At 38.9% G+C, this 72,089-nt stretch overlaps 4 protein-coding genes and 1 pseudogene across 6 annotated transcripts in view; 2 read left to right on the top strand and 3 right to left on the bottom strand.

Annotated features, from left to right (window-relative positions):
• Positions 1-633: 633 nt before the first annotated feature.
• LOC122648984 (regulation of nuclear pre-mRNA domain-containing protein 1B-like) lies at positions 634-9,944 on the top strand. 3 transcript variants are annotated; one of them, XM_043842318.1, is made up of 9 exons: positions 635-935; positions 1,298-1,487; positions 2,631-2,878; positions 6,798-6,953; positions 7,110-7,266; positions 7,450-7,595; positions 7,707-7,742; positions 9,062-9,663; positions 9,747-9,944. In XM_043842318.1, the coding sequence occupies exons 2-9, from the start codon at positions 1,412-1,414 to the stop codon at positions 9,850-9,852; spliced, it is 1,527 nt and encodes a 508-aa protein (XP_043698253.1). In that variant the 5' UTR covers positions 635-935; positions 1,298-1,411; the 3' UTR covers positions 9,853-9,944. The 3 variants fall into 3 exon arrangements, with proteins under 3 accessions (XP_043698251.1, XP_043698253.1, XP_043698252.1); XM_043842317.1 differs by having other exon boundaries at positions 9,062-9,717; positions 9,754-9,924; XM_043842316.1 differs by having other exon boundaries at positions 634-935; positions 9,062-9,944.
• A 665-nt stretch (positions 9,945-10,609) lies between these two features.
• LOC122648619 lies at positions 10,610-27,622 on the bottom strand (annotated as a pseudogene).
• A 3,048-nt stretch (positions 27,623-30,670) lies between these two features.
• On the bottom strand, positions 30,671-37,467 carry LOC122648559 (short-chain dehydrogenase ptmH). The gene is made up of 3 exons (XM_043841772.1): positions 37,096-37,467; positions 31,584-31,743; positions 30,671-31,086 (listed from the first exon to the last, which is right to left on the bottom strand). Exons 1-3 carry the CDS (start codon positions 37,430-37,432, stop codon positions 30,750-30,752), a joined length of 834 nt encoding a protein of 277 aa, XP_043697707.1. The 5' UTR covers positions 37,433-37,467; the 3' UTR covers positions 30,671-30,749.
• Positions 37,468-42,396: 4,929 nt separating this feature from the next.
• On the bottom strand, positions 42,397-43,347 carry LOC122648620 (transcriptional regulator Myc-A-like). Its single transcript, XM_043841831.1, has one exon. It carries the CDS (start codon positions 43,345-43,347, stop codon positions 42,397-42,399), a length of 951 nt encoding a protein of 316 aa, XP_043697766.1.
• Positions 43,348-69,883: 26,536 nt separating this feature from the next.
• Positions 69,884-72,089, top strand: part of LOC122647294 (F-box/kelch-repeat protein At1g22040-like) — a 2,944-nt gene continuing 738 nt past the window's right edge. Inside the window, exons 1-3 of the mRNA XM_043840718.1 lie at positions 69,884-69,916; positions 70,638-70,678; positions 70,756-72,089. The exon at positions 70,756-72,089 is cut by the window's right edge and continues 738 nt beyond it. Coding sequence (XP_043696653.1) covers positions 70,792-72,089 — 1,298 coding nt within the window. The 5' untranslated portion in view covers positions 69,884-69,916; positions 70,638-70,678; positions 70,756-70,791. The remainder of the gene's footprint in view (positions 69,917-70,637; positions 70,679-70,755) is intronic.

Below are 72,089 nucleotides of genomic sequence, written 5' to 3' on the forward strand. Positions count from 1 at the left end.
GGAACTCCATTCTGGCGTCATGGTTCTTTTTTTTCCTTAAAAAAAAATGGCAGAAGTTTCCCATGACGCCAGAGAGAGAAACCACACCAACGAGAGGATGGGAGATAGATTTGTTTAGTAGAGACCCACATCTTGTCGAAAGAAAGAGTTAGTGTGGATTCGATGGCTCATTATGTCAGAGGGCGTCAAAAGACGTTAGAAGGAATCCCCACTATAACATCGCATATGAGAGACTATTAGAAGACATCAAAAGGAATCCCCACTCCGATATCATATGTAAGAGAATGTCAGAAGGCATCGGAAGGAATCTCCACTCTAGCGTTGTGGGGTTTTTTTCCCTTAAAACAAAAGGGTGAATGTTCTTTGTGTGGGATGTAGGGGCCACATTGCGTGTGGCAACCAATGAGAGCCCGCACTGGCACATTGGGGGCAGAATTTCCACCATTCATGGGGGGTGCGCGGGTCATTTCCGCTCCCCATGTGCCTGGGCGTGGCCCCATCGTCCCATGCAGAGAACATTTTTTCCAAAAAAAAAAACCTTGGATCTACCCAATGAGATTGAATTTAAAAGTTTCCTAATGGGCCATCCGATCGGTTTCCATTTAAATATATTCGGAAGCAGCGATTTCTGATCGCGGTCTACGGTTTTGTCTGTGAATCTTGGCTCTAATCCATCTCGGACACTTGCGGAGTTGCGGTGCGCGTCCTTGTTCCAAGATTTGAAACTTCGTAAGTGTCTACGAAGTGATCCCTAAAGGCATAAACCTCGTTAAACGCTTAAAACCCTCTGCAACTCTTACGGTTTCTCCTGCATTTCGACCTCCATTTCAACTTATTTTGTTCGTTCTGCTTTATTTAACTGACGTTAGAACTTCTAAGTATTACTTTAGGGCCTGGCGATGCACTGCCATTACAAATGCCAGAGAAGAATTGAGGTGAAATTTCAGTCTTCCAGTTTTATTTTCTCCTGCTTTCTCTAAGTTCCCTTTTTTTTTCTTTCGCTGTTGCTCACTCATTATGGTCCTGTTTTGTTTCGGCTATTTTATTCGGTTGTTTTCAGCGTTTCTTGTGCTTCTTCGAATCCTTTATAGTGCTTGATCTCGTCTCTCTTTCGATTGTTCAATTTTAAAGTTTGCATGTAAAACTGTTCGGCGATCTCTTTTTTCATTAGGGTTCTAATGATTATTTATGGTTTCTTCTTGAAGTAGTGTTCTTCATTTTTTTTTTTCCTTTTTCTTGTTATTTCCCCCCTCCCCTTCCTCTTTCTAACCGCATTTTTAATTTGATTTTGTTGTAGGTGCTGCGTTGTTAAGCGTTTGCATGGGTGAAAATTAGGCTGGTCTTGAGAAATTTCCGTTTTGTGGACCTTAATCCTTGGAGCGTGAGGTAAAGGGGGAATTTTTTAGGTGGGATGAATAGTGTATTTAGTGAGCAGATACTGGCGGACAAGCTGTCTAAGCTTAACAACACCCAGCAGTGTATCGAAAGTATCCTTTCAAAAATATTTCTTTAGTATTTTATATTGTAATTCCTTGTTGTCTGGGGAAAGAGATTTGGAAAACTTCCCACCAGGAGAAAAAAATTTGAACTTTATGTTCATTTCTTTGGATACAGCTTGATAGTAGAAGCTTGGACCATTTTTTCATCGGAAATGATGAGATATCGTAGTATTTCCAGATGTATATATTTTCCATGTTCACTGTTAGAATTTTATTCTGTGTTGCATGTGAGAGGAAGAAAAGGATTATGGCTACTGATACCTTAGTCTATCAGAACACTCTAAATTTCTCCTCTATATTCAAGTTTCAGTGACTTTTAAGGTGCTATTTTTTACGTTTTAATTTTCAGAAATATTTAGAATGTTACTTGGCAGCATCATTGATGGGTTGTTTATCCACTGCTGAGTAAACAAGAAGAGCGCTAGAATGACGTGGTATACATGAATCCACATAATGTGATAGTCCTTTAAGTAAATTAACTAAGAGCTAATGGCAATATGTACCGAATCCATATTTCAATAATTTTGTTCGTATATTTTAAGATCAACTTCAGATTTCCAGCTAGATTTGCACTCAATCTTGAGATATTTAATTTATGCTGTCTATTTGTTGATATTTTTGTGTGATTCAGCAACAATGGTACTACCTTATTTCACACCTGAACACAACACTAGTTAGAAATTGGAATTTTAGCATGACTTGTATTATGGGAATTAATTCAAAGAAGAATTAATTTTACTATATAAAAGTTTATTACGAGGGTTGAAGACTTGCATCTTTTCTTAGCATGCTCCAATTTGTTATATCTAATCTTCCATATGTGTCGCCTGATCATCATATTGAATTCATGAACCTATCTGTCTGTTAAACTTGGAATTGGGATCTGGATCGGGTGTACCTTTTTCCGATTCGAATTCCAATTTAGCCGGAATCGGCCTGAAACCTAGAAACCCAACATGGATCAGCCACTCCGGATTGGCTGTAATTGGGATTGGGCTCAGCCGATTCATCCGATCAGATACCGATTCCAATTCTTGAAACCCTGGTCACCATCTTCTTTTGTATTAGCAGTGTTAATGGTCCAGTCAGTCTTATATACTAAATGAATATGTTTTCTTAACCTTTCCATAGCATTGTCACATTGGTGTATCTTTCACCAGAAAAAGGCAGACCTAGTTGTTGCAACATGGGATAAACAATTTCAAAGCTCAGAGAATTCACAGAAAATTCCATTTCTGTATCTCGCCAATGACATCCTACAGAATAGCAAGCGTAAAGGCAACGAATTTGTCAGTGAATTTTGGAAGGTTCTTCCTGCAGCAATTAAGGATGTTTATGAGAACTGTGAGGACCGTGGGAAGACTGTGGTATCTCGATTGGTACGTGTTTTTCACCTTTCACGTAGAGCAACTTGTTTGACCAAGCACTGTTGACTGCCCAATAAACCACCCTTTCTCTTTAAAAGAGAAAAAAAAAAGGAATATCTGAATTATTACGCATTACGCAATTAGCAATTCATTATTACCCCCACCCCCCAAAATCATTTTAGAGATTCTTGTGGTGTATTTGTGATGATGGATGCATGTCACGATGTTTCTTTATTTACAGGTGGAGGCTTGTTTTTCCTATGTCTCCTCTGCTTTGGCGCAACTGTGAAGTTGCGCTATTGCAACCATCAGGTTGCAGGTTCGAAACATGGAAACAGCCTTTCCGTGAAGCGGGGGTAAGGCTGCATACATTTACCCCTCCCAGACCCTGTAGTAACGGGAGCGTCGTGCACTGGGACGCTCTCTCTATGTCTCCTCCGTCTAATTGGATCATCTGATCATCAGTATCCGACAGAACCACTCCGATTTATCATGTGTGATGAATCAGCTGATCCTGTACCAGTACCAGGATTTTCTCTCTAAACGGCTAATTCTTAGTTTGGATTGACCAATCTGGAACAATCTGGATTAGTATTGGGTGGGATTGATCCTACCTCCAAGACTAATGTTTAAATTCTTGTATCCTGTTCAAAGTCCAAACAGAATCAGTACCCTTGGTTATAAAAGGAGTTGCTGAACATTCTTTCTATTATTGCTATGTTATTGAAAACTTTGTATTGGTTGAATGATTGCGATTTTTTCTTCTCTAAAACTGATGAAGGATAACCATGGGGTAACCCAAATAGGAGAAGGGTTAGTAATAAGGATAAAGATTGGGATTGAGTATCAGAGTTGTGACTTGGAGGAGAATGGTGTCTTAAGAACTTCACAGTGATGAAAATAATAAGGTAAAAAAATTTAGTGAGGTTCAAGTATCTCTAAGGTCCAACAAGAAATTAAAAAGAAATAGAGAAAAGTGATAGAAAGGATAAGTTTCTGCATGAATCCTCCTGTCGAACTCTTGGAATCCACCACTAGTGATAAGAGAACGAATCCAATCCACCTTTAATCAGGAAATCCAGAAAGGGTAAAAAATTTCCCTCAACGAAAATAATTTTCTTTCTCGAAGAAAGATGGTGACATTTCTACATTGGTGAGGATGACCATTTAATCCTATTTCTTGGTCATTAAGACTATAAATTGACTCCTAGTTAAATTATAAGAATAGAAAATAAAAATACGGTCTCAGATTGACTTGCTGCTAGGATTTTGGCCATGACTCGCACAGATCACCTTGGATTCACGAGATCTTGATCTTTGTTGGATAGGTAATTCAATACCCTTCCAAGATTTTATCAGTATCGATGGGCATATCAATAAGCCAATTTGCAGTTACATGTTGTGGATATTCATTCATGTATTGCCAAATTTGAGATACACAGCAATGAGCTTAGGAATCGCAAGTCCTATTCTGATGCATATAAAAGCCACACTATTAAAAAAAGAAAATACACCAATGAAAATAAAAATTCGAGCTCTAATAAGTTGGAAATCTGTGGATGTGTAGGAAAGTTATTGTGACCAATATATGATTATGAGAAACCAAGTTTTATTTTATGGTAAAGAAATTCAATTATTTTTTCAATCTTTCTTTCATATTGCTTAGAGAATTCAAGATATATGGATATGTTAGACAATACAAGATCTTGAAAAGATAAATGTTCCACTTTTGGATTATATATTTTTAGTGGAAAGAAGATGTACTAATATATCCTTCAGTTTTTTCTTACAACATTAATGAATGGAAAGGAGAGGGAGATATCGCTGATTAAGTTATAGGGACAAGAAACATTATTAGTAGTTGGGACGAATGAAATGAATGAATTCCACCCATCTGCACATACTTAACTCTTCATATGCGATCGACTTAATTGTAACCACTAACCAGGAACCCATCATCCACATTTGCACAGAAGTGTAATTCCTGTTCTGAAGTCCCCTAATTTTTGAATGATGTGTTCCTTGGAGTTCTGAACACTGTGCGAGGTTATTAGGTGAATCTTTTTGCAAGCTCTGGGCTCCAAACAGAAAGTTTTATTGAATCTATTCGATCTTTTTGACAATGTGTTTTTTGGGATCCTTGAAGGTAGAGATAGAGGAACACTTTATCCTGCTCTTAAGTCCTGACAAGATGAAGTTCTTTTGAGCAGTTAACTTCTTTCCAGAAAGATTACCCACAATGGAGTCCAAAAGACCTTGGTTAGCCCTGAGAGGTAGACAGAGGTTCCATAGATGTCATTTTTTTAAACTTATGACCTATGGTGTTTGGTGAATAAATTATACCCTTTGTTATTATTGTACCAGCAAGCTCTCATTTAGGAAATTCACAAAAACCAGTGACCCCTTCAGAAGTCTAATTATTATCATGTATTTCTGTTAGTCTCTATTTGTTTTCAGTTGAAAATATTTTAAAGGAGTTGTCCTAAAAAACGTAAAGAAATATTTCACGATTGAAAGGAACAGAAACTGTTTGTCTAAACTGCAATACAAAAATTTGGCGATAGAGCAGCCTAGCTTACAGAGTTTCCTTCTTCCAGTCTTCCCCTGCTTTGCTTGCCTGCTGCTCTGCTCCCCCTTCGAATGGATTAGATCTGCTGCCCCTCCAATAGAATCTGAAGATGTGGGCTCTGCAAAAGCCCTAATTTTTTTTAAGCAAGCATGAGTTTGACCTCGACGGGTAGGTAATTGAGTAGTACATTCCCAAAAAACTTTCTACCCATTGGCAACTCAGGCAGGGCTGCAGGGGTGGAATGCAATTTTAGTGAGGTTATTCCTCTGTTCTGATCCGATAGGAGGCAGGGAAATGTCTCAACTATCGGCAAGGCCGTCATACTTCCTTCACCTAAAAACAAGAACTCAATTTAGTGGCTCTTTCCAAAAGGCGTGAATGCAAATAAAAATTTACAATTAAGTCTTTTGGATGTTATTTTTGAGAAGTGGTTCTATCTTCGTCAATCATACAACTGCCACCACCTCAGGACACTACCCCATAATATGGCTGGACTCATCCCCAATCTCTAATGTCAAAATATTCTCTCTCCATGTACAATTGAAAAATAGAAAAGCAAGAAAAACAGATGTCAAATAGTTACAAAGTAAATTTCTTAATTAGAAGTTTATTTCCTGGGAATTTTTTTTTTGTTGAAACAAATGGAGCCAGTGGTTCCTGTCAGATATATATCATATTTCTGTGTTGCATTCATTGGATGAATCATTATGTTTGTTTTCTGCATTTGTGAAATCTTAGACAGCCTTTACATTGTCATTGTCAAATGGTTGATACTTTTTGCAGACTCAAATATCTTAAACGCCCATCATACTGCAGTTCTGAACATAGCTTCTTGGAGTGCACACAAATGTGATGAAAGAGTGGCTATGTCCTTAACAGAATCCTTTGTTTTTAACTGGTTTTAAGCAGCATGTGCTCATGACATTGTTACCCTGTGCTGAAGGTTTTACATACAAGGATCTGGCATGTTTCCTGTTCAGCATTATGTTTGTATTGTAGGATAAACTTTTATTTTATTTAATTTTATTCTGGGGTTGGGGTTGAAGTGGTATCCTAAATTGCTAAGAACTATATTTGGACCTGGAACGGATAATCAGATGTGCAGAAGATAAGTTGATAAAACTAATTCAGGATGTGATGTAACATTTGCCTTTTCTTTGTACCAATCTTTATTCGTGTTATTATTTTAAACCTTATATTTGTTGGAGCTTTAATGTCATTGTAGGCTAGTGCAATACTGATTGGAAAAAATTGAAAAGCCAGTGTTTCAGTTGCAATTTAGTTTTATTTGATACATGATTTTCGTAGAACACACTAAATAGTATGCTAGATCAACTAACAAATTGTGTTAATAATTGATAGGTCAATATCTGGGAAGAAAGGAGAGTGTTTGGATCTCAAGCTCAGGGCCTTAAAGATTTAATGCTTGGAGAAGAGTCATTGCCTCCTCTGGAGTTTGGCAGAAAACGTTCACGCTCTGTGAGAATCATAAGAAGGGATTCCCGCTCCATAAGAACTGTAAGAACCTCTAGGCTTGTTTTGTCCTATCTTTTATGTCCATTTTATTTTATAACTTCTAGTACTTATAGTTTTAGCCTCTACCCACATTTTTCTTCCATTTTCTCAGAAAGTTTCTCATCAATCTGACCTTGAAACTAACCATTTAAAAACCAGAAATTGGCTATTGGAGGCACTACAGAGAAAATAGTGTCTGCATTTCACTCTGTGCTTAGTGAACATTCCAATGAAGATGCAGAAATGAGCAAATGCAAGTCAGTTGTCAAACTTTTGAGAAAGATGGAGAAAGATGTTGATATGGCCTGTTCTAAAGGTAAGTTTAACAAAAAATGAAGTCAACAATTGCAAACTAATAATTTGTCATGGTGGCCTGGCCTTTTAGAAACCACTCATTGATCTGCCTGGTATGTACTTCTTCTTTCGATTGGCTAGAAGTGCCAAATATTACTTGTCACTTACTCGAATGTGCTGTGATTTGCCTGGCATTTTTATTTAGTGGGGTCGGACCCCAAGCGGACAAGTTTGGCAAATGAAGTGGAAGAGGAAGAGAACCTTTTGAAACAAAGCATTGAAAAACTTAAATCATTTGAAGAAACAAGAGTGGCCCTAGTCTCTCAACTAAGAGAGGCACTACATGAGCAGGTATGGGTTCATAAAATCACCATCATTATTCTTAAAAAATAAAGGTACAAATATCTCTAGAAATAGGTGAGGATCTGATGACTATAGAACTTACTTGGCGAACTTGTTCAGGAATCCGAATTGGAGAATGTTCGCACTCAATTGCAGGTGTGTCTCATCTACTTTCCCCTGTTTCCTTGAGCTGTTTTTTTTAAAAAAATAAAATAAAATCCCCTCTTTGTTTCTTTATGGGTGAAGATGAAATCCATCCAATTTTCATACCATTTAAAAATATATACTACTGCTTTTACATTCACTGGTGTCCCAAAGAAAAGTTAACATTATCTTGGTGTACCTTTACCCTTAATTATGAACTGAAATATTGTAGGTGGTTCACTAGGTTGCTAAAAGCTGTAGAAAAATTTTATACTGCTCAAAAAGACTTAAGTGTCCTGACTATATTGAAAATTGAAAATATTGTAAATATCAAATGCCAAATGGCAAAACGTTTCCTATCAAGATCTCATCTGTCCTGGAACAATCTCAATGAAGTTCCAAATGGAATCTTCTCAAAGTTTAGTTAGTCTAGGAGGGTTTGTTGAAGTACTGGACACAGTATTAGGGTTCATTTCAATTTTATTGAACTCATATTGTTAGTTCTAGATTCTTTTGCTTTAATGTTGATAATATGTGGTTGATGTTAATTCAAACTTGTGCAGTATTGAAATCAAGGAATTTCAGCTGAAGCCTAGAACTATTTCAGATATTTTGACTTTTGAAATAACTGTAGCATGCGCTGAATGGTGCTATGATTAAATTTTACTTGATTTTTACTCATAGGTGTAAATAAATTCGCAAGGGGGGTGGATTAAGAGATGGAACCAGATCTGCATCCAGCACACATCGGACGGCTGGGCGGGTGGCACACACCCCAAGGACATCGCCCATCCATCTGATGCGTACTGGCATGCTGGAGAGGATCTGAATCCTTATGAGATGGTACTTTGAATCCCCCCTCCCCCTCTATGTTTTATTTTCAATGTTTATTCCATTTGGGAAAATATTCCAACACGCGCTCACCTAAAAGTAGATCAACATGTCCTTTTTATAATTTTTTGTTGTGTGAAAAAATGATTAGGAAATTCTGACGGTTGATGTTTAGGAAATGGTGTGGGTAAGCCGCAGTATGTCAAATAATCGTCTCATATATTCATGCATGTCCATGCATTCATTGTAATCTCTTGGTAGCTCTTGATTTTTTCATTCCTTGTTTGCCAATTGGCAAACTCGGATTGGGTTGAAACTTGACAAGGGAGCAGAGTACCTTGGGTTCCGGAACTTCTCTAATTCTATTCTATTAATTAGTAAATCAGAATTCATGTCGGTTTATTCAATATTTCTTTTATTCATGTTCTTCTGAGAAATATGCCAAAGGCAAAAGGTCTTTCCAACTAACATTGATGTCTTGCATATCATCAATTGGTTAGGTGGCCCAAGCCCAAGTGGAAGAAGCCATCAACATGAGGAAGCGGCTCAGAGGTGAAAAAATAGAAGCACCACCCAAAAAGTCAGCTGCAGAAATTGCGGCTGAGGTAGCTGATAAGTTGGCAGCTTCTTCCTCTTCACAGTATATTATGTCTTCTGTTCTCTCAACATTTGCAGCAGAGGCGGCAAAAAATGCTGGATTGACCACATCCTGCACTCCCTCTAATTCATTTAGCTCAGCCCCAGTGGCTTCATTTACTGATACAAGGCTTAAACTTGAGAAGCCCATGCCTGTTGCAGATTCCAATTACTTTGTTGCTGTTCCTTCACAGCAACTTTCTAGCTCTTATACGCAGCAACTTGCTAGTCAATATCAAACAGCCTTAGTTCACCAACCATTGATACAAAGCCAAGCTTCAAGTGCCCAAACTCAGTATCATATACTCCCAAACAACCCTTCCCAGCAATATGTGCAGCCATCAGGAGGGGTCACCAGTGGATTGGCTTATGGGTATGGTGGCTTTCCACCTCTACCACCAGGTCCACCCCCACCTCCGCCACCACCACTTCCAACAAGGCTTGCAACACCATTATTGGCTCAGCAGATGCAAATTAACCAAACTCAACAACAACCAATGCAATTGATTCAGCAACCAACCGTACAGCAATCGATGTCATTGATTCAACAACCACATGTACAGCAACAGATGCCATTGATTCAGCAACAACCACCTGTACCTCCAAGTTTCCGTCCGCTTCAACCTCCAGGGATGATGTACTACATACATCCTAATCAACAACCACAATGACTATCGTCATGTGGTGCACATACTATCCTAATTAATTTAAACATACTTTTGCAACATAATACACCTATTTACATTTGCCCCTCCCAGACCCTGCAGTACCTTCTGCACTGGGGCACTCTTTTTTCTATGATACACTTACATCTTTAAGTGAAAAATTGTACAACAGGTAAGAGTTTTAAAAGTTATAGGACCATTGAAACTAAAAAAGCAATTCTTTTGGTTATTGTTAGCTTCATCAGTCTTCACCATCGTCTTTATCTTGCTTTGCACTGAATCTGGTGGTTGAGTTGCTGCACCAAACATAGGATAGACGTAACAAATGGAAGAAAAAGTCTATTGTGAAATCATCTTTGATACCCAGTCCTAGAAAGCCAATCAGCCTTGCATAGTGCAATCCCTTTTCTGAAAGAGACGAAATTTGCAATGTGTTACTTTGGATATCCAAAACAGTCATACAACATTCTGATGCTTTGCTGGCCTTGCCCATAACTGTCATAAATTTGATATTTTTTGGGTTAGAAACTGCTATTTAATTGTGTGCTTCAACTTTACTCACTCAGTGAGTCACATCGGCACCAAACAATTTGCCTTGTCTTCTCCCCGACTAATGGGAGATCAGAAGTAGTCTTCTCCCACATGTTCCATTACAATAATTTTCTTCGGGATAAAACATGGATTTAGGAATCGGTATCGGATCGGCCGATGGGTATCAAAATCTTGAGGGCAAAAAATCATCTGACCCTATGTGGCCAATCCGTATCGGTATTGGCCACTGCCAATACCGGCACCATTATCGTGAACTAAATCTCTGGATAACAATGTTAAAAGTAATATAGATGTCCTCACCTGAAGATTATGACGCAGCAGGGTTTTGACTCCTAGTTTGGCAACAAAGAAGGGTTCATTCTGCAATTCACAAAAAAGAAGTTTCTCCTTATTTGTTTTTCAAGATACTAAGCCAGGTTATTGAGGATTTTTCAGTGGATAGTAACTGTGAACGTTTAAAGAAACAAAACTTCTCCACATATTGGCTAGAGTTAATCCCCAACCACCGAGGCTGTAGTAGAGGATCAAGTAGTTTAGAAACTGGTTTAGCTACAAGTAAAGAACCTCATCCAGAGTACGATGTGAGGACAACATGAACCAACCTCAGCGTTCAGCTTGATGAACTTGGCATCAATGTACCTTGGTGCAAGAGACTTCATATGCTTTATCCATTATCCTACAGGACATCATCGTAGTCACATAAATTTGCAAATAGAATTGTTTGTATATACATATAGAATTTTGTTTTCTGTAAAACCCTGATATCCAGCATACAGCAGATTGAGGGGCCCAAAAGTTCATTCTGCTATGGTCATAGGGCCTGATTGAACCATGGGGAACATTGAAAAGAAAGGGGAAAGCCACATACATTTTTAGCCATATGGTGAGATCGACCACCAAAATTGAGATTTGACCTTTCAAAGGAACCCCTTTGCTCTTAGATTAGTTGTGTTGCAGTTGAAGTGGCCCACTTGTTGCCAAAATTGAGTTCTCAATTAATTTCCAAATCTTTATATCTCCCTGTAGAAAGATCGGATTGAACAGAAACTTACCAAACTGATAGATGGCAAGTCCACAAAATCAGTACCTCCAACAGCATCACCATGTAGCAGATATCTGGGCATAGGCAAGCTTACCGAAGTAGGAAGTCTAGGAAAAATATAATAGGTATTATGGTACGGCTAACTTGCAACAATAGAACTCTTGATGGTAAAAGTGGCAGCCCACATTTTTGCAACTCACCTAAGAAGTACCCTTCAGATATTTCCCTGTATTCTCCATGACCGGCCTCTTCAGAGCTTGCCGCTTCTCAGCTTCTTTCTGTAGGAGCAAGTCTCTGTCGAAATTTCAGTACAATGTATTACAGTATTTCTAATTAATCTAGATGGTAAAACTTAGGACATTTAAAGAGTTTGTGTCTAACCTTGAGGGCTGCAATCCTGTCTGTATGCAATTTTTCCAGATCTGGATCCTCATTTTAACCGTATTAGGCTACAGTGTCAAAGAATAAGAAGAAAAGAACGAGAAACAGAATGAAGATATATCGTCCAACTTACATCCATCAACTCACCAAGATCAACCTACTGGTTGGATGTTGAGGATGCCTGGTATTTTTCCTGAGCAAGCAACTCCTGTACAAGTAGATGGTCACAGAATATCCAACTACAAAAGTAGGCCAAGCTATTGCATTCTATCAGGACCATACTTCTGCAACGAGTGAGTTTTATTACGATACATGCACATGCACAATGCAGAAACACTCTCTTATGGGAGACATTATTCATTGATAATGTTAGAGAAGAGAGCACAGAGACTGCAACATTTTGAGGAGGCTCCCAAAAGACAATGATGATGAATATGTCAAAGGAATACAAAGATCGCGATTAGGATGATCCCATGATACTGATGTTTTCAATGAAGCAGATCTGATGTCATGGGAGCTTGTCCCACCTGAAAAGTAACCTCTATAGATGGAACAGATTGTCATCACCTTTTATACCTCCTTTCTGTTTAGTGACCAATGACCTCATAAACTTCATTTTATCAATTGGAATCAATGTCGTTTTACCATAAGAAAATAATTTTTTGTCGCATAAAACTACTTTACCCTGATAATGCTACCACTGGGAATATCTGTTCCTTAACAGAACCATTGAAATGAGGGGGGGCAATTCTGTCTTCAATATTCCTTGAAATAATTGCCATCGCCCAATCCTGAAAAGATATCTGCAAGGAACCATAGTTCGAGAACTCGCCGAGTTTCTCGGTTTTTGGAAAAAACGAGACGAGACCTTAGGCGAGTCCCAAAAGTGTGAGATCTCACCGAGATCTCGTTTTGAACCATTTTTATGAGGCATCTTGTCCATATCTCGCCGAGATCTCAGATTGACCCATGGAAATGACCCATCTACTATGTATTTACTTACCTAACTCGACAGAACTCTTATATGCTTGCTGTGGAGCACTGCAACATTACAGCAACACTATGTCATGGGAAGACTATGTGACACTAGTGGGGATTGAATACTTGATTCTTATTTAAGTTGTTTAGCTATTAATTGAATGTTTTGCTTGCTTTCTGTTACTAAATTATGTGTAGAGTAGGGTATTTTAGTACATCATTGCCTACCAACCTATGGTCCGAAGTGAAACTCATATTTGGACTTTGTTTTTGCAAAATCTGATAGTGCCATTGTGTTTAAATGGCCTAAAATAGGCTGAATACCAAGTTTCAAACCCAAACTAGGTCTAAAACCCACCGAGACGAGGTTTCAAGTCGAAAAAAAAAAGAAATGCACCAACTCGCCAAGATCTCGACTCGACACGGTTTTTCCCAAAACCGAGTTGGTTCCGAGATTCGAGTTTTAGAACCTTGCAAGGAACACCTTTGAACAAGCAGCCACTCTGATGGGTATTCTCTCTATTACAGCCTCCAGAGAAGAAAACCATCACTGAATAATCTAGAATACTTCTCTTCCCAAATGCACCAGTATACTACAATAAGAGTGCCCCCTCCAATGGAATGCCTTATGCCTCTATCACTAAAGGGAGAAAATTGCCAAAACCACATCCAACTAACTACATCGAAAGGAAGGACCCAATTTGCATGAAAACCACCAGGAGGGACCTATACTTTCCTAGCAAAGGATTGAAAGAGAAAAAGATGGCACATAGATTCCCATCCCTCCTTGCACGAGACAGACTTGAGGAGATAGGGGTCTTCCCAACATGCCTCCTCTGAAGCACATCAATAATAAGAACTTTGTCATGAGCTATCTACCATCCAAATGCCTTGCACTTGGGAAGTTGGGAGGGGCATCAGGTTTCCAGCTGCCTCTATAAGCATATGGGACCCATGGGCATTCTCAATCCTCCAGGTTAAAGAGATTATGTAAAACAATGGAAAAAAATCTAGAGGAAACATAGACTTTAGAAGATAATGCCCAAATCCTCCAATCTTTCATCATCAGAAATGGATATCACTTGAGATGCTCGATAAGTGCAAGGACACTAGGCACCCTAGTCTCTAATATGTCACCTAAAAACCTAAATTCAGATTTACCCCTCTTGCAACCAACATTGTTGAACTCAGGCTGTCACTGAGTGAGATGAATTAGTGATACATAAACTTGTCCCAACTCATTTGTTGGCGATATTGGCACTCAAGCTCATGACCACAACACAAACACCCATTCACAAGCATATACCTTGCAACCACATGCACTACCAACCATGTGGCCAGGTCTACCAGATGTCCAGATGTTCATAGACATTCTGGTAGGGCAGGTCACATATACTTACACAACCACAGAGCAAAGCAAACCACAATGGCACACACCACACAGACAAGTCTTACGTGGTTCGGCAATGTGCCTACATCTATGGTGCAAACGGTAGCTTGGACTACAACCGAAATCCTACCACAGTACAATGCACAATACAATATTTAGCGGCACCCACCACAAAGGAGCTACAAACCCTAATTTATGTAGCAACAAGAAGGGAGAACTCACTACCAAGGAGCTACAACCCTCTATCATGAACCCACTCAATAGCCTCAATGCTTACAAGCAAATGGACAATACCAAAGTCCCAATTACAAGCTCAAATTAGTCTAGGTATTTCATCATACATTTTGCCAGTGCACTAGTACATAAGCATGGGAATACAAGCAATAATGGTCACCTCCAACCAATGTTGATCCCCTCTTGAGCAGCTGGCTCTCTTTTATGCTTCTTCGCCACTGGAGCTTCAACCAAGTTGTCACTTGGAGATACTTGAAGCTTCTCACAAACCTTAGGTTTGCTCTTCTTCTCTTCTCAACAACCCTTAAATGTCTTCTAGAAAGCACATCACCAATTCTTCACTTGAATGCTTGAAAACATCAATGTAACATTGAAGATTGGGGATTCCTGGGTAAAGATAATATCCCTAAGAAAAAACCCCTTAAAAAGCCCGCATTCACGAACTTTGCCCCGCTGCCTGTTGGATCAGTACTTAGGCCGGCAGCCTAACATTTTCTATGTCTTTTTTACATAACTCATTCTGTACAGCTCGGGATTACTCTGATTATTTATGCATCTGAAACTAGACTCAGAGAGCTACAACTTAAATGTTTTGGCCAGAGTCCAATTCCAACTGCAGCACCATTTAAAATCGCCTTGAAGTCACGAGATGTTCAGAACATGGTGCAGAGCAGATTTTGCCCACCATGCTCAGGTCAGCAGAACCGGGTGGACCGCCACTGTGACCGGCTGCAACTCCTGAATTTGACCATCTGCAACTGCCAGATCCAGTTGGACCGCCCGGATGCCATTAGGCATTCTGCCTCATTGACCAGCTGAACCGGCACCTCAGGCCGGCTACCATCCGGTTTGCCTAACTTAGGTCAGTTTCCTGACCACTGCTCACTCAAATGGCCATATCTCTCTCTCTCTTGATCTCTGATTGACTTTATTTTTTTACCAAATTAAAGTTGACTTTAAGGGCTGCAACTTTCATGTTCACTTTCAACACAGGTTGAGTGCACAGGTTCCAAAAATGAGCTCGAGTCTGATGTAAGTGCAAAAACAGCTTCCTGAAGGACATTTACCATTTCTGATGATCAAGCCATAACTCTTTCATCCGATGTCGGATCAACCTGATTCTTAAACGGTTGGAAAACTAACTCAAATATCTACATTCCTCATGTTTTGAACTTCCACAAATTCCAAAATGATAGCTCAAATTTCACATGAAGTCACTGCATGAGCAGAAATAGTATGCACCACAACTGTTGTTCAACCCATAACTTCCTCGTTTGATCTAAGATTTACCTGATTTTTGTGCCACATTAAGGATACCTTAAAGGGCTACAACTCTCCTTCGTGTTTCAACCCAGAATGTCCGCGTAAGAGGGTCCGAAACTGGGCTTGAAGTTGTTGGATGAGCAAAAACAGAGTTTTGAACTTCCATGACATTCCTGATGTTCAAACCATAAACTACAACACAGATATCCGATAAACATGATTCTAGTTGCCACTTAAAGCTGACATGATTTCCTTTAAATCTCATGTTTAATATTTCATGGTCCGATAAAAAAATGAGATGATACTATTCAATCACTTTACTGCCTTGTCATGAAACCTGAAATTTGCAACTTATCTCACTTGAACCAAGGAATCTACCATCCATCTATATCAAGCAACATCAACCCATGCACTCAAGGACTTGCAATTGCCATCTCATCAAGCCAAACACATTTGTGAATGTGTTTGTTATCATAGATACCACAGGAGGTGTCAACTCATGATGATGCCAACCATATCAGTCCAACTCCCAACTGACTCTCCAGCTATGCCAATAGATACATGCCACTCTCTAGCCATCTCATTGACACATGCCATAACACAACAAGCCTCCGCAACTACTCGGACACTCTGTCTACTGCCATATCATCTGCTCAACAAAACACTGTCACATCACCAACTTCAATCTACACAGCTGTAGCCCATTGCACTGTACACACACCACAGCTCCTCTTACTCTGCTGACTCTGTGTTGATAACAATGACAACATCACATACTGGTGTGGCCAACAATCTCCCTCTTTAGAATTATTGTCAACACACAATGAGCAATATATCAACTGTTGAACTCCAATTGCTCATGAATTTTCCCCCCTTAACAATAATGACAAAGGGCTCTAACGAATTCCCGCCAAGTCCATACGGGAGCAAGGATGTGATTGATATCTCCACAACTCCTGTACATGAGCTCTCTTCTCAATGCATTCTCCCTTATGCATGAGTTCTCATCACAAAGCATATTGTTGGCCACACCAGTATGTGATGTTGTCATTGTTGTCAACACACTGAGTCAGTAGAGTAAGCGGAGTTGTGGAGAATGTACAGTGCAATGGGCAGCAGCGGTGGAGATGTGCATAGTTATCAAAGCGTCGCCTAGGCGACCGAGCAATTTTTTTTCGGGGCTGGGCGGTGATCCGCCTTATGTTCACTTAATAAGAGGATCGCCTAGTCGACACCCAAGACAACTTGGGTCGCCTTTGCATAGTTTTTTTTTTTTTTTTTGGATTTCATTTGTTAGTGTACAGGATTTAGTACACCGACACTACAAGTGACTAAATATACTCATCAACATAGTCTCAGTCTCTCATAACTCTCTCTAAAGTGTAAACCCCGCAAGGCTGAGGTTTGCTCCCCCCCAAAAAAAAAAAATCCTCATCCCAAGCACTTTCACTTTTAAACTTGGAAGTTTGAAACGCCTCCCAGGACATCCCAAGAACCTTGTTTTTACCCTATACAAGTCTTCCTACCGTGAGAACCAAGCCTGCAACCAGGTAAGTCTGTGTTTACGGTTTATTTTTAAATCATTATTTGATAGTTGGTACTGGTATTAGTTGGGAATCAGGGCAAAGTGTTGCAAATTGCGATTCATCACCTGAAATTTCAGCCCAAACCATAGTTATCAAGGTGTCACCATGGCGTCCAGGCTCCTTGGTTGCCTTGGACGCCTTGGGTGCCATGGCGGGCGCCTTGCCGCCATGGTGGTGTCACCTTGATTTTTTACCCTCTAAAACGCCATGGTCTCCTCCCACCTTGATAACTATGGCCCAAACGATGACCATATAAAAGAGATTTCACAATCGAAAAAAGTATAGTAGTGTACTATACTGTAGCTGAGTAGTATACTGTATACAGGCTTTTTTTTTCATTACTCTATATTCTGTAATCGAAAGAGTGTAATGTACAGTAACTTAGCAGTATGCTGTATATACCATAGTTGTCAAGGCGGCAAGGGGACCCAAGGCAATGGAGGGGTGCCTAAACGCGTAGGCGACAAGGCGCCCACCTAAGCATTGCCTAGGCGACTAAGGCTCCCAAGTGTTATTTTTTACTTCCCTTCTTTTCTAACATTATTTAGTATGTTACAATCTATAACTTATATTATCAGAAATCAACATTAAGCCACATCAAGTCATCAAAATTCAACATTAAGTCACATCCAATCATAAAAAATCAATATTAAGCCACATCAAATCATCAAAAATCAACATAGAATTAGAAGACAACAGAACTGAAGAAGCAAGCTATTGGAAGTTTGAAACAATCAAAACATACAGTTGGTTTATATTCTTGGAATTGGTCATTGTCATGGTATACCTAGTCTCACATTTGGTTTATAGTGTTCTTAGAAAATATAATCTTATCTATAAGTAATTAAACTGCTCTCGATTTAAAAAAATGTTCTTGTTCTCTAAGAAGTTTGACTGGTCAAATGATTTTACTTTTACATAAGATTTTTATTTTTTGTATTAGGGAGCAAAAACTAATTTTGCAACAAATCCAAGATTGCTTAAATCTGATTTATATCGAAGGAGTTATGTTCCGCTCAAACCTTATTTGGTGTACGTGAATGTTGTCACAATCGCTCTAAATGAAAATATTCTTTTTAGATATCAAAACAAAATAATATTTTACCGCTCTTTTGGATTTTAGCAATGTTTTACCTTATTAAGATTTATAGAATTTTTAGGTTTGAGAAAAACCTCAACATTAGAAAGTTGAAAATTCCACCTCCTGCATCCAGTTTTTGTTCTTGAACTAGAGGGTTGAGTTTTTATCCTTTTGGAATTTGATTATTTAACTATTTTTATTGGATTCAAAAAGGGGGGTATTTGCTTATTTGTAATAAAATGGCCTAGGCCAGACCAATTTGTCTAATAGGTCAACAGCTTGTCTTTCACCCAAAAAAAAAAAAAAACAGCTTGTCAGACTATTCGTTGTGTGCATGAGCAGGCTGAGGGTGTGAGCAATCACATGGAGACTACCTTAGAAAAGAAGTAAGGTGTGTTTCGCCATTTCCATAAAAGGAAGGAAAAGAAGCCCCCACTGAAGAAAAGGAAAGTGATGCAGCTTTCCTAGAAATGGTAATGTAGTCCTAGATTGGTAGAAGACCAACTAGGAGCCAATAAACCAGGATCTGTTATGAATAGGTGAATTGGCTAGGTCAAAATAGGGTTTTTGGTGAAATTAGGGTTAGGGTTTGGATCGAATGCTATAGTGGCAGGTGTGGAGACTGGAGAGTTTGAACTAAAAAAGGAGGGATTTTGCTGGCTGGTTTGTTCTGGGCAGAATTTAGGTTATGGAAATGTTGTGGTTTGAATGGGGTAATGGGAAAACAGCTTGGTCCCGTATGTAACCTTAGTACCCATATTTTAGGCACATAAAAGTGGCCTATTACATAGAAAACCCATGGGATCAAAGGCCCAACATGTATATAACCCAGCCCTAGACTTATTCCTAATAAAAGAAGCCCAGTTTGGTGGTAAATCTGCATCAAATGGTAAAGTACTTGTATAAATTTTAAAAACATTTACTTAAATGATATTTGGCATAAATAAGGGCCAAGGTGTTCGATACCACTAAGGTGACAATCGCCCAGATCCCAAAAAATCCACCACCTGGGCGCCTAGGCGACGCCTTGACAACTATGGTATGTAGTTTTTTTTCTATTTTATATTTATAATTTTGTTTTCATAATTATATGTTAAGATGCTCTTAGTTTGTTGATTTGTTTTCTGATGAATATTGCAATATGGTTCTTAAGAGGGCTAACCTTGGTATGACGGTAAGGTTGCTCCATTGTAACCAAGTGATCACGGGTTCGAGTCAAGACACAGCCTCACCGCAAAGCGGGGTTAAGGCTGCATACATTATGACCCTCCCAAGACCCCGCAGTGGCGGGAGCCTCATGCACTGGGTACATCCTTTTTTTTATTGCAATATGGTTTTTTATATCGTATACTATGTTCACTATGTGTTGGTTTTCTCAGACTAGATCATTGCCATTTACTAGCATAATTATACTATATCGCATTGATATGATTCTTGATGTAGAATATAAGTAAAATTATATAATTTCCAATACGCTAAGCATACTTGAGTTCCACAAGTAGTCTCACAAGAGAGTGGAGTTTTTTTTTTTTTTTTTTTTTAAAATCTAGCTGCTGAAACAGCCTCCAAATTTCAATATATAGAGAAGGAAGAGGCTAAATAACCTCTTGGAAACATGAATTTGCAATAATGAGACTGTTGGAATTCCCAACACCTAGAAATTAAAACCAAGACATAGGGAACTACAACCAAGAAAGTGACTTAGAAAAACTAAAAGATTCTTAATGACTAATAACTAATACCTAGGAGCATGAACAACCTCATAACTCCACCTAGGAAACTAAAACCCACTACATTAATCAACCTAGGAATGAAAATGAGCTATTACTAAGCCAAATCCCGTATGCCTCCCTTGTACCCACATTTTAGGCTCATTAAAGTGGCCCATTACAAATAAAACACATGGAATCAAAGGCCCAATGTATACATAACCCCACCAAAGGCTTATTTCCAATAAAATAAGCCCATTATGTGACTTATCTGCATCAATTCTCGCCTTCTTGAAAAAAAAAACTCGACCTCGAGTTTTGGTCAAGGAATGAATCAGCTTGGTATAATGGAGATCAGACTTCAGCCCGTAACAATATTCTTGTAATTCTCTGAAGCTTGAAATATAGTCTTGCAAGTGTGGTTCACGTTCTTCAAAGCAGTAGGGCGGAAAAATAAAATCAATATTCTCAGTCTCCACCTCTGGTTCAATCTCAATTACAAAGGGTGTAACCACCGATTGTTCAGAAACTATTTCACTATTCTTGATCTCAATAGTGGAAAAAGTATCCATAGAAATTCTGTTTTGTGCACTTGAATTTCTGCAACATAGGCTGTCACAGTAGAATCTTCAATCTGTTCAACTGTCATTGACGATGCTTCAATCACTATTTCTTCTTGTGTTGATCCAGTCGGTTCTTCCTATGGTTGCACGGTTGGTGTAGTCATTACAAGCTTTAACCCTCTCAAAGCTTGAGTTTTGCGTAAATGCGAGGGTCTTAGGATACCAATATTGTCAATCGGATCAATCTCACCCTTTTGCTATTTTAGCCAATCACGACCAACTCTGATAATTCTCTTTGAACTTGGAAAGATTCGGCATTGAGCTTTCTCAAAATATGAAGTCATTTCAAATTCAACGATCACTTGATTGGCAGGCTTGATGACTATCTCGCATGTCCGAGACAACATATCCACAATGTTTTGTGAAATGGTGTTGTCACGCCATCGTTCACCAACAACCAACAAGGTTGTTCTTCCATTAGGTAGTCGAACTCTTGTCTTGAATATGAAGGTATTTGAATCAAGGTTATTCCCTTGTCCAGCCATGCTCTGATACCAATTTGGTGCAGACCTAAAAAGGACTACAAGCCAAGATCGATTCTGGTTTTTGAGGTTAAAGAAAGAGGGTTAATGATGAGTCTGGACAGAAAAGGGGGCTGTAAATGAAAGAAGGGATGCAGGGGCAGATTAAGGATATAACTTGAATGACTTACTTGAAGACGATCTTCTGTACTGGCTGATGGATGCTTGAGGATGAAGATGATAAATAAGACAAAGATAAATTAGACAACTAGAGTCTCACTAGTGTCCCACCATAGGAGTCCCACCTAGGCCACTATAGGAGTCTCATCTAAGCATAATTGAGTTCCACAAGTAGTCTCACAAGAGAGTAGAGTTTTTTTTTTTTTCCCTAGCTACTGAAACAACCTCCAAATTTCAATATATAGAGAATGAAGAGGCTAAATAACCTCTTGGATACATGAATTTGCAATAATGAGACTGTTGGAATTCCAAAGTCAAATGGAATTCCCAACACCTAGGAATTAAAACAAGGCATAGAGAACTACAACCAAGAAAGTGACTTAGAAAAACTAAAAGACTCTTAATGACTAATAACTAATACCTAGGAACATGAACAACCTCATAACTCCACCTAGGAAACAAAAACCTACTACATCAATCAACCTAGGAATGAAAATAAGCTATTACTAAGCCTAATCCCGTATGCCTCCCTTGTACCCATATTTTAGGCCCATTACAAATAAAACACATGGAATCAAAGGCCCAATGTATACATAACCCCACCAAAGGCTTATTTCCAATAAAATAAGCCCATTATGTGACTCATCTGCATCAGCAGCTAAGCAAACCAATTCGAGCGAGGGGGTCAAAAACCAGAGCGACACCAACAAGCGACAAGGCATTGCCTAGCTGACCAAGGCGACACCAGAAATCAAGGTGTGACAAAGCGCCTGGACGCCTAGGCGTAGGCGACGCCTTGACAACTATGGTTCGGTGCACATTTTACAAGGTAGAAATCAAAACCGCACCGGATAAGAATCTGCCAATATCATAATCGTATTATATGCAGTGCGGTTTTACCGGTTTCTATTCAATTTTCGTTATCCGGTTAACAATCGGTTTGCATGCGGTTTGTAGCACCGATTTCACCTTTGTACCCTTTAGTTCTATTTTTCTTGTCCTTGTTATGTGGGAGAAGGAAAGATAGGAGAAGAGACTAATTGTCATCTACTTGTAGAAAGTGATAAGAGATTAGCCTTAGGGTTAGTTTTTTATACTCACGTTACCATGTAAGGACGTAACCCACCCTGGTACCAGTGATGATGGTAGCCATGGATAGGGATTAAAATATGGAAGGAAGTAAACAATGGGTAGGGAATACACTATGGATGTTGATGATAATTCTGGAAAGGGATTAAAATATAGGTAAGGATTAGAGAAAAGGGAAACAAAATGTTAAGTAGTTAAGGAAAAAATTAAACTATGCCTTTTTTTTTTTTTATTATTATTCTTCCATTTTGTTCTTCATTGTGTCCACAACATCATTCCCTATTAAAAAAATCATCAATTATAAAATGGTTTTTATACTGTTTCTATTCGGTTAACTGTCTGTTTTTTTTTTTTTTTTGGTTATAAAACCAAAATCAAACTGGGAAGGGAATCTATGAAATCAAAACCGGATAATTTCTTTGCGGTTCGATTTGGTTCGATCGTAAACGGATGGTTCCAGTTCCGAAATTCGATTTCGGTTCCATTTTGACACCCTTACGTGGCACCCTCCCACTACCTAAATGGAGTCAAAATTCCGCCAAACCTAGGGGCGCGTTCTGAAGATTATAATTTTCAAACCTGGTCAAAGATCGACGCGCAACATGTCATCAGAAAGCTCATTCTGAACACTTTTTAATGATGTGAGATGCAGGCACAGCCTTAGCTGAGAATTTTACTGAAATGCACCGCGAGTAGGCGCACTAGCCATGCAATGTAAATGGGAATTGAAAGCCAATTCGTGCCGCTCTCTCACCAAAGCTTAGTATCTGGTCCGGGTACAGACAGGCACCAATCCACAACGTCGAAATCAAAATTTTCCTTTAAATTCTATGGGGGCAATTTAGTTATTTTTAAACCCAAAGTTTAACATTTTTTTTAAGTCCGAAACAACAAATGCCAAATCTCCTTGTGTCATCATCATCAGGGGGTGTCAAAATTAGGTGTCTACACAAGGTTTTAATAAGCAATAGTTGGTAGGGTTTTTATTCGGTTTGAAAATCCAGATACTAAGATACATATATATAATATATGATAAACAAAATATATAATTATTAAACATGTGTATTCTTATTAAATTAACCATCACCAAAGCAATTGTCTCCACTATTGCTTATTAAATTAACCATTTGAATCTAGATATTGAGATACATAATATATAATTATTATACATGTGTATTCTCAGTTCGATTCGTACCAAACGGTTTTGCCTTAGATATCGAAACCGTACCGTATCGAGAAGATTCCTTTTCTAGATACTAAAACCGTACTGATCCTGCTTTGGTTCGGTTCGGTACAGTTTTAAACAGTCTGTTTCGGTTCCAAATTGACACCCTTACATCAGACTTGTCTTTTCTCTATTTAATCAAATCTCAGTTGCTAGTTTTGGTTCATATACTCCCTAAAATTCTAGAGTAACATGAAGTTTTTTAACACTCATCCTTAGGTGATGGGAATACTCCATTAATTGGTAACAAAGCTATGGAGGGACAGCAGAGCCACTATGTTGAGGGACGATTTCAAGGGTTGCTGAATTCTACTTCAGAATAAAGGATGATTGTACAGATTTGATTCGGCATCACTACAAAACTTGTGGACGAGTTTTTTTTAAGACAGGTAAATTAGATGCAGTTCAAAAAGAACAATAAGGGCAGCCACAAACCAGGCCATCAAATTGGACCAAGAATGGACTAATATGTTTAATTTTGAGTCTCCAGTGGGTTATATGGGTCATGGGCTTAATATTTTTGGGTTTACTATTGTAATGGACCAATTCTATAAGCCCAAATATTGGGGATTTAAGTCCTATACGGGATTAATTTTAGTTTATATTTTAGTAAGTTATATTCTTTATTTAGTACAGTTTTTAGAAGGCTGGGCAAGTGTCCATTATTGAAATTCCAGCCCTAGTTTCTATTTTATTAAAGTTCTAGAATAGTTTCTATTTTGAAGAAGACATAAGTTGTGAGGGATTCTCCTTACCATACATAGGGATTTTCCTATTTTGCTTATTTCCATGAAGTTATAAATAAAGCGTGGGGGATCATACCCACTACAAACGATTTGAACAATTTGTTAACCTTATTCTTACTGATTTCTGTGAGATTCAGAACTCCTTTACTGTGAGATGCAGTGAAGCCCTTAGTGAGATTCCAAGTTGGACTTGTGAGATGCTAGTCAAGTTCTAGGTGGAAAGCCTAGATAATATCCTTCTTCTTCCTCTTCTCCTTCTTCCATTAATGTTTCAGATCATTTCTCTCCTTGGTGTCCTACGGTAGCAACATGCCTGTCCTACTTTCTATTTTCTACACCTCACTTTGTTTCCTTAGTTACTAATTTCATTTCCACTTCTATTTTTGTTTCACTTGCTATTTCTCACACTAGTTGCTGTTTTTCTGTCGGAAATGAAAGAAGGCTACCGAAAGCCCTTGGTACTTGTCTGATCAATCACACTGATAGCTTCAATAGTTCACTGAAATTTTTTTTTACTTTTTTTTCCCGGGTCTTTCACTGGTTACTAATCAAGTATACGTATAGTAGGCCTCCTTCGCCACTCCACTAGTGGCTCGGACCAAGGGCCTGGTTTGTGCCTATGATGCCATCGTCAAAGAACACTCGACTCGAATGGGCAAAACACAGAGAAGAAAGGTACCCTTCCACCCAGCCCTACGTCTAAACTCATAGACCCATCGAGAAAACAAGTAAATTAGTTATTAAATCTAAGTTTCTATTTCATCAACTTACTATTTTTATAGCCCTTTGATTTCTTCAAATCTGGTTCTTAGACTTGCTATTTCAGTTACATTCTAATTCTGTCCTTTGTTTCTAATTAATTTCAGTTTCTATTTTCTACCTTTTAAATTTCTTAGTTGTTATTTTGATAGTTACTGATTTTGGCGACTTGCTATTTTATGTGTTTCTAAATCAAGGGTGCTATTTGGGAAGCAAGGTTCGAAAACTCGGTCTTGACCATGGTCTCGACCAGGTCGAGTTTTCCAAGATCTCGAGATCTCGGCGAGACTGTGTATTTTTATTTTTATTTTTGTTTTGGAACAATGTTTCGGTAGGCAAATGGCCATAGTTTGCTCTAAAACTTCATGGGAAGCTTGTTTTAGGCTTAATAAACATATTTAAAGGTTCAAATTGAAGGGGGAAAAAAACACCCAATTCGGTGTTTTGAATTTGCACCCTTGGTTGGTTGTAAAGGCCAAACCCTTAATGTTATATTGTCTATTCTACACATAGTTTGAAAGTAAAACAAGTAAATTATGCAATAATGGATGAAGACACATAATCTTGAAAAGAAATAGTTAAAGACTTAAACAATAAGTTAATAATACATAGCATAAGTCCCAACTCCCAACTCCCAACTCCCAACTTCCAACAAAGTCAATAATACCAATTACCAACTAGGCAACTACCAAGTACAGTGAACAATAATACACAAGTCTCCCAAGTCCCAAGTCCCAAGTCCCAACAAGTGACTGCCTACTGATATGAACTATGACGTGGTGGATCAAGTCCACTTATGGTCTGATGGAGATGACGTGCATTGTCCTCTGTCTGCATGACATATGAATGCCATGTCATGGTGTTCGAGAACAAACGACAGTAGTCCTCCACAGCTGCACCATAAATGGTCTCATCTACATAATGTATATAACTTATCCTGGGGTATAGATCACCGTAATGTGAAGAACCAGTCATTGAGCCACTCTCATAAGATTCATACGGATGCAGCTGGTAAAGATTTGGCCAAAAAAATGAAGAAAGTAGGCTCCCTTGATGTTTTTTCTCCTTCTCCACAACAAAGAGCTTTGTTTCGACTGAGAGAGTTCGAAATTTCAAACAAGAGGTCAAGTTCTAGCTTTTTTATAAAGTGTGTTTCACTTAAAAGCCGATATCTCACAAGATTTTCGAAACTCACGAGATATCGGTCGAAATCTAGACCGAGATTTTTCGAGATTTGACATTTTGGTGTTTCGTATCATATCTCGTCTCGACTAGCTCGAGTTTACCGAGATATCCGAGATCTCGGCGAGATTTTGACCTATGTTGGGAAGTCGTTAAAATTCTGGTTTCAATTTTGAGTCTGTAATTCCTATGATCCTGGATTAAACGAGGTTTTCTAACCCTAATACTTAAGTGATTAGAATACCCTATTACATTCCTAATCTCAAGATTACCAATTTACAATCCACCCACAATTAATGGCATGTAAATGGGTTGCCAACCAATCAGATGATCTGTATTCCTAAGATCCCAAAGAAGGTAACAAAAATACTTATCAACTGCTTAAAAACTTTGTAGGGCATCTTAATGATAGAAAAATAATAGGTGGGGGAGATTTGAACAATGATTTAACCAAAATGATCCTATCAACCTTGGAAATGGAGTTTCTGTAAGGAATAACAAAAGAATTAGCAAAAGATATAATTTGTGTATTTAAGAATAGAACACAGAGGAGAAAACTAAAGTTACTGATCAAAGCAACTCATGATAAAGTAAAATTTCAGTCGAGTGGTCCTTTTTTTTTTTTTTTTTTTGGGGGGGATAAGTATACGCCCAAGTCTTGGTAGTGTCTGTTGTTGAATTTAACATGTTAAATAAGCAAGACGTATCAAACTGTAGTTCAACTATTCTGTAACTCTATCCTGTTCCACAGTCTCCATACCCACGTTTCTTTTCCCCCTATATTTCGAAAGATGTGTTCTCGGTTCTCATTGGTTCATGAAATTGAAGAACTGGCTTCAAAGCAACAACTCAAAACACCAAAAATAAAGTTATGACCACACCATATACTCTAGGCAAACCACAGAATACAGAGAAACAAAGAAACTAAAAAGACGAAGAGCAGAAAAAGGGAAACACTGACAAAGGAGGTAGATCTAATAAAGAAACATCAGAAGAGTTATCGTTTGCTATTTAACTGATTAATTTACGCAATAGTTCCCATCACAGAGAAGCAAATTGCAGCGAAAAAGATACAGCTAACCTGAAAAAAGAAAGATAAGGGAGAATCAAGAGTGAAATACCTTCTCGTAATCACAAGCAACTGCTGCCATTACATTTCCTAATGCTAAATTGGATAGTTTCGATCGAACTGCGTCTGGATCCATCTCTCTCTCTCCCTTTCTCCCTCTCTCGCACTGTGAAAACTGAGATTCTGGGAAGCCTAACTATTGCTCGAAGCCCCAAAGGTGAAGCAGAATGAGAAGTGAAAGTAATTTCAAAATCAAAACAGGAGGAGTTAAAAAGAAGAGGTAGAACACACGAACAGTGGGGTCCATAAAGACGATTCTGATTATTATTATCGTTAGATATATATTGGTGGGGTCCATGAAGAATGCTGGACATCTGATCATTTTCTTTTTAGCGATCTAACGATCCACATGCCGTTATTAAATATGAATTTATGACGGGCATCAGTTCCATTAGACATTCGATCACGGGCTTTCGGTGTTCCGACTTTTTAGATCCATCCACGGGTTTGGGTTTGGGTTTGGGCTTGGGCTTGGGCTTGGGCTTTCCAATATCTTCTATAATAATAGGATAGCTCAAATCAATCTGAGCCGCACGTCTATCAAACATCAATCTGTTCAAACTTGATAGTCCGATTTCCTATGTGCTGTTGGTTCGCAGAATTGACTCTCTTCAACTTGGCCATGCATTTTACCAAAAAAAAACCTTGGCCATGCATGTTTTGATTTGCGGAGGATCTTTTAATTCGATCCTAGGCAGAGCAGGGTGGGCATACTACATTATGTTAGAAGTACAAATTGTTTTGGTCGCTACAAGTTTCTTGGACACAGGTCAGGATTCAGAATCTGAGATTCCTAGTCTAGAGAAGGGATTGGAGCATACTACTCGAATGCATATGGCAATTGAAGAAATTTGATGTAAAAGGAAAGAATTGCTCGATCTTTTGTCCACTCCTAAAGTGACATGGCCGTGGCAGTTAGTTCCCCAACTTTTGAATCTTTCAAGTAGAATTTCTGATATTCCAAATTTTGTTATCACTCACCCAAAGTTGATTCTCCTTTTAAACTTCTTTTCTCACTTTGCCTAATCTACTAGGCATGATTTTGTATATCAGACGAATATTGTTCCTTAACTTGTTATCTTAAGTTTATTCATATTTTTTTATTACCACCAAAAAAAAAAAATTGGCCATGCAAGTGTAGTGTAGTGGAATACCGACCAGATATCTTTCTCCACACCAAGGGGATGGAGATTGGGGTGAGAAAGTGTTGATGTGACACTTCAAAATCCCACTCCAACCTTATTTGTTTAACCTGGGGTGGTGAACTTACAAAAGCTTAGGGAACATCATTAAATGCTTTATCTCCTAATGTGACACTTGAAAATCCCACCACTATGGTATTCAAAGTCCCACAAAAAGCATAGGACTTTCGTTATTGTTCATAGGAAAAGCAAAATATCCCACTCTTGTTCCCCAACCAACTACATTGTGGGACCCAATTCCACAACATTCCTACCCAATCTTCCTTGTCAAATTAACAAACGGGGCCCAAGGCATAGCTTAATTAAGGGTAAGTTTGGTGGCCAGAAAAGAAAAGACACCTCTAGTGTATTTAGAACTTTTTTTTGGTAACAATGTATTTAGAACTTGACATTCCATTTTAATTGCCCTATGTCTTATTCCTAAAAATCATTTAATGAAGTATTTATTGTAGGGATTAAAAAATATTTTCAAATTGAAGTATTTTAATATAGAATTTAATGCACTTTTTATGTGAAATGGTAGTGTTTGTCCTCATTGGAAAAAAAAATGTGTTATACGATTAGTGGTGTACAATGTAAATAAGAGTAAGAAAAACTCTTTAAAAAATTTTAGAAAATAAAAGAGGCAAAACATTTAAGCTTACGATTAGTATTACCATTACTTTATCTTATTATTATTTCTTTTCTTTTTTATTCATTTCTTACCAACCAAACATAAAAGGACCCGATTCAAGAGAGGTCATGGTTTCGTGGACCTTGGACTTTCCTAGCCCATGTGGGTTTGCAAGGTGTACATGGGCCTGGTATTTACTTGATCTGCGCAAAGGGTGGTCCATGGCTTTCTCGTTACCCAAAAAAAAAGCCCTTGACTGATAGAGGTCTGAGGTTGAGGAAAGTTATCCTCTACAATTCCCTGCCCGGTCCATTTCCCCAAGTCCCTCTATTAGGGCGGGGGGAGGACCCCACCTTGGCAGTGTGTTCGGACAAGGGCTAAGGTGGTCATTTTCACCCCCTTATGAGAGGAAAGAGGAAATGGATGGACAGGAAATTATAGGGTGTTGAGGGCAGTCTTTAAGGGAAAATCTTGTTTTAAGTTTTAACCACCAAGCTCGATGAAGAAAAGGTTGTAACCTTACTTTGTTGCCCATTTTAGTACAACATAACTTTTTTTTTTTTTTTGGGTAATTTAATTTAGTTAATGCAACCAAATCTTTTGTATAACTATAACACACTTTTTCAACAAGGTAAAATCCTATTATTTCTTATGTCAACACAAAAAACATACTAGACAATAACAACTCTTGATAGTAACATAATCGTACAATTCTTTTTTTACCATTTACACGAATACTTTTAGGTTTGATCAAAACAAAGTTTCTTCCTCAAATTGGTTATTCGTTTTTTTTTTTTTTTGGAGGGGGGTTACAGGAATTTTTATCACCTCAAGTGCACCAAAAAAGTACATCTGATGGTACACCTTAAAGTGATTTTGTTTAAAACACTCTCCCAAGTGCATGTGCACCGTCAGATATATCATTTTGGTGCACTTAAGAGGTTAAAGGTCCGAGAACGGCCAACTATCTCCAAACTCGTCCCTCCCAAGACCTTGCATAGGTGAGACCAGCACTAGGTAATGACCCTTTTTATACAAATATGCAATCTTTTTAAGAAACTTCATAGCCAACATGCATCTCACAGCCTCCTCACTAATCTGGATACAATATAACAAAGGGCGTGTTTTGGACAATTATTTATTTTTGAACTCTATAATGACAATGACATAATGGTAAAAGTTTATTTTTACCCTTAACTTAAAAGAACTTTTGGAAATAAGACACGGGACAATCAAAAGAAGATTACAACTTCAAAGCTCACCACTTCACAACAAAAAACACCCTTTATCGATACAAAGAGGTTCACTGTTCAACAGCCAACATAGGACAAAACCGCACACAAGCCGTTAGCATAAAGGACTTCTGCAACTAATGGATGTCAGTATTTGGGTAATCAGGAGGAAATACATAATCAGAGGCCGCATCCACGTAAATCAAGAATCCAGAGATGGATGTAAGGCTTCAACATTTCATTGTCCTCCTGAGTATGAAATCTCTAACAAAAAGCGGGAGATGATAGAGGATGGCCATAGTGGTGGAGTATTTGCCATAAGAGAACCATGCTGGTGGATTCTTCTCCAGAACAGCAGCAACTGTCTTGTTTGCAAACTCATCTGCAGGGGTAGCATTGAGACCTTGTGATAAGCTGGCTCTAGCTTGGATGACATTACTAAATGGTTTGTAAAGCTTCCACTCTGGCATCTTGTTGTAATTAGTGACTGCAGAATTTCCTATATTGGACTTGATTGCACCAGGGAGCACATTTATAACATCAATCCCGAAAGTTCTGAGCTCCAATCTGCATGGAGAAAGCAGGAAAATCATTGAACTGAAAATTCCAAAATGAAAAGAACATTACTGACATCCAATCTGGTTCATATAGAGCAGAAGTCAACGAGTGTCAAATTTGGACAATTGCCGCATTATAGGGTACTAGAAACCATTAAAAGTTGACACACACACACATATATAGAAAGTAGGCGTGATTCAATTTTTCTAGTGATTGACAATAACTGTTTAAAAACTAAAGCAAATAACAAAAATGGACCATTACAACATCCAAACAAGTTGATTTTTTGGCCTGGGAGATTTTTGAGAAGGGACCATCAAAATGGTTAATTTAATCCCTGGAGAAAGATGATGGGCCAAGGATTTACATAACAAATGATTAACAACCATCATATTGGAAAACGTATGTTGTACTACAAGTATTACACCACTGAACAATCCTCTGCATCTCTCTCTCTCTCTCAAACACAAAGGAGGGGGGGAAAACAAATAGGGTTTTTTACAAACCTCAAGGAATCTGTTAGAGCATGAAGAGCAGCTTTAGATGCCGTGTAGACACCTGACCATGGGCCAGGGGCCAAGGCAGCAACACTTCCAACATTCACTATCTTCCCCTTTCTCCTGGCAGCCATGTGAGGAACAACAGCTTGAACCAACCTTATGGGTCCTATAGATAATAAAGACAACAATTAATACAAAATGCACTTTAATGATGACATTAAAAATGTATACAAGCAGCACTATAACAAACAGCATCAGGCTACAGATTCACTTTGTAAGTAAAGGCCTTCTAAAATGATTCTTTGTAAACCAGGACAGCACAATTAATTGAGAAAAGTAATCCCATCAGAAGTGAAACAAATGGAGAACAAATAAACATCATGATACAGACGTAAAAAATTCCTATCAACTTGCATAGCAATTAAAGCATTGTTCCTATGCAGCAGAATTTGTCTCAGGCAGTTGTGTAAAAAAAAAAAATAGAGATTGGTGTAAATATTAAGGCCCAGAAACTAGATTTCTGGGATCAACTTGAAGCATGTCGAATTTTGGATTAAGAAAACAGATAATCAGATGATGAACATTTTCAATAGTAAAATGAAATTTAAAATGGAGAAATTGGTATTGAGCAATACGATTGACTCCTCCACATGGTAGACTTTAAGAATGGGCTGCAACAGGTTTGGGAAGAACCATAGAATTCTGTCTCTGTCCTGCCCAGTAGGTCCACAGCATGGCTTCATCTGTTTTTCCTCTGTATTTTTTTTTTTTTGGGGGGGGGGGGGGGTGGGTGATTTCACGTGGGAACAGAATATGCTGTCTGGCCTTGAAGCCTTTTTCAGGTAGTCCATGGATAAAGTAGCTCTTGCTGGCTAGTTTCAATACACTACTCACAAATATCAAGTAAAGGAGCTTGTGTGAGATCAATTTAGACAGGTGATACAATTCAAATGTAAAAGAAGGATGCCATGGAAGAAGGATACAGGAATCTAGAAACATGAAGGTAAACAAATGTGCATCTCAAGCCTTCTAGGAAGACATCATTGTTACACGAGTAGTTTTCCAGTGACAGCTTTTGCATCATCATATATGTAATGTTATTATTACCTTATCTATTGTTGCAACTGAATATCATTTATCAAACCTTTGCAAGGTTGTATCAAAGTGGTTGGCCAACAAGAAGGATGCATTTTGTGTATTCAACAAGTTATCCTCTGAAAGGAAGATTTGAGGGTAAAGGGGCATATCAACAAAATCAGGTCTAAAAAAAATAATTACATCAAGCATGAGGCCTTACTAGGGAATACTACTTGAATTTAGGTAATGTTGGTTACCAAAGGGTGCCACCCTGTGCTACAGAAAAGTCAATAAAATTTTTTAACTCTGGGGTTCTTCAATTTTCTTGTCTTATGCTCTATGAGCTGCAAGTGAGCTTGTTCAGCCAGAACTAGTGGAAGCAGGAAATCAATGTATGTACTGAAAGCTTTCTTCCCTAAGCCCTTGTACCTTATCTGGATTTCCATCTTAATAAGAGATTTCTCATTCAGCAAAATGAAACTAACACAAACTTCATAGCAAATGGAAGGATTATCGATAACACCAAAAGGAAGAAAAAAAGAAAGAAAGATGTAAGTGACATGAACATTCTGTTACGCATGTGTTGAGTAGTATGTTGTCATTGGTGTCAACACAAGAGCTAATGTTGCTTCAGTTGATGAGCCACGGCACTGGATTATTGACTCACTGGTTTATGGCACAGTCAATGTGATACTGTTAAGTGCATGGTTCAGATGTGCTAATATTTGTGAAGTGAACCAGTGAATTCTTGTTTAATGGCTCATGCTTAATTGATTAAACCAAGCTACTTGATGAATCAGTTAATGGTCTCAATGATTGATTAATGGTGGATGCATGGTACTGGTTTAATGACAATGGTGAACCAGCACATTGGTTCAATTATGACATTATGGAGTATATAATTTCAGTTATCTCATTCATGGGATTTGATCCAGGGCATCAATTGTATACAATAGAAGGGGGCCATGATTGAATTCTATTTCAGCAAGGGCTTTATATAGTCTCGGACAGCTTTGTTATTTCAGCTTAGCGGATCATGAAGTCAGCAGCTTATTAAGGACTTTGGAGTTGTATGTTGCAGCTGGTTTAGTTAATGGACAAGAATTCAGCAGCTCCTATGGAATGGTGGGTCACCATGATGATGCAACCAAGCAACATAATCAACAATGTGTTCTATAGCTCAGCAGCTTGGGCTTCGATATATTACAACAGCTCCTATGGTGTATACAATAGACATGGACAGGTCCTATGCTAGCAAGGTTAGTTACTTTGCTGATTTTAATTTGATATAAAAGAAGGAGAAAATTCCTAGTTTGAGAAGCACAAGGACTCCTAGTTCGGTTGGATCCTTTGAAGGAATTGAGACATATGCATGGGCAACACATTCTACTGAATTAGAGTTTTATTTAAAGGAGGATTGGGTTCAGCTCCTTGAAATATGGACAGCTTGATTGCAAAAGGGAGTTGAACTTTGGGTTTATACATGGACAGTTATTACAGCAAGAGAGTATTTGTTGTACTGCCCAGCTCGAGTCTGGGTGTTCCATGTGTTTCCCTGTGCGTGCAAAATAGAGATTAAGAAGAGAAGTTGGATAAGAATAGGAACTGCCCAAGATTTGGCCTTAGAAGGTGTTTGTGAGCTGCACATCAAGGACATAGCACAACATCATTGATCATTGCCTTTAAAAAATTTTAAAAACATCAGTTTTGATCCAAGAACTCTAAGGAATTCTCTTGTGCGTGAGTTGATAACAGCAGATGGGCCAGATTAAGAGGTCTTAAAGGTTTCAGCAAAGAAGAGAATTTTAGTTACATTGGGACTCTTTCGTTTGAAATACAGCAGGCCCTGGCGTGGGGTAATGTTTCATATTTGGTGGGATCATGATTCCATAGTTGGATCCAGGTGACACACGGACAGCAGCCCTCTTACAAGAACTCCTGGATTAGAGTACATGGAAAGCAACTACCGTCTTAAAGCATGCCATACAACAGATAAGAGAATTGAATCTGAGAAGGATTTATTCCTCTCTATGCGTGGAATGTGAACCTGGGCTGCAGACCTTATTTGTTTAGTTTGCTCTATATAAACTCTGTACTCAGAAGTATTGGTTTTTGCTCTCCAGGTGCGCAACACAAACACGCACAGAAAGAGGAATCCGTGAACTGAGAATTCGAGAGGTTGGTGCCACTGTGGTGAGAGGAATCCATGAACTGAGAATTCGAGAGGTTACTGCCACTGTGGTGTTGTTTTGAAGAAGAATGGAAGGAGTACTCTGATCTGCTATCATTGATCTGAAAGGAGGCATATTTACTGCTGCTCTATTTTTGATATTTCTCGATTGCAGCTACTGGATTTATTTGACAATTTAAGTATGTTGCTGCCTATAGAGACAAAGATCTGAGAGAAGGTATTTTATCGCCCATTTGAATTGAATGCTACCTGAGTTATGCTGTCTAGGTATTGATGCGTTGATGAAGATTGGTCCTATATATTTTGTTTATGATCTTGAGTTGCTGCTGTATCATTCTTGAAGTGGCACACTTTGTCTGAGAAGGTGTGATTTGACTGAAGATGAAATCATTGTTTATTTTTTTTGTCTGTCATTGAATGTAAGTTTGCTCTGGGGGTAAGGGTAGACTGAATGTTTTAGGTTTTTATTGTAAACCTACTATTCATTGTAAACGTGGTTGTGTGGGTGCGTGACATGCGTGGTTGGGCTTGCAGCTCCAAACACAGTGGGTGCTGTGTTGAATTTTGTAAGGGGGTCGATGTTCCCGTGTAGTGGGTGCTACGCAAATCTAGGGGTGAGAGTGGGTGCTCCTGTGTCGTGGGTGTGATATGAATTGGGGGTTGGTGCTCCTAGCCGTGGGTGTGGTCGAACAATTGTATTGTGCATTATACTGAAGCCTGATCTAGGTTGTAGCTCAGAAGGTCATTTGCACCGTGGATGTAGATTGTAGGCACATTGCTGAACCACGTATTGCCTTGTGTTGTGGTGTTTGATTTGCTTTCAGGTACTGACTGACGAGTATGCACGTGAGGCATCGTTTTTGGGCATCACTGATTCAACCCTCCCCATCTCAGTGATCTATTGGGTATCACAATACTTTTTCTAGTGCCATAATTGGAAAAAAAGAAACTTAGTGGCATATATCCAAGAGCCAGGCACACAAACTTGGGTTGTGAAAGTGTATAGTTGATCACTCAGGACAAAGGGAGTTTTTGCCTACTTTCCCTGTCTGTTCAAAGGATATGGATGGTAATGAACATCATAAATCTAATCCTATCACTATTGACAAATGTTTCTGTCGAAAATTCAAACATCAACATCAGTCAGCAACTAGCAACATCTTGGACATTAGTATTACTTCTAATCACTTCCAGCTCTTTATCCATTCACAGATCTCTGAAATTCTTTGCAACAGTGGGATTGTTGAAGTTGAGATAAATCAAGACAAAGAAACATAGCAAAAAGGAACTATAACATCAACAAAGGGGAAGAAACCAGTACTAAAAATTGAGAATTGCTACCAATTATCAAAGTTTAACTTCTCAAATAATAAAAAAATTGAAACACCAAATCATATGCGTATGTAACCTAAACCCTTGAAAAATCCCTACATACTTTTAGGTCATAATTCTTTTCACATGTAAACCACTAAATCAATTAATCTATTTTTCTAGTTCAGGTGACAAGGACTTGTATTCTGCACAAAATCATTCACTTTAATTAGCATATTGCTATTTGACCACATATAGGAAATCACATTCTTTTTACTGTAAATAGAAATTCATGATTTTACTGGAAATAGTAAAACAATCTTTTATGTTGCTAGTGTGCATGCCATTTAACTCTTAGCTTTTCCCTACTTGATTGTCCCGCATGATTATTCAAATTCACTTTCTTCACTCTGAAGGAAGTAATCGTATAGCCTAAATCCTGGATGGAAGATCTCTGGTTCAAGTTCACTTAAATCACATTGTTCCCTGAAAATAAACCCTAACTTGTACTAATCAAATTTACAAACCAGGTCCTGCTTCAATGCCATATATTCTTTGTCTTGTTGCTAAGAATTCATTTCTACCAAAAAGAACATCCAATCAACTACAAAGACAACTACTCTCTTGATCAGGTAATAACAAACGAGGAATCACTAGCCAAATCACATCGTAGGACAAACGGCTCAGTATCAATGAAGTACGAAGTCCAGAACCAAGAATCTCGTAGGAGTTAAAGAAGGATCGAAATTGATCTGGGTTTATATACACTTCCCAAACCATAGATTCATAATTTCAAAGAAATAGTTTTTAAAACTCTTCAGAACTAAGGATAGCCCAGAATAAAGGATCTAAACAAAGAAACATAATTGAAGGAGATTGAATCATGAACAATACATCAAAAGCACCATTTAATTGCAAAAGAGATCGGAAAGGATTTACCATAGACATTGGTATCGAAAGTACTTTGAAGAGAGGATAAAGGAATCTCAGCAAGAGGGCCAACGCATTGAATTCCGGCATTATTAACGACGACATCTATCCGACCAAACTTATCGAGAACGCCGGTCAGAACCTTCCGAATGTTTTCATCGGATTGAACATCCAGCTCTTGCAGAAAGAATCGGTCATCGTTCTGAAGGTCTCTCATAGCACTTAGAGACCTGCTGGTAGCCACGACCTGGCATTTCTGAGAAGCAAAAGCTCGAGCAAGGGCGTGACCAATACCTCCTTCGCTACAACCCGTTATCAGAACTACTGGGTTTTCGGAGACATCCATTGTTTGCCGCTGAAGCTTCTGTCCTTTCAGATTCTAACAAGTTATAAGCCTCGGAGCTTTGAGTTTTTTTCGGCAAAACCAGAGCTTGAGTTTGACTGCCAAGACTTGACCGAAGGAAAAAAGATATAAGCCTCGAAGCTTCTATTTTTCGGCAAAACCAGAGTTTGAGTTTGACTGCTAAGACTCTACCCACCCCAAAATAAAGGTTTGACTGCTAAGAAATGTGAGAACCATGGGGCTAATGTGACGTGATATTCTATGGCCCGCCAATTATAAAGTCTCTTGAGTCTTCTTCCTCCTACTTCTTTTTCTTCTTCTTTAATTACGTTTATTTTGCCAATCACCCCATTCAACGGTTGAAAGGCGGATTAAAATGCTTCATCTTGCGGTGTCTGCGGTGCCTTGCAGTTTAGGTTCAAGAGCTGGACACGTGAAAGATGTTTCATCTAATGGTACAAACTCGAGTGACCCAGTTTGTGTTCTGTTTTCTCGAGCTTAATACTGTTGGATGTCCCATCTTCCCCAAATTGACAATTTGGCGCCGGGGGGGGGGGGAAGAGGTACTCTTAACATACCACACCAATCACAACGTAGCAAACCCTCATGGTCCACATAGCCTAATAGTGATCTCCCTCCCTTTTTTTTTCGAGATGAATTGTGTTATCCAATGTTTTACATTGCATTTCAATAACATAGTTTTTGGGAGAAGATTCCCATGTCGACAATTGGGTGGGTGAGGGAGAGGTACTCTTAACGCTTACTTATTTTAGATCGATCGCTTACCCTTTTAAGTAAAGGAACCAAACCAATTCCCAGGTTTAATTTATTTCTTTCAAGAGTTTGATGGGCTCTCAAGAATGTGGGAGAGATAGAATGGGCAATTGGTTAGATCTAATATGGATCTTACATAGACCATATAGTTGGAATCGAGGCTCTTCTAGGGTTTCCTTTCTAGAATAGCTGGCTTTGATTAACTTATCAATATGACCCAATTCCCTTTAGTGTGGTATATGGGATGATGTCCAAATTTTGTGGATAAGTAAATCCCAACTGACTCATCACGTAAAATTTCAACCCAAATTAGAGGTTACCAAATAGCAAACAGAGCGTTGGACCCTATTTTAGGCAATAGAGGTCTTGAGTCATCCACAAGTAACTTTGAGAATAATCTGGAAGTGATTGGAAAGAGTTGGTTTGAAAGTTAGAAAAAAAATGCCATGAAACATGATACCCTAAAAAGTTTCGAGGAAAATATCTTTTGGGGTGAAGTTCTAAAACTATTATTTTTAAGGGAAAATGTTTTCCGTTTGGGTGGGGGGGCACAAGTCACGCCTAAACACAGTGGGGGGCAAAATATATGACCGCCCTGATCCAGAGATTCCAATGTGTGCGTTCTCATTGACTATCGTGCATGCATGACCCTTGTGCTCCCCCATAGAGAATATTCTTCCTATTTTTAATTACATATTTGATGAACTTGAGAACCAAAATTAATACTTTGATACTTGATTGAAATCTAAGTAATATTTTTAAATAAATTTAATAAGTAAATTATTTTAATTTTAAATTTAGTTATCTCTTCTATGAAACAGGGTGAGCTTTAGTGCAACGGGAGGCTTGTGCATTGGTTATGTCGTTCTTATAAAAATTATTTAAAAAATTAGATTTTATAAAGAAATCGATTGAATACAATAATAATAGATAATGAAGTTATAGTTGATTGTTTTTTTGGGGTGCAAGAAGTTATGGTTGATTGATGATGAGTGCATGTGGGTACCACATCTAGTGCCTGCAAATCTGCAATAGTCATTCTAGCTTATTCGATTGTTCTATATGTATTCTTTGGCCAATCAAAAGCTCTAAAAAAACAAAATCATAATAGGTATGGCAAACTTTTTTTAAATATTTTAAGCGAAGCCAACCAATCTAAACTGATCAAAACTCTAGCTTTGTCTATTCTCTCATTGGTTTGGGCACATCAAATCCTATTTGATTTCATTCAATTGTTTTGAGTATATCTCACTTAATATTCCAATATATTTGAATGATTTTAGTTGCTAAACATTCATTGTAAGACACACTATCACTTCGACTATAGATAGGAACCTTCTCCTATATCTAAATGTGTTCAAAGAACCTTGGAAGAGAGCCTCTTGGTCAAGCCCGAGTTCTCTCTCAAGCAATGATTTCCCAACCTTCTAGCTTGAGGGTGTGGATACCACATTTTGTCAATCTAGGATTAATCTTCTTCGTAGTGATGAGCGGATTCTATCGAAATTTCGTACGTATCTATGTATCCCACGTTTTTCCAAAATTATTTTTTCTTATTAAATGATCAAAACACCCTTGTTAAGTCAATCCATGAAACCATTTATAAAACCTTGCCCAAATTGGCAAATATGTGTTCTATCACTAAAAACCTTGTACTAAAAGGTGATGTGAAAGTAGTATGATTTGGCCACTTTCGTTATAAGGAGAAAGTTCTCTGTCCGGGAGTGTGGCCTACACCAGCACTCCCATGAGTCTCTCTCTCTCTCCTCTCCATATGAAAAGACATATTTGCCCCCTTGTTTTGAGGAGGGGAGAGATAGACACATGGGAGTGCTGGCGTAGGCCACACTCCCTAACAGAAAACTACTTCCTTCCGTAATATTAAACATTCAGGTGGATTCCGTACTTGAAACACTTTTTCCAAAGCATTTTCGGTTGAATTAGTGCTTAACTCACATACCATCAGATGGTACTTGGAATAACTTTCCCAACGACACCTTGTTTGCTTAAATAGGACCGCAACATGCAAAATTATGGCTTCCAAAAGTCAGGGATAGAATGTGCCAAAATATGGTACCTTCCATACGGAACCGCAGGAACAGGCATGAGTCAAATTTTAATCCCACATCGTGCAGCCGTTGGACTTTTCCTACATGGGAAGGTCTATAAATAGACCACCTTGTTTAATATTTACACCAGAAAAATATAATTTTAAATATTTACTTATTTGCATATTCCTAATAATTTCTAGAAATATCCAATTTAACTGGAAGTAGTTGTGTGGTGAAGGGTATTAAGGCCTTGAACCTTGGTAAGGTATTTCTCCTACCTTTCAAGGAAAGTGCAACGGTGCCGCTTGATGATGATAAATTGAGGAAGTGAATTGGGGCAACATAGAAGGCATGACCCTGCTGTTGCATTTTTCGACTACGCAGTCTAGCTCCAGTTCAACTTGTTCAGGGCATACAAAACCATTAACATTGGTTAAAAAAGGTTAATTGGTTATAAATGTATACTAATCCCGGGTCACACAACTTAATGTGGAATCAATTTCTTTCCTTTGTAAAAAAGCTAAAAAGAAATTTTTAGGAAAATAAGAATTTTAAACTATTGCCGTATCACTCTTTAAGGTTGATTTAAAATTTTGTTTCATGCTTTCTTATCATCCCTAATGCTTATGAGGTTCTCATGGTTGCTGTATTTTTTTTCTTAAGAATTAGTCAAAACACAATCCTCCTTCATCTTCAAGAGACACAAATAAAGATTTTTGTTTAGAAACTATATCGTAAATTAAAAAGAGGCATTTGGATGGAAGGTGTCAGCTGATAAGTTCTATGTATATTTCCTTTAGAATAAGTGATGACATATTGTCACTCAGGGGGATCTAGTCCTACCTTCACCTTATTTTCTTATTTAAAAAAATTAAAAGGGGTTGTTAGGTTGCATGGCCCCTATGTCAATGCAAAGCCAATGGGATTACGTGCATGGGCATCCAAGGGGAGGGGCAGGGGGTAGTTATTTCATTGCCCCATGTGAGAGAGCTCAAGGGGATCCTCAAAGAGTTTTCTTTTTCCCCTTAAAAAAAAAGATCATGAACGAGAAAATCACTCTTTTTCTCCTTGAAAGGAGAAAAATCTTACACTACCATGTACTCTCTCTCTCTCTCTCTCACACACACACATGAAATGACTTCTTTACGCCTATATAGAGAAACTGTCCTTCCTTATGTTACTTGTTCATCGTCGGTTTTTCTTAGTATAGTAAATGCATATAATTATAAGGGGAAAAGGCTCTTGAGGTCTGAGCCAACCGCGTATGGTACACTACCACTCTCTTTCTCTTTCTCTCATAAGAAATGACTTCTCTACACCTATATGGAGAAACTGTTTCATCGCTCCTCATTAATGCTTTACCTATGAAATGACTTCTCTACACCTATATGCTACTTGCTCAGAAACTGTATCGTCGCTTTTTCTTAGTATAATAAGTGCATATAATTATAAAGGAAAAGGCTCTTGAGGCCTAAGCCAACCTCGAAGGGTACACAACTACACTAGCACTCTCTCTCTCTCTCTCTCTCTCTCTCTCTTATATGAAATAATTTCTCTACACTTATATACTACTTGCTCTGACAATGCATCTTCGGGGTTTTTTTTTTTTTTTTGATGAAAGTGTAATCACACAAACCACACATCAATCTCAAAAGGTTAACTGATGCATCTTCGATTTTTCTTAATACAGTAAGTGCATAAAAATAATCCAACAATGAGGGGGCAACAAAACGGTTACTTACATAGGATAACAACAGGTAATTCATGTGAATATAGGTCTTGAGTCTTGAGTCTTGAGTCTTGAGTCTTGACTCTTGACTCTTGATCGCTCAGAGAGCCTTTTCAATTCCCTTCAAATTATTATGAATTATATGACAATAGAAATGGGATCCAGCTCTTAAAGAAACTTTAACCGAAGCAGTAATTAAAGAAAAAGAGAGTAGCAACAGCTTTCTAAGTTGTAACCGTACATATGAGAGATTATTTCAAGAAAAAGAAACGAAAACAAAACCCTAATTTCTGCTAGACCACTCTACTAAGAAACGACCCCACTAGCTATATTCTACCAACAAAAAAAAGACCCCACTAGCTATTACAAGTAACTGAAAAGTCCATAATTAAGTTTGACTGCAACCATTAATCTTAGCCGTAGATCGGCCTGATTGTTGGAATGGGCATCCGGAAGACATCCGAATTCGATCTCTTTCCCATACTACTACTGATCGTCCAACATTTTCCACTCGCACCTCCACCGTTAGATTTAGACACCACCGATAACTCCGGCATTGATGAAGCTAATGTCATAACCGAGATTTTCTCAACCGTCAGATCAGTATCTTCCACATCCTCCGTTTCCTCGGTTTCATCAGTTTCATTATACTCCTGCTCTACATCGAAAAAACTCTCTTCCTCCAACACAGCATTATCAGTTTCGAGCCGCGGCGTCTCATCATCCTCTTCCACGTTCTCATCCTCCTCATCCTCATCGACGCATATGAGTTGCAGGGTGAGATGACCGTTGGCCCTGTGAGCCCTAAAGTACTCTTGGTGCTTTACTTTTTCCTCTATAATCACCACCCTATTCCCACCACCCTCGTCGTTGCCATTGTCACTATAGGAGTATTTCTTTAACATCCACGGCACATGATCCTGACACGCCGAGTTCTTCTCCGTCTTCACCACCATCGGCATTGGTGGCGGAAGCTCCCTCTTCCTCCACTCATTTCGCCACTTCTGCCGTCGACTCATATTCTCCACCACCACCTCCTCCTCCTCCTCTTGTTCTTCGTCTCCTTCTATTTCCTTTCCCTTTTCTTGATTATCACTGGAACCTTTCTCTCCCATTTCAGAAGAAGAAGAAGAAGAAGAAGAGGGAGACAGGAAAGGTAGCGCCAGGATATTTGATGAAGGGAAAGTGTTTGTGCGAGTGAGGCAACGAAGATTTCGCATCTGAAGATCTTCATCTTCTAGTTTTGATTCGGAGGAAAAGGAGATGAGTGCTTTCAGACCTGGCTGGAGACGTTGCATGGAGAGATTGGATTTCCATGTGTCATATTTTGTCTTATTTGGTAGTCGCTGTTCTCGATTTTCCATGTGATTCCGTCTCTCACACACTGAGTCACTGAACTGAAGTCCTTCAGAGACACACAGAAATCTTTTCACTGAAACTTTCAGTATCGAAAATGGTGAGAAAATGGAATTTCTCCAGCGAGACAGCTAAGAATCCATGACGTCAAGAATCTTCATGTAAATTTACCTGCATATCATTTCAAACATTAGAAACAAAGATATAAGGCTCTGTTTGGAAAATAGAGGAATAAAAAAATGCAACAAAAGGCATTTGGGAGGCCTGTCTCCTAAGTAGATGAAGATTTATAGACAGTGAAGTGGGAGTAGGAAATGAAAAGCAACACTGTCAATACACCATTACCATATGAAGGTGAAACAACGCCAAAATTCTTATTTGTCGTTTTCTGGGTTAGGTACTTCAAGGTTTCACTAGGGCCGTACACGTGGTGATATCATGCAAACAGGTGTAGTTATTAGTCTTATGACGACAAACACGTGGTTCAATGTAGTAGTATCCCACACCGTCCATGTAACCGTCATTGGCCAGGGATAAAGAGATTGAACGAATTACAGAGAATATTCCAATCCAAAGGTTCTTTAGAACTGACTGCCTTTGACTACAATAGTTCTTCACCATAGTCCTTCACATACCAGGGTCTACGGCCATGACGACTGTGATCCATAATCCATCCAAATTCTGTAAACCAGCTAGAATTTTGATAAAATGGGAAATAACAATAATGGAAGAAAGAATCCCTTTTGCATGGGGACCTTTATCCGCTGTTGTGCACTGCAGCGCTGCGCTATTGTGCTATTTTGCTGTGCATACATGACTGCTGTTGCACTGCACGATGGCACAGCAGCAGCGGATAAAAATTCTTTGATGGCAAGAACACTCTAGAGAAGAACAAACCACCAATGAAAACGAATCTAGGGTTTTTTTTTTTTTCAATCAAGATAGGATAAGATGCGTCGAGTCACATGGGCATAGGTGAAATAACGTGTCCTAGCACGTACGTTGGTCAATAAGAGCGTACACGCAAGCACACATCTGAATGGGATTTCCGCCTCTCCATGAGGGCAGCGTGATATTTATCGCTTCTTACCAGAGGAGTGAAACGTTTCTTCCGTGAGTATTGTTTTAAAATAGATCAAAACAAGCAACGAATATATACCATAAGGAACATGAGTATCTAGATCTAGTAAAAATCAATGAAATCTGTAAAACGAAAGACGAGAATAGACAAAAACTATAACAAGTAACCAGAAAATGTCAAAGAAGAAGAAGGGAAAGAGCTAAAAGAAAAGAAAAGAAAACATTGCCGCCATTGCAAGAACACAGAGAAGAGAAGCTTACCCCATATAGTAGAAGAGACGGCGATTTTCTTCAGTCATTTTCGCTTTGAGAGCGGACAGCGACGACAAGCCAAAAGAAACAGTCGGATAGAGAGAGAAAGAGAGAAAATATCTATTTATAAAAGTGAATTTTCAGATTTAACAACACAAGAGTCTCTCTCTCTCTCTCTCTCTCTCTCTCTCTCTCCCTCTCGTAGTCGTGATAGTGCATTACAGTTCTACCAAAAAAAAGATAGTGCATTACAGGCGTTTGGGGATTAAGATTTAAGGCGATCAGTTTTGAAGTAAAAGGAAATTTTGGAAATGATAAGTATGTAAGAGCTACCTCAGCTTTTATCATTTCTGGTAATAGATTTTTGAGATTTTTATTTTTCAAAGGGATTTGATTGCAAAATAAAATAAAAATCAGGGGAAAAGAACGTTATCTGGTCACATGACCCGCATGGATCGATCTGCACTTTGACATAGAAACCCACAAAAGTATTGCACTACCCCATGGAAACACAAAAATCTAACCCAGGGTGATGCTTGTACATGCGCTTCCATTGGCTAGTGCGCACATGCAGGCTCTAGATGCCAAAGAAATGAGTTTCTTTCCCCAAAAAAATAATTAACAGATTTGAAATATTTTGAAATTAATTACACAATAATGTGAGATAATGATACCAAAAATGTCAACATCACCAATGATTTGATTTCATTTTCCTTCTTTAATCACACAGTTGTTAAAGTTTAGTATAGAAAAGATATCAGTCTCAGCGTACAATTTAGGGCAAGTGAAAATTTGCATCACATTGGGTGTGTGCGTGGGGTGTGTGTTGTGTATATCTGCCATTTCACGATCTTAAAAGTCGATTAACCTTTTGGGATTAAGGTGTGAGTTGTGTGATTACACTTTCATAAAAAAAATAAAAATAAAAATGAAACTTAAATTCAATCATATGTCTTCCCATGTACTGTCATTCATCTTCTTGATAGTCTTGAAGTTTTAGGTTTTTTCTCGCCATTTGAGCAACTCCATTCAAATGGAAACTTGACATGTGAATCAAAAACTTGGGATCTACTTATCGATAAAATTTCTGTTGGGTAATTGTATTACAATTCCTTACAAATAATTGAAACAACACGAATTGCAATACAATAGATTAAGCAGTAGAAACTAGGCTTGACCTTTGGCTGAAATGAGAAGACCAAAGCTTGAATTTGATGTAGAACCACACCCGCAACAACTTGAACAAGCTTGAGGTTGAGTCACACTTGTGGTGCTGCCTTTAAGGTAATTGATGCCTCCTACTGCCAAGGAGTGTTCTGCACCACTACCCCAAGATAAAACAACCTCCAACTAGAAGATGAAGCAGTCCTTCTAGTCCCTTGAAGGAGCCAAGAGCTTCAACACAACAACCCTCTAACACACTTAGAAGAAAAGAGAGAGAGAGAGAGAATAACACTCCTAGTGATTGCTAAGTATGGGCATGAACATGTATCCAAAGATGTCTCTTACAAAGCAATTGGTTGGGTTTATATAGGCCCAAGACCAATCCTTGCATTCCCTTGGAATTCTCAAGAATAACCATCCACTTATGACCAAATTGAAGAATAAGATTTATGGGCATGAATATGGACATGAATTGGAGGTTAATTCCAAATTCATGGTCATTCCCCACTAAGGGTCATGAATGACCTTAAAATTCATTCATTCTCCACTAAGATCATAAAGGCCTTAAAACCCCATAAAATGATCATTCTCCACTAAGGACCATAAAGGCCTTAATACCCATAAAGGGAGAGACATCACCTATGGCCATGAATTGAGAAATCAATCTCATTCAATATCCTTGACCCACCTTCCCACTCATGATAGTGACCATGAATAGACTTTAGGGTACCCATAGCATGTTACAACCTTTGGAATTACTTCTTTGATCACATGGGTCCTACACCATAACAAAGCAATCAAAAAATTTTGAAACTTAAAATAAAATAAAATATATTTTAAATCTAACAATCCCCCACAAGTTTCAAAACGACACGAGACACACATCTTGTGGATCGAATTAGACACTATAGGACACATCGTTGTAGGTGTCTTCCGGACTTGAACCTACACTAGGTCTAATGAACCGCGCTACAGAGTAGAGGTGGAGCCAGACTCCTTGAACCTTTTCTCATTGGTGTAGCTGACCGTCCCATCAACCATATCCCATAGGTCGACTCTTGTGCTACCCATCATAAAATCACTTTGGACTTTTGAACCGGCCATATCCCTTATCTTGAACTCGTGAATGTTTTAGAGAACTCGCCTATAAGTTCTCATCGGCGGCGGCCACACCCCCTACATTCACTTAGGTTAGTCCCTAGTATGTACCACAACTGACACACCCCCACATTTCCTGGGATTAGACTAATTAAGAGCTTTACCGCTTAACCTCTTTCTTTGTGGTAGTACTACTTTCACCATCTACAGCTTGGAATGAATATTTATACAAGTAGTAGTACAAAATCGGTCAACCAGTGATTTCGTTTGTACCCCTTGAACCTAATTCAGGCATTTAGCCTCTTCACATAGGTAGGGTGTCCATCACATGACCTATGGATTAGGCATTAACCCCATTCCTGTAGATGCATTACACAAGTTCTTGACAGACATAGGCTTTGTGAACATGTCAGCTTGGTTACTTTCTGACTTCACATAATCGATAGCTATCATTCCTTCATCTATGTACTGTCTCACAAGGTTGTGTCTGAGGCGTATGTGCCTCCTCTTACCATTGTATATCCGGTTCTTGGCTAGATGTATAGCCGCTTGGTTATCACAATGTAGTGATACCGATGGCGCCGGTTTTTGCCACAATGGAATACCCGCCATTAAATTTCTAAGCCATTCGGCTTCCGTTCCTACCTTTTCCAAGGCTATGAACTCAGCTTCCATGGTAGAGCCTGTCCCACAAGATTGCTTTGTGGACTTCCATGAGATTGCACCCCCTGCTAGTGTAAACACATATCCACTAGTAGCTAAGGACTCGTTTGTATCCGAAATCCAATTTGCATCACAATACCCTTCCAAAACTGATGGTTTACCACTATAGTGTAAACTATAGTTTATAGTGCCTTTTAGGTACCTTAATAACCTATCAACTGCGCTCCAATGTTCCTTACTTGGATTGTGAGTATGTTGACTCAACTTTCCTACCGCAAGGGCAATATCTGGACGCGTACAATTTATTAGATATGTGACCGAACCAATAATTTGAGCATATCTTTTTTGATTCACTGGTTCACCTAGGTTCCTTTTCAAGTGACACCCCATATCAAAAGGTGTTTTAACCGCTGAAACTTCATGGTACCCATACCTTTTAAGTATATTTTCTGCATATCGGGCTTGGGATAATGAAATATGATTTCCTTGCTTGGTGATTTTGATCCCAAGGATCATATCAGCCTCTCCTAAGTCTTTTGTGTCGAAACTAGACATCAAAAGTTTCTTAGCTTGATTAACCATTTCCAAGTTTGTTCCCATTATGAGCATATCATCTACATATAGTAGTATGAATACACCCCTACCACCATGAAACCTGCTATATAAGCATCTTTCAGCGTCATTTACAACGAATCCATTTGAAATTAGAACCTTGTCCAATTTTTCATGCCATTGCTTGGTGCTTGCTTCAATCCATATAAGGATTTCCGAAGTTTGCAAACCTTTCGCTCTTGGCCAATTACAACACAACCTTCTGGTTGCTTTATGTAAATTTCCTCCTCTAAGTCCCCATTAAGAAATGCCATTTTCACATCCATTTGATGGATGACCAGGTTATATATTGACGTCATTGCCAACATAACCCTTATCGTGGCAATTCTAGACACCTGGGCAAATGTGTCAAAGTAATCAATATTAGGCTTTTGCCTAAAACCTTTGACAACAAGTCTGGCCTTGAAACGATCAAGTGACCCATCATTTTTTAATTTCTTTCGAAATATCCACTTGGTTTCCAAAGTTTTGGAGCCGAATGGTAAATCCACCAATTCCCAAGCGTTATTCGCCAAGATTGATTCTAGTTCACTCTTGATTGCCTCTTTCCAAAAGACGGCATCCAGTGATGTAATAGCCTCTTTGTATGTAAGAGGATCCTTGTCTACTAAATAGACAAGCCACTCATCATCTGTATATTTGGGTCTTTTGAGTCGCTTGCTCATCCTAGGCCGACTTTCGTCATCATTACTCAATTCTTGATTGGTAACCCTTTCATTTGACTCCATTTCCCCATTAGTCAATTGACTATCCTTACTTATAGGTAATATGGACTTAAAGGGAAATAAATTTTCAAAAAACTCAACGTCTCTTGATTCTATGATGCTATTTGGTTCAATAACATCATCCATAGCTTTGATCACCATGAACCGGTATGCCGTACTATTTGTAGCATAACCCAAAAACACACAATCACATGTTTTTTGTCCCAATTTTCTTTTCTTGGAATCCGGTAACAACACCTTAGCCAAACAACCCCAAACCCGTAGATGTTTTAGACTTGGTTTCCTACCAAACCATTTCTCAAATGGAACCATACCAGTCTTGCTATGTGGGATTCTATTTGATAGATAACATGCCGATAGCATGGCTTCCCCCCCACATATCAAGTGGTACACCTGAACTCAATAACATAGAGTTCATCATCTCTTTAAGAGACCTATTTCTCCTTTCGGCAACCCCATTTGATTCCGGTTGGTATGGAGCGGTTGTTTCATGGATAATTCCATTTTCCTCACAAAACTTATCAAGGTTAAAGTACTCAGCCCCTCTATCAGTTCTAAGTCTCTTAACCTTCTTACCAAGTTGATTTTCAACTTTCATTTTGTAAGATATGAACGCCTTTCCGGCCTCATCCTTTGATTTGAGTAAATACACCATGGTATATCTAGAGTGGTCATCTATGAAAGTTATGACATAGTTGTTTCCTCCCCTAGACTCATATGACTTGTAGTCACATAAGTCACTATGGATTAATTCCAAGAGATTACTCTTCCTATCCATAGTCTTGTGAGGTTTTTTGGTTAACTTTGCCTCTACACAAGTTATGCACTTGTTTACAGGGGATTCCACCTTATCGGTGATCATGCCTAACTTGCATAGTTTGGTGATATATTTCACACTACTATGACCCAACCTACCATGCCACAAATCAAAAAAATTAGAAGAGACAATCATGTAAGCAGAAGAAGTACTAGTTTTCTCAATTACAATATTTCCAACACTTAGTACAAACAACCCCTCACTAAGGTATCCCTTCCCCACAAAAACATTGTTTTTAGTGATAACCGCCTTATCACTTTCAAAAGCCAATTTCATTCCTACTTTATTAAGCAAAGGAACTGAAATTAAATTGCGCCTAATATCCGGCACATGAAGAACATTGGTGAGAACCATAGTTGTCACACCCCTATCCCGACAAGGGATAAAATACAATATCAGGGTATGATTGGGGTGACACGCGTCATCCCACCTCACCGCCAGGATCTCGATGCAGTGGCCAACTCACAGTCATAAACCAATATTATAATACAATAATATCGAGTGCGAAAGACAAAGGTATATTACATTTCCAACGATCATAAAATAAGCGGAAGCGTTCTGATGAGTTACCTCATGTTCATACGGCTAAGTGATACGTAAATAGTTTGGATGGACATCCCGAATGACCATAGCATAACTATCCCAAAACAAATATAACAATAAATATTTATATAAGGCACGTGGCCCAAAAAAAAAAACAAAAGAAGGGAATAAGTCCCAAGTATCAATACAGCCCGTAGGCACAATCATCATGGGCAACCATCGCCATGATCCTCGATCCGATCTCGGCTCCACAAGTAATCATCGCATCAAAATCTAAAAAGAATGTGTACACGGGGTTAGCTCCACCGAGCTAGTGAGAGAGAAAAGGGGATGCACAATCACACAATCACAAATAGTCCATGGTGCATGCTATTATTAATTCATTTACCACCTAACACACAATGCTAAGTCAATGGGTATATGCTACGCAATAACTCGGGAAGACATTGTGGATCCTTCCATTCTCACCACAATGCAACCTCAATTATTACTATGGAGCCCGCGCCGTCGTAGTCATCACCACCCGAGGCGGACCCGATAACCATTACTACCCCTGGCCTGGCCTCTCTAACTCTCCACAGCGGCAGGTGCTCGGCTACCCAACACCTAAACCCCTGTTGGTAAGGGTCGTAGCATAGGGAATTGAGCCTAACCACGATATACTACATGAATCTATCGTGTTGAGAGGTACATCCGGTGTGTCAACGTCCCATTCCATCTAACACCCGGGTACCAAGACAACACGGCGCATACTGACAAGAATGAGATGCAATATACAATTCCACGTATCGGGGTTCGGTGCGTACTTCCGACCGTAACCCAACACAAATCCATATCATCCAAATCATCATCATCGAATAAGAATAAATGCAAATATGCAATCATGCTTGAATGATAATGTCACAATATAATTCATAAATGCATGAATAAGCAATAGTAAACAAGCTCAAGCAGTCACCCAAACCCACTCACCAATTACTTCAAATGGAGTTTGTATAAGCGCAACGATTCCCGCTCAAAATCACCCCATTGCACATATGTTGGCGCCTATGGAAGTGAATAAGAGTGTGAGAGAGTGTAGGGGAGGCCTCATAGAGAAACCCCACCGTTTACATAAGTTATAAGCTTTAAAAGCTGCATCGGAGGCAACGTCGGACTCAGCAGGACTGCCTCGACCTTGCCTCCGACCCTTCTGCAGGCTCGGACCACATCGGAGGCAACATCGGAGGCACACGAGACTTGCCTCCAATGCAACCCAAGTGCGATTTCAAGGTCTTAAAAGCCCGGGTTGTCCCATTTGGTTCTCTAAGCCTCAAGGGACTAGGGAGGGGGTGTCTTGGAGTCTATTTGGGTCTTAGAAACACCCAACATTCAAAGATTTAAGGGGGTTTAAAGGATCAAAAGCTCAAAAATCCAGATTTGGGGTTTTCTTTGGTGGTTGAAGCTTTAGAATCAAATAGATTCAAGAAGAGGTCAAAATAGAGGTCTTTATAGGATTGTAATGAAAATGGGATAGCATCCTACAAGGGGAAACTACACATGGCTCGAGCTAACCCTTTGGGTTTCCAAAAGAAATCCCCATCTTGGGGCTGCAACCAACGAACCACCCAAGCTCAAGCGAGCAAGGGGAGGAGAGAAAAGGGGAAAAAGAGCACTTGGCTCACCTGGTTTGAGGTACACTCGAGGTGCCCTCTTTGAAGCTCCAAACTCAGCCGTTCTTCTTCTTCTTCCCTTCCTTCTCCTTGCTAGCCCTCTCTCCTCATAACTCCCTTCTCAAGCACGGTTAGGTTAGGTTAGGTAGAAATGAGCCAAGACTAATGAATAGTCCTACCCACCTCTCTCTTATAGAAAACCACTATTGATGGTCTATAAGGATAAGGCCTCATAAGTGCACCCTAGGGTCTATTTGGGTAGGGTCAAACATGGCAGGCACCAATAGCACCTTAGCCACGAGGTCTCACTCACAAGGGTCCTTGTCGCAGCATTGGATGCAAGGTCGGAGGGCGCACGATAACCTTGCCTCCGATGCGAGTAGGAAGGTGGTTCCCACCATAAGAGGTCGGGGCCTTTGGACCATACTTCGAGGGCTTTGAGAGGCGTAAGCACACAACAAAATTTGGTCAACTACTTACCCGACACGTCAAGGTGCAACCTCCGTGGTCCCGACTAGTTTCCACAGGCAACCTCGTACTATGGTCAATATAGTGGGTTTGACCACCGGTGAGAACAACTCACCAAGACACGTGGCGTTGATAACTACACGTCGGGGAAGAATTAATAATTAATTATACTCCCGGGTGCGGGTATAACATTCTCCCCACCTTACAAGAAATTTCGTCCCCGAAATTTGAGGCGCTAGGGTCTCAGTGATAAGGGTGTGGATAACAACATCCCAAGTCACCCACATCTTAAACTAAGTCAAAGGTCGGGTCAAGATGAGGCGGTGCCTACATGTCAGACAAGTCGGGTTCCACAATTCTCTTTTCCTTACAGGGTCAAATTACCACGGGGTGTGGTTCACAATAACCCTAGGAAAACAGGGTTCCAACTACTAAGTTAAGTCTCAAGGACCAAAGGTTCCCTAGATTTTCCGGATCGGTGATACCACTCTAGCCTTCACTACTCTGGTCATTCTTGGGTTACAGGATTTAACTGTCCATGACCCAACATAGGGTTTACATTCGAAGGCTTTCACATCGGTTGTCTCATTACCTAACCCAACTTTAGAATGATTTGGAATATTGATGGAATCTCCTATTGTTCACTCCCGAGACGGAGGGAACGCATTTGGTGATCCATTACCCCATTCATATCTGTCGTTGGAGAAGGTCTTGTTACATCCCTCGTTAGCTTTCACAACCTTTAAACCTACTACACGAGCTTATCCCACAGGAAGAGTCCACATCAGTCCTCTTTCGAGAACCAATAACCCTTCAATAGTTTTGGTCCAAGTCAACTCTTCAAGCAAGTCTCAATAAATTAACCTACTCGGTCATTAAATTCATTATTCATTACCCTAAGGTTTGGTCAACCAAGGTCAAGGCTCCAACTAGTTTCACAGCAAGGTCGAGGTAAGTCATACTTGTAGTACCAGAGAATCACTCTAGTCACACAAGTCCAAGGTTCTAAAGGATATCTATATATATATATCACACCAATATGTAGGCATAGATTCAATAATTACATTCAAATTCCTATGGACATATCTGTCATCTAGGTCAATCCACCGAACAAGAAGTTCTCAGTACGGTTCGCTAAGTCCTTTCTTTGGAAAGTCGAATCACGGTGTAGGACTTTCTCTATGAGTCTAAACAAGGTTTGGATGGACCAAGTAAAGTCCAAATAGAGTCATCACTAGCTTGAGGTGTTATGAGTGACTTCCAAATACACGTGACCTTCATGGCTTACTCAAATAAACAGCCCAAACCAGCCTATTACTTTCCTTTCCTAGTACCTACCCACAGGTTTAGATTCTACGCACCCCCTTAAGGGTCTCTACCCGCATTGATTTAGGTTTCCCTATCCATAAGGTTTGAGCCCTTACATTCATAGGGTCTAAGGATCTTCATCCTCAAAGGTAACTCTTCTTCCTTTATGTAAGAGAGGAGTCACAACGGTTACCAATGCCTGCTACTTCTTATTAGCTGGCCCAGTCGGGTACAAGTCCTAACCTCTTTCAATTTTTAGGTATTGACTAGACTTAGGTGGTTCCCACAAATGGGTCACACAACGGGGTGTCCGATCTAGGGTATAGGCACATAATCATCACATATAAGTGTAGTCAAAGGTCTCCAAAACAAGCTAAAAATCCTAAAAGAAATCGGGTGGACTCACGAGCGGTGTCAGTACTTTGGGTCCGTTCGTGGCTCCTCCGCGAAAATAGGGAGAGCAGACTAACGGGCGGATGTGGAATGCGAATCCGTTCGTTCGTCCGGTCTCAGAAGTCTCAAAGGCAGAGAGAGTTGAAGTCAAACGAATCTATGGATAGACGCATGAGTGTGGATCCGTTCGTTGATCCGCACAGTTTTAAAATGATAATTTCAAGTTTTGTGCGAGCGGATTCACGACAAGTGGATCCGTTCGTTCGCTTGTTCGTAGAATTTTAACAAAAGCAGAGCCACGAGTTTTAAAACTCATTTTTGGCTCCAAAGAAAAGGACATAACCGCAGGGAGAAAAATCTCTACAGGGACTTCCGTTCAAGCTCCCCTTAGGTGGTTTTCTTGTAATCCTCGCCTCAAGGTTCAACTCTCGGTTGTTCAAGATATGGCTTTCTTCCCATTCCTACTTTCTCTTTCTTGGATTTGGGATGAATCATCTCAAGTTGTGATCATGTCTTGATTTTGCTTGTAATCCCATGGTCATGTACACCAAATTCATACCAAACCGATTGGCGAAACTAGGGTTTTTAGGTGTAAATCAAGTCCTATTTGATCGATGACACTAAGTTGTTGGATCTTTGTTTGATTATTGCATCTTTTATAAATTTTCAAGTCTTTGCAAGCATTTTAGAGACTGTTGCTATGTTTGTCAAGTCTAGTTGAATTTTACTAGGATTATGTTCAGGTTTTGATTGTGGTAAAGTTATCAATTCACAATATTTTGGGAAAACTCTCCAAGTTCAAATCTAATTCTTTTACATGCCATAAAATCTCATAGAAAATTATCACATTGTCTTATCTTCAAACATTTTTCCTTGTATACATGATTGTTGATAAAATCCTTAGAATCTTTCCTCTTCTCTTTTGCCATATTTGATTCGGTCTTACTAGATAGGGCTTAGCTTACATTCTCGAGTTGTCACAAATCATATTTACTTGTTTCCTAAGATTCAAACTTCCAACCACAAAATCTGAAAATTTTCTTTGAAGTTCAAGGTTATGCTCCATGATTGAATAAACCTATTTCTTGCTTGAACCCACTATTTTTTATAAAATATTACTTTTTAGGCATATTATGACCATGAATCTTCATTATTTATCATGTCATTCACATAATGGCTATGCCTTTCCTTTTTCCCAACTTCTTAGATCACAATTTGATAAAAATCAGAATTTTCTAGCCTAAGAATATTGCTGTAATTTAATTTGCTTTGGGAAAAGAATCAAATGCTAGATTTTAAACCTCATAACCTTACATTGATCATCTACTTAGGCCTTAGCATTCAAGGTATTAATTTGCTATCTACTTGGCTTTTGGCTGCAGGTTAAAACAATCAATGGCTCCAAGAACACGGCGTGCATGCGTGGAACAAGTTGCACCAACTGTCCTAGATCCACTTTGGTTTCAAAAGATAGAGGACCAAGAGCTTTATCAAGACTACTTTCGCTCGAAATATAATGGAAGGGGCGAAATGTAGTGTTGAATGATCTCAAAGCATACAATGTGGAATAGAGATTCGAGGCATTGGGGTGGTGACATTCTCAACCTCCCGAACCATATTACCCAAAACTCATCCGACATTTCTATGCAAGTCAACACCGGGAACCGGTACACAAAACTATCGGGTTGTTTCGTATGTAAAGGGGGTTCCTATAGCCTTCACTGCAGCACGGTTGGCGGCATTATCAATGTCTCCATTGGGGAAGAGAAGACCTCTGTTCACCTAGAAGGAATCCCTATACCTTCATCGGTGGGAGGTATTGACATTCGACGACCATCGGCGATTGAACTGCGAGTGGTGGATGCTTGATGAGGTCACGAAGCAACTCTTCGATCGGACTTGAGCCTAGAGGGTATCGAGAGAGGGTAGATGACATCAACACCTTTCTTGGTCGCAATGGTGGCGGTGGTGCAAATGACTATCCCAACTTTCTCTCAACAATTTGAAGTTATCCGGATCGAGTTCTTCTAGTTCTTGTCTTAGGATGAACAACTGGGAACTTTTAGAAATGGTAGACTTGTATATTTAATCGAGATAACCATAATCAAAAGTTTGAATTGGAACAAATGGGGTCTTGCTTCGAGTTGGGAAAGGCAGTTATGCCCAAACAGAGAATCGAAACAATTATGGTGTTTAGATTGGTATCTCTTGATTGAGCGGGATGGAGTCATATGTTTTTATTGGAATAGATGAAATCATGAATGTTGAAATGGGAAGGATATGATTGCCTCCAAGAAGATTTGGAATAATTGGATATTTGTAATTAATCTTATATGTATCTCGATGTATTTGATTAATTCTCTCTTGTTTAAATCATTGCGATAATTGTGCTTAGTTATGATTGATTCATTAGTGTTTATGAATTATAGCATATAATTGTCCATCTATGACCTACTTAAGACTCAACCAAGCAATTACATAGTTGTAGCTTAATGACCTAAGGTTCAAGTCCTAAGTTCCATGTTACCTATTATCTTCTAAGTCCTTGTTTCACCACAATCGAGTCTTCTCCTATGTCCGCACACAATCATTTATGTTCTTGAAGATTTTTAGTTTAGAACCTAATTGTGGAGAGTAAATCAAGAGTCCGCAAGATCGTGGCGGTGCGAGCATCATTGCTCGATACCATGTTGTCACACCCTATCCCGACAAGGGATAAAATACAATATCGGGTATGATTGGGGTGACACGCGTCATCCCACCTCACCGCCAGGATCTCGATGCGATGGCCAACTCACGTCATAAACCAATATTATAATACAATAATATCAGTGCACGAAAGACAAAGGTATATTACATTTCCAACGATCATAAAATAAGCGAAGCGTATGAAGTTACCTCATGTTCATACGGCTAAGTGATACGTAAATAGTTTGGATGGACATCCCGAATGACCATAGCATAACTATCCCAAAACAAATATAACAATAAATATTTATATAAGGCACGTGGCCCAAAAAAAAAAAGAAGGGAATAAGTCCAAGTATCAATACCCCGTAGGCACAATCATCATGGGCAACCATCGCCATGATCCTCGCCACGATCTCCGGCTCCACAGAATCATCGCATCAAAATCTAAAAAGAATGTGTACACGGGGTTAGCTCCACCGAGCTAGTGAGAGAGAAAAGGGGATGCACAATCACACAATCACAAATAGTCCATGGTGCATGCTATTATTAATTCATTTACCACCTAACACACAATGCTAAGTCAATGGGTATATGCTATCGCAATAACTCGGGAAGACATTGTGGATCCTTCCATTCTCACCACAATGCAACCTCAATTATTACTATGGAGCCCGCGCCGGTCGTAGTCATCACCACCCGCAGAGGCGACCCGATAACCATTACTACCCCTGGCCTCGGCCTCTCTAACTCTCCACAGCAAGTGCTCGCTACCCAACACCTAAACCCCTGTTGGTAAGGGTCGTAGCATAGGAACCGAGCCTAACCACGATATACTACATGAATCCTATCGTGTTGAGAGGTACATCCGGTGTGTCAACGCCCCATTCCATCTAACACCGGTACCGCAAGACAACACGGCGCATACGACAAGAATGAGATGCAATATACAATTCCACGTATTCGGGGTTCCGGTGCGATTTCCCACAGACGTAACCCAACACAAATCCATATCATCCAAATCATCATCATCGAATAAGAATAAATGCAAATATGCAATCATGCTTGAATGATAATGTCACAATATAATTCATAAATGCATGAATAAGCAATAGTAAACAAGCTCAAACAATCACCCAAACCCACTCACCAATTACTTCAAATGGAGTTTGTATAAGCGCAACGATTCCCGCTCAAAATCACCCCATTGCACATATGTTGGCGCCTATGGAAGTGAATAAGAGTGTGAGAGAGTGTGGGGAGGCCTCATAGAGAAACCCCACCGTTTACATAAGTTATAAGCTTTAAAATCGCATCGGAGGCAACGTCGGACTCAGCGAGGCTGCCTCCGACCTTGCCTCCGACCCTTTCTGCGAGCTCGGACCACATCGGGAGGCAACATCGGAGGCACACAGACTTGCCTCCGATGCAACCCAAGTGCGATTTCAAGGTCTTAAAAGCCCAGGGTTGTCCCATTTGGTTCTCTAAGCCTCAAGGACTAGGAGGGGTGTCTTGGAGTCTATTTGGGTCTTAGAAACACCCAACATTCAAAGATTTAAGGGGGTTTAAAGGATCAAAAGCTCAAAAATCCAGATTTGGGGTTTTCTTTGGTGGTTGAAGCTTTAGAATCAAATAGATTCAGCAAGAGGTCAAAATAGAGGTCTTTATAGGATTGTAATGAAAATGGGATAGCATCCTACAAGGGAAACTACACATGGCTCGAGCTAACCCTTTGGGTTTCCAAAAGAAATCCCCATCTTGGGGCTGCAACCAACGAACCACCCAAGCTCAAGCGAGCAAGGGGAGGAGAGAAAAAGGGGAAAAAGAGCACTTGGCTCACCTGGTTTGAGGTACACTCGAGGTGCCCTCTTTGAAGCTCCAAACTCGCGACCGTTTCTTCTTCTTCTTCCCTTCCTTCTCCTTGCTAGCCCTCTCTCCTCATAACTCCCTTCTCAAGCACGGTTAGGTTAGGTTAGGTAGAAATGAGCCAAGACTAATGAATAGTCCTACCCACCTCTCTCTTATAGAAAACCACTATTGATGGTCTATAAGGATAAGGCCTCATAAGTGCACCCTAGGGTCTATTTGGGTAGGGTCAAACATGGCGGGCACCAATAGCACCTTAGCCACGGGGTCTCACTCACAAGGGTCCTTGTCGGCAGCATTGGATGCAAGGTCGAGGCGCCAGAACCTTGCCTCCGATGCGAGTAGGAAGGTGGTTCCCACCATAAGAGGTCGGGGCCTTTGGACCATACTTGAGGGCTTTGAGAGGGCGTAAGCACACAACAAAATTTGGTCAACTACTTACCCCGACACGTCAAGGTGCAACCTCCGTGGTCCCGACTAGTTTCCACAAGCAACCTCGTACTATGGTCAATATAGCTGGGTTTGACCACCAGTGAGAACAACTCACCAGCACACGTGGCAGTGATAACTACACGTCACGGGGAAGAATTAATAATTAATTATACTCCCGGGGTGCGGGTATAACAATAGTCTTCCCTGAAGTGAGTTTCAAAGTCACTTTTCCTTTTCCCATAACAGGAGCACTTTGGGAATTCCCCATAAATACCTTTTCATCCTCTGTATTCATGGAATAAGAGGAAAACATCTTCAGATCACCACAAATATGTCTTGTGGCACCGGTATCCAATACCCAATCTTTTGATCTTTCAATCAAATTTGCTTCCATGACCATAGCAATAAAGACGTTGTCTTCAACTAGGTTCACCTTTTCAGAATTTTTCTTCCTGAACCGACAATCTTTTTTGAAGTGTCCTAGCTTACCACACACAAAACAAGTAAGTTTCTTCTTCTTGAAAGAAGGCTCATCATTGTCTTGACGATTCTTCCTTTTCTTGTTTTGTTTGTTGGTCTCTACCAAGTTCGCTTTTAGGCGTCTTTCCCCAAGGTCTTTTTCACCCTTGTCCTTGTGCCGGTTCTTCTCCTCAATTTTGATCCTTACAATCAATTGGTCTAGAGTCAACTCCGTCTTCTTATGTTTCATAGACGCCTTAAATGCATCCCAAGAAGATGGAAGCTTTTCAATCAAGGCACCGGTCACAAATTCTTCCGGTAGAACCATCTTTTCCTTTGCTAGCTTTCCAACCAAAATTTGAAATTGATCAATTTGGCTTGAGACGGTGTCACTATCTTTCATAGCAAAGTTTAGAAAGTTAGCCACCAAGTACTTCCTTGAACCAAGCATCCTCAAGAGAGTACCTTTTTACCAACGCATTCCAAATCGAACATGCATACTCCAAAGAACTATACACATGGTATAGGTCATTTGATAATGCATTCAAAATTCGATTCTTGCACTGGTAATCCGCTTGAATCCAAGCCACCCTTTTGCCCTCCTTTTCAGGATCATTACTTTTTTCCGGCATGGGTTCAGTCAAGGCAAATACCACCCCAATTTGGGCTAATGCAAACAACATCATTTGCCTTCATCGTTTGAAGTTTTGATCTCCAAACTGTTCGATCTTGTCAAATTCAGAGATAATCCTCATCTTACCCAAATCCGGGATAAGCTCCGTCACCGACGGGATAATTTTGGTGGGAATTGAGTCAACGGTAGGAAAAAGAGGAATCTCCTTACCATTGCGGCTAACAGGAACTCCGCCTTCTTGGTTGTTGATTGCTCCTTCAATACTTGTGTTTGAAGGATTTCCTTCATTGGCAGCTCCATCAGCGGTGTTGTTGTTCGAAGCATCACCCTTGTTGCTTACGTCTCCAAGATCAGCCATGAGATCTTATAATATCAATTACCTTAAACTTGTTGGGTAATTGTATTACAATTCCTTACAAATAATTGAAACAACACGAATTGCAATACAATAGATTAAGCAGTAGAAACTAGGCTTGACCTTTGGCTGAAATGAGAAGACCAAAGCTTGAATTTGATGTAGAACCATACCCGCAACAACTTGAACAAGCTTGAGGTTGAGTCACACTTGTGGTGCTGCCTTTAAGGTAATTGATGCCTCCCTATCGCCAAGGAGTGTTCGCACCACTACCCCAAGATAAAACAACCTCCAACTAGAAGATGAAGCAGTCCTTCTAGTCCCTTGAAGGAGCCAAGAGCTTCAACACAACAACCCTCTAACACACTTAGAAGAAAAGAGAGAGAGAGAGAGAATAATACTCCTAGTGATTGCTAAGTATGGGCATGAACATGTATCCAAAGATGTCTCTTACAAAGCAATTGGTTGGGTTTATATAAGCCCAAGACCAATCCTTGCATTCCCTTGGAATTCTCAAGAATAACCATCCACTTATGACCAAATTGAAGAATAAGATTTATGGGCATGAATATGGACATGAATTGGAGGTTAATTTCAAATTCATGGTCATTCCCCACTAAGGGTCATGAATGACCTTAAAATTCATTCATTCTCCACTAAGACCATAAAGGCCTTAAAACCCCATAAAATGGTCATTCTCCACTAAGGACCATAAAGGCCTTAATACCCATAAAGGGAGAGACATCACCTATGGCCATGAATTGAGAAATCAATCTCATTCAATATCCTTGACCCACCTTCCCACTCATGATAGTGACCATGAATAGACTTTAGGGTACCCATAGAATGTTACAACCTTTGGAATTACTTCTTTGATCACATGGGTCCTACACCATAACAAAGCAATCAAAAAATTTTGAAACTTAAAATAAAATAAAATATATTTTAAATCTAACAATTTCAACCCCATATAACTCATTACATGCCAAAAATAGACGTTTGGTCTAAGAAAAACCCCTATATTATATAAATACCCGGAAAACCAAACCCTAATTTTATTACTGGGTACTATATTATGTAAAAGAATAACATTTGATGTTCTTACATGCTAAATAAAAAAAGGAAAAATGTTTTCAATCTCCTAAACTTAACCTATATACCCAAACTCCCCTATGGAGAACTTATTTTTTGATTCACTCAATAAAAAAAATTCGATCGTTCATTCTCCCTTGTTTTGTTTTTTTTTTTTTTTTTTTTTTTTTTTAATATACAAATTACCCCCAAGTGTTCATTTTTTATTTTTTTTAAACTCCATTTAAAGTTAAATATAGACATTAAGAATCCACCATTCTACTCACAACGTGTCCTCAAAATAGGCAACTACACTGGAAAAAGCTGGCAAATTTTACGAAATTAATGGAACCAAATAGTGAATCACATGTAGTGCTCTTATCATCCCTCCCTGTTATTTGGAATTGGACAAAAGCTTCAATAGAATGTTGCAAGTTGACAGCACAAGCATGCCAAATAAGCTATGATAAGACTAGAAGAGCTCAAAAACAACAGTTTGATTTTATCAGCTAATTAAAAGAACTGAATATTCTACCAATTGAATCAGCCAATGTATGAAAAATCCAATAGTAACCCCTAATATAAACACCCACAATCTCAATCATATAGTGCAGATTCACAAAATTTCTCATTAAATCAATGGACTAATTAAACACTACGTACCTGACCGATGTGAGACTAAACTTATTCATTTCATTGAAGTAAATCTATCCACTTCATTGAAAGAAGGATCCGATTGTGCAGCTGATTTGGATTGGGTATTACACATTTGCATTCAAATTTGAGAAAACCTTAACGAATTGATATGAGAAACGTTAGGTTACCTGAGAACCACAATTGAAGTTCCTCCTCGAGATAATAGTTCTTCCTCGCTTGAGCAACAAAGGGGATTGAACCGTTCAAAATCTTGAATCTTCAATCAGACACACTATAGCGAATGGAGCTTTCACCAAAGTTGGGATTCCAAATCCTTAGCCACCAAACACACCTCACCACTCAAGTGGAGCTCTGAGAGCAAAGAGCAAAGTAGAGAGAGCAGAGAGCGAGAGATCGAGAGAGAGGAGGTAGGTAAATTCGGTCCAATCTCTCTCCCTCTCTTTGTCTTTTATAGTGAAGCCCTATTAGGGCTTGGGTGATGCACACAGGTTAGTTTCCAAAACTATACCTGTCTCTTTTTGCGCTTCACGATGTTCAGTTTTCTAAACTGAACCTACTACGGTGATAGATAGGATTCCGAAATATTACATCTCTTCTAATTATGGCTAGGAATCTAATCTAATTAGAGTATGTCACATTGCCACAATTAAAGAGATAGTTAACCTATTATTATTTTTCAATATATGTTGTACATAATTAAACTTCTTTAATTTCCACATAGGACCCCGACCTTCCACTAAACAATATCTCATAATGAACTATAGGATATGTAATTATATACTGTCAAACCCCAATTTACTGTACATGTCCTTATCAGACACCAAAAAACATGATCAATCAAAGATCATTTAAATAATACACTAATATATTTGATCATATGAATAATTTTATAAATAATTTACAAAAATGTCACAAGATCCAGATTCCAGTCTGATCAATCACAGACATTCTCTCTACTTGATATTCCTCAATCAAGGGTAGTGGATTTCATATTGAGCATCTCCTTTGTTCACGATGCGTCACCATGAATCTATTTGATATTTTCAACATTCTAGCCATGAGTACATGTTTGGTGCATGGACAATCCACTCTGATACCATTCAACGATGTCTAACCAAATATCCCGAGCCTCTAGGTGGAGAGGCCCTTCCCAGGGTCGTAAGCTCAATAATTGCACACTACTCGATCAATGTGGGACTACACCCCGATTCCTAACCATTTAGCTACACTCAATGCATTATCCTAGCTTTTGGACCATGGGTTCCACATGGCTAGTGCACAGACGATCAACTCTTTTTTATTCACCAATTGACAACATTTGAGCTTTAGGGTGGAGAGGCCCTTCTGAGGATCGTAAGCCCTACAACTGCACACTACACGATTGATGTGAAACTAAAACCCTTCGTTATGGCCATGGAGTTATATTCAGTGCATCAATAATTAGGCTAAAGTAATATATTGGGGATTAAGAAAAGAACTATTCTATAAAAAATCGGGGTAAAAATAGGCTAAGTTTAGATGATTGATAGGAATTTTCTCTAATAAGAGAGAGAAAGAAGAAGATGATGATGACAATTCATTTAAACGCGTGCTAAAATAGAAAAGTTTAAAAACTGAATTATGTTTTGTTAAAACACAAGGGTACTGTAGACATTTCATGCACTTACAGTTTCACTTGGTGTTTAGAAGCCATAGAGAGAGAACGAAGACACAGGAGCATGTAGGTAAATGAATCTTTCCTTACACTCTGTTTCGTTACAAGGAGGGAAAGTGGAATAATTAGTTTTGAAAAGATATAGGAAAAATTTGTAATGATAATTGTGAAGGAGCCATCTACAACTCTTATCATACTTGGTAATTGGATTTTTCAGATATAATCTTTATTTTATTTTTCAAATCAAAGGGATGATCACAAAATAAAATAAAACAAACAATCCGATTAGAAATATTTTGGAGTTAGTCACACAATCATGTGAGGCAATGATGCAATAAATTCCCACTTTAACATGATTGATTTCGTTTCCCTTCCCTTTATGATTGATGTTGATGATGACTCTCTTTTTTTTTTTTTTTTCTTTTCTTTTTATTTGGTGCATATAAGGATATAAATAAAAATAAATAAATAAAAGGCCCGCCTGGCATAAATCAAGGCCAACTCAATCTGATTAGGATCAATTAAGGCCAAGCTGGACCTGGGTTGAGATATCTCAGCCCGACGTTAGGGTCGGGCTAGGCTTGGACTAACCTAAGAGGACTCAATGTTGGGCTACGCTTTTAAAAAACCCAGCCCAACTGGGCCCTTTGTCACCCCCTAGTTAAAATGTAAACTAAAAGGCCCATAAGAGATCCTGCTCCATTTGGAAATGAGTAGCACAGTAGGATACAACTAAAGCTGGGTCTCTATTTATAAATAGAACATAGGGGTCCCAAGGTCAACCATTAGACCATGTCTCAAAACCATTGAGGAGAAATCATGTGGGAGGAGGAGAAAACCTATACTTTTGGTTTATACTCTTAGATGTGTGAAAGCTAGCTAGCTCATCATCTTCTTCTCCTCCTCTTTGTCCCTCTAATAATTGATAAACAAGTTTGTTTTTCTTCCTATTTTACATGTGTAGAAGGTTACACTCTATGCAATATTGAATTTTTTTTTTTTAGGGTAATATTGGATGTTATTCGTTGTAGTATCATTTCTTGTTGGTTTATAATGCAAATGAGAAATTTTAAGGGTATGAAATCGAAATCTTCCCAATCCAAAAGGTCCCTACAAGAAATTAAGGATATTTTTGTTCACACACAATGGGTAACACAAAGGTAAGGTATTTTAATAGTTGCACCTACCAAGTGTATTGGCAACAATACATTTAAATTGTTTGCACACTTTTTCAATGCCTTTTGCTTCAATATAAAATCATTATACATTATTAACTAATTTAGGTATGAGAATAACTTGTTGTCATCGAAGTGGTGAATTAAGAAGTTGTAACCTTCGTTTAATTGTCCCTTGTTTTATTCCCAAAAAATTATTTGATATAAGAGTTAAAAAGATTAACGCAATATTTAAGAAGCTCTTTAGACTTTGCCTAGTAAATTGTGTGTGCGAGAGAGAGAGAGAGAGAGAGAAATCTCTCCTTTTTTGGTTGGAGTGTCTGTTGGGGGTGGGGGGGGGGGGGAGAGGGTTTTTTTCTTTCCATATTAAGCTTAATTGCCTTGAACTGAGGTGATGTCCAACTTGTCATATGCTGGAGAAATTGAAGAGCTTCATATATGAATGGAGATCTGCCCTACTTTAGAAGTCAGCAATTATAATTGGGGGATATTATTTTGTCAACATGATATGATGTGCAATTATCTAGAAGATCAACAGAATTATAATATGGTTGCTTAGGAATGAAGGATGTTAGTCCCCACACCACAATCCCACGAAAAAATGCCCCAAAGATATAGCCTTCTTCGAATGTCAATATGAAACCCAAAATACAAGGAAAAGGATTATGTTCAGTCGTGGCGGGAGCTGGACCGTCTGCTAGGTCCAAAATACACAGTTACACTGGAAATGGATCAAGGAATATGTGAACATATATATGGGGACAGATTACACTACAGAACATGAAAATGGTTTTAGTGCATGGTATCTCGGTATTGGTATCGATTGACATTAATACTGATACAGATTGGACCGTATTGGGTACAAAGTTTGTGAAAATTCCAAATTTTTTTTTTATTATCGATATTATGGATATGTATTGGTCTTGTATCAATTGGTCCAATCCGATACCTTCAACCGTGAACACAAAGGAGGACACCATGAACATGTTTTCAAGTGATTAATAAATGATTTTAAAATAGATCAAATTTTTCTTCATTGATGACGAGAAAATCTTTTCAACCATAATTGGGAATCATTGTTTTTTTTTTTTTCTCCCTTTCAATAATAGAGACTCATTGTTCCAAAAGTCTAATAACGAGTGAAAAGACCTTACCAAAAACTTTTGTCTTTTCAAATTGTTTATCGATCTAATTAGAGTCATTGAAGAAATTTCCCCCACAACTAAAGGATCTCTTCATCTACCATGATGTGACCTAACGACGGTTTCGCCCTTAGACTCCCACACTTTATTGTATGTGGTCCTGTGAAGGTTTTTTATATTCAAGTTTGAATTGAGATCAGCTTGGTTGGTCTGTATTGAATTTCAAGGTTTAGGGCATATTTTGGTCCATGCTGGCCAATTCTTTACTGATGCAGATCGATTCAATCTGAATCTCGGTTTAAGGAATTGGTATCGGATCAGTTGGATCCGCCAATTCGTATTTGGTATTAGTAGAAAACGATCAATTCCTATTCGATCCCGTATCGATAAATTAGTATGAACTAAGAAAGTGTGAAAAAAATTGATTTTTAAAGAAGACAAGGATAAATCTATCTAATCTAGAGTTCTTGTCCAATGCAGGTAATCCGGATCGGTTTTGGAATGGTATCAACCGAGAGCAATATCGATTACTAAATCCCTAATCTAAATTGGATACATTACCAAAAAAAGAAATCTAAATTGGATAGAAATTGACCAGAACTGGCCTGAATCTCGATTCCATTCAAACTTAGATGTTTTCTCTTCACCATGAGTGAAAGGGAAACTTCGTCCTTAGTCTTTTTTATTTAATTTTTGTTAGTAAATGGGTAAACAAGTAAACTTCAACTTTGTAGTCTATTTACATTATGAAAAAATGAAGTATACCCTGGTTAGTGTGTACTTTCCTCTCTTTCCATTAAATATATGGATCCTCTCCTCATTAAATTTATTGTTTATTGTTTGCTATTGTATTAGCGTGAAAGATTGGGGATGTAAATAAATCGAATTCAAATAGAATATAACATTATTCGAATTCGTATCTAATTAGATTTCAAACGGATTCGAATAGTTTCTAGAAACTGATTTTTCAAACCTCTAAATATATATATAAATACAAATCAAATAGATTTTTTTATAATCCATTAACATCCCTAATAGAGACTGGAGAATGAATTCGTGAACGTTTTAGTTTCAATGTCCGCATTAAGCGATAGAGAACTAGAGAATACGAATTTTTGACAAAACAAGAAGGGAAAGGACTCGATCCACTTCCCCATTAGGGTTGATATTAGAGTGCCATATCTAATATTACATAGATGTCCTTATGGTTCTTTTTTTTTTTTTCATTTTAATTACTTGTAATCATGATAAAGAAATTTTAATATTATAAAAAAGTTTACAATTAATTTAATCATATTTTATACTTAAATATAAATGTTTTTTTTTTTTTGTAATAGATTTTCCACTATCCATTACATTACTTTGCCAAATGTAAATGAGCCTAATGAGCAGCGTATAAAATCCCTCTACCTTAAATAATTTATTGCCACTTGCCATCCTCAACGTCATCATATATCGTCAGCATTAGCCACGTGCTTACGTTTAAGCGTGTTTACCCAATCAAATTTCGGCTAAAAGTAAAAACACCTCCGTGACTCCGTCACTGTCACCTGTTCGGTGATACACCCAATCAATTTTATCCCTTACATAAATAATCGTAGATACTTTTCTTCGTTTTTGATACGAGCTGGCAAAACTCGCTAATCATCCAATCACTATCCTTTGCCAAAACTAGATGCCACGTAAGCAACAATGTCTCTTTCACGTTAGATCACTCCGTAAACAATCCAAATGGAATCCTAGAATATGCCAGTAATACAAGAATTGGATTCCAATCCAACGACAAAGAAGCTTATCTTCACATATGCACGTGCCTTTTGAATCCTAACAAAGGATGATTCATGGACGGATACAAGTCACGTATCATACTTTAGATTTTCTTTATAAAAGAGCGGGTTTACGGAAAGGCCTGTTCCTATCTACGGACCGGTCCATGTATTTGTATCACATGGTGGGTTGAAACTTTAAATTTAAAATTTTTTCAGAAGAGGTTTTAAGAATTGGTATTAAATCGGCCGATTTGGCATTATCCGGATACGAGTCGACCGAGACCAATCTCAATTCCGTCTGATGCTAATTTTGGTTGATCCGTACTGAATTTCTAGGTTTAAGGCATATCTTGCCCGATTTCGTGTATTTGGATCGAAATCAACTGAGGCCAATCCCAATTTCGGTTGATCCAGATCAATCAATTTGTATTGAATTTCTAGGTTTATGGTATGGATCTGGATCCCGATTCTATTTGTTGAAACACTAAATATGCCCCAAGTTCCCCAACTCACATGTTTTAGGTCATATTGGTATTGGATTAGCCGATACATATTGTTGGTCTCGATCAAAAAGATTGTTTTTTTAAATTTTCAGCTAATTTGGATCGATAATATCTCATATGTATTAGTTAGTATCGGCTGTGACCAATACCAAATTCAATGTCGTGAACTAAATCACTGTTAGCACTATGTCATTGAAATGCCCAAATGATAAAATAAAGCTTCCAAGAAAGTACGTACATGACAATAACCACAAAAATCTTGACAAAAAAAAAAAGGCAATAACAAGGAAAATATGTAATTTCATTTAATATAAAATTTGGCAATTGAAACGTTTCGAAACATTCTCTAACTATTTAAATGTCAAAATTATCACATCCCCAATCCCCATAGCACATCTAGGTGGGTCATTCCTAAATACTTTATTCGCAAAATTGTTCACAAAATCTTTTATTATATTTGAAAAAAAATTCCCATGGTGTCATATTGGGGAATCCTTTCCACACACACTCACATAATGAGTTTCGAAGTCACACTATCACTCTCTTTCCTTCGACAAAATGTGAATTCCTTACAGTCGGTCTCTCATTCAAGTGCAATTTCCCACTTTGGTGTCCTAGGACACTTCAGCCCTATTAAATTTTTTTTTTTGAGGAAAAAAAAGAACATTGGCAAGCTGCGTAGCGTACGTATATCTATCTATCTCTTTTTGTTTTCTTATGAAATGACATATAACCCCTATTGGGGGGATAGGGGGAGAGATACATACAAGGAGCTAACGTATGCTACACAGCTAAACATGAAACTCAATCCCTATTCTTTTTTAAAGGGCAAGTGCTTCATGTGAGGGAGTGTGGCCCCTATGTAAGCATGTGGATTAATGGAAACTCGGACAGAGGCATCAACATGGATGTCATTTCCAATTTTCATGGGGGTGGAGTGGTCATTTCGCATCCACTCTTCTGTATTAGGGCGCAGGAACCACGCTTTCCCTTACAGAGTTCCAGTTTTCCTTTTTTTTTTCTTCGGCAAATTACCTTTGCTTTCGTAAGAAGACATTTGTCCTTTAGAGAGGGAGAATCAACGTCTTCACACAGCCACATGTCTCCTCCGTGACCTGAGGAAAACAATTAAATAATTAGTAAGATTGGTTGCACCTGCGGTCTAAGTATAGATCATCCGATTCGGATCTTTTACTATTCAAAAATCCGTATATGATATCTAACGGTTAAAAATTAGAAAGAAGGTTATGGAAAAGTACTGAATCAGCAACCATAAAGACGCATGAAAGATGGCAGTCGGTAACTAGGCAGTGGACAAGCAGAAGCCCAATTCGGCATATACACACACAGCGTAACCAGAAGCTTTGAGACTTTGTTCTGATTCGAACCTTTCGAGGTTTCTGACAGGTGATCTTCTCTTCGATCTTCTCTTCAGACTTCAGTTCACTCGTTGAAGTAATGTAGAAGTGGAATTCACTGATTCTGTTGATTTTCCTGTAAGAGATTTTGTAACTTTTGTTCTGCTTCCTGAGTTTTCACTCTTTTTCATGAATATCTGTTTTTAGGGTTTCATCACTTCATGTTCTATTTTTTGTCTGAATAATGGCGTTTTAGGAGTGTGGCAAGTGTGTTTTCTATTCGTTGTATCGATTGTGTTGGAGAATTAGGGTTTTCGGTGTGCTGTCTTGCGTCGGATTCACTCTTCTTCTTCTTTATGCCTGTGTGGATTTGCAGCTTATAGAGTTCATTTGAGTTGCAGTCTTTCGATTCTAAAATATCTTTAAAAAAAAAAAACTTTTGTTGATCGTTTGTTGGTGATTAGAATGAACTGAATGTGTTTCGAGTCTTTCATCTCTCCGTGTACAAAGTGAAATTCCGGATCTTCAAAAAGGCGATTTGTATGAATTTTATTGAGTTTGAAAATGTTAGAATTTTTAATGGTCTGTGCATTGATGATGGTTCTGTCTTCTTCTTCTTCTTTTAATGAATATTCTAGTGAAATTGTGAATGATGATTTCCTTCATATGTGGATTTGGCAAATTTGTAATGGTCAAACTTTCATGTTGAGGCTATCTTTCTGATTCTGTCTATACTAATTACAGTTCCTCTTCTCCTCCCTTTCTCCCTGTTTGTTTGTCTTTGCTCTTTTTCAGTTCAGCGTTCTATTGACGAGTAGAAACAGGACGCGGTGACTTGTTCCATGTATGCAATAAATTGAGAAGATTGGAGAGCCCAGATTCCGTCTTGATTTTAATTGATCAGACAGTTCTTAATGGGGTCATTTCTGAGTTCGGCTGGTAACAGGGCTAGCGAGTATGGTGAGGTTTTACAAAATGAAAACTGCAAGAGGCCAAGGTTGTTATCAGGCTTTAACGATGAGAATCCGAGACTAATCCCTAGTCTACCGGATGAGATATCAATGCAGATTCTAGCTAGAGTTCCCAGGATTTGTTACTTGAGTATGAAGAAGGTGTCACAGAGCTGGAATTTTGCCATTACACGTCCTGAACTTTTCGATTTGCGAAAAGAACTTGGCACGACAGAAGAATGGCTTTATATATTGACCAAGGTTGATGATGATAAGCTTTTATGGTATGCATTGGACCCTTTGTCCAGAAAATGGCAACGGTTGCCACCAATGCCCAATGTTGCTTATGAAGAAGAGCCTAAGAAGGGTTTATCTGCTCTTCGGATGTGGAATGTGATTGGGTCAAGTATCAAGATTGCAGATATCATCAGGGGCTGGCTTGGACGGAAGGATGGCTTGGATCGAATGCCCTTTTGTGGTTGTGCTATTGGGGCTGTTGATGGCTGCCTCTATGTGTTAGGTGGATTCTCTCGATCTTCGGCCATGAAGTGTGTCTGGCGATTTGATCCAGTTCTAAATGTGTGGAGTGAAGTGAGCTCTATGTCCATTGCTAGGGCATATTGTAAGACAAGCATCTTGAACAACAAGCTTTATGTTGTTGGAGGGGTTAGTAGGGGTCGTGGTGGTGCACTGACTCCTCTTCAATCTGCTGAAGTATTTAACCCACATACTGGAGTGTGGTCTCAAGTACCAAGCATGCCATTCTCAAGAGCTCAGGTTTTACCTACTGCCTTTTTGGCTGACATGCTGAAGCCAATTGCCACTGGAATGACTTCATACCGGGGAAGGTTATGTGTGCCACAGAGTCTGTATTCCTGGCCCTTTTTTGTTGATGTTGGAGGAGAAATTTATGATCCTGAAATAGATTCATGGGTTGAAATGCCAAATGGAATGGGAGAGGGTTGGCCTGCAAGGCAAGCAGGAACTAAGTTGAGTGTTGTAGTAGATGGGGAGCTATATGCACTGGATCCCTCTAGTTCTCTAGATAGTGGTAAGATCAAAATGTATGATCACCAAGAGGATGCATGGAAAGTAGTTGTAGGAAAGGTTCCTATTCGGGATTTCACTGATTCAGAGTCTCCATATTTACTTGCTGGTTTTCTAGGGAGGCTTCATGTCATAACGAAAGATGCCAACCATGAAATTTCTGTCTTGCAGGCTAACATCTGTAAGCAATTAAGTTCCTCTCCATCAACTTCATC

Source organism: Telopea speciosissima, chromosome 1, assembly GCF_018873765.1.
Source record: "Telopea speciosissima isolate NSW1024214 ecotype Mountain lineage chromosome 1, Tspe_v1, whole genome shotgun sequence".
NCBI classification, from domain to species: domain Eukaryota; kingdom Viridiplantae; phylum Streptophyta; class Magnoliopsida; order Proteales; family Proteaceae; genus Telopea; species Telopea speciosissima.

What these genes read in the sequence shown, in the direction of transcription:
- LOC122648984 (XM_043842316.1), top strand. Translation starts at nt 1,412, where the DNA reads ATGAATAGTGTATTTAGTGAGCAGATACTGGCGGACAAGCTGTCTAAG. An exon ending in ATTCCCGCTCCATAAGAACT is followed by an intron (nt 6,954 to 7,109) that starts GTAAGAACCTCT and finishes TTTAAAAACCAG; the next exon opens with AAATTGGCTATTGGAGGCAC. An exon ending in ATGTTCGCACTCAATTGCAG is followed by an intron (nt 7,743 to 9,061) that starts GTGTGTCTCATC and finishes TCAATTGGTTAG; the next exon opens with GTGGCCCAAGCCCAAGTGGA.
- LOC122648559 (XM_043841772.1), bottom strand. Translation starts at nt 37,432, where the DNA reads ATGGATGTCTCCGAAAACCCAGTAGTTCTGATAACGGGTTGTAGCGAA. An exon ending in TTTCGATACCAATGTCTATG is followed by an intron (nt 31,744 to 37,095) that starts GTAAATCCTTTC and finishes TATTATCTATAG; the next exon opens with GACCCATAAGGTTGGTTCAA. An exon ending in GCTCTAACAGATTCCTTGAG is followed by an intron (nt 31,087 to 31,583) that starts GTTTGTAAAAAA and finishes TTCTCCATGCAG; the next exon opens with ATTGGAGCTCAGAACTTTCG.
- LOC122648620 (XM_043841831.1), bottom strand. Translation starts at nt 43,347, where the DNA reads ATGGAAAATCGAGAACAGCGACTACCAAATAAGACAAAATATGACACA.